Genomic DNA, 72,089 nt, shown 5'->3' on the forward strand with positions numbered 1-72,089 from the left:
GTATACCACCGGAGGTGATGACTCACAAGCTGAATGAGGATCCATTACACCCACCTGTCAAGCAGAAGAAAAGAAAGTAAGGGTCCTTCAAAAATCAGGTGATCTGGGATGAGGTACAAAAGCTTTTAAAAATTAGTTCAATACGAGAGGTAAAGTACCCTGACTGGTTAGCTAATACCATTGTGGTTCAAAAAAAGAATGAAAAATGGCGAGTTTGTGTAGACAATACTGATTTAAATAAGGCTTGTCCTAAAGATTCATTTCCTTTACCGCATATAGATCAGTTAATTGATTCTACTGCATGTCATGAAATTTAAGTTTTTTAGATATATATTCAGGATATAACCAAATAAAAATGGACTCTCTATATGAAGAAAAAACTTCGTTTATCACAAATAAGGGGACTTAATGTTACAAAGTCATGCCATTTGGCTTGAAAAATGCTGGAGCCACATATTAAAAATTGGTGACTAAAATGTTTCAAGAACATCTGGGAAAACCCAAGGAAGTCTACATAGACGATATGTTGGTCAAATTAACACAGGCGGGGGATCATTTTCAACACTTGTTAGACACCTTTGAGATTCTTCACAAGTACAATATGAAGTTAAACCCGGAAAAATGTGCTTTTGGTGTGGCTTCAGGTAAGTTTTTAGGTTTTCTTATTTCTAACAGAGGTATTGAAGTGAATACCGCACAGATCAAAGCTATTGAGGAAATACCAGATAAACTCATGAGCAATAAAGAAGTGCAGATATTAACAGGCATGATAACATCTCTGGGGATATTTATATCAAAGTCATTAGAAAAAAGTTTTAAATTCTTTTTTGTGCTGAAAAAAGCAAAACCAATTTGAATGGACTGGAGAGTGCCAACAAGCTCTCAAGGACCTAAAGTCGTATCTGTCAAATCTGCCTTTGTTAGCCAAACTCAAAGATGGTGAAAGATTGCTCATTTACCTCATTGTGTCAGAAGTAACGGTAAGTGCGGTGTTGGTACGAGAAGATAAAGGTAAACAATCCCTAATTTATTGTGTTAGTAAGTCATCACTAGATGCTGAGACACGGTATCCGCACCTAGAAAAGCTTGCTTTAGCATTAATTATGGCATCTAGGATGTTACGACCTTACTTTCAATGTCATCCTATTTCGGTTATAACTGCTTTCCCCCTAAGAAACCTACTGAATCAACAAGAATTATCAGGTAGATTAGCTGAATGAACAATAGAACTCAATGAGTATGATATCATATATCGGCCTAGAACTGCAATAAAATTGCAGGTGTTCGTAGCAGATTTTAGCATGAATTTAGTTCCTGAGGTAGATAAGGAACTACAAGTGTTTACCGGAGCTAATCCAGGGACTTGGACCCTATTTACTGACGGTTCCTCAAATGTTAAAGGAGCAGGTTTAGGAATTATTTTAATTCCACCCTCAGGTGAAGTGATAAGACAAGCAATAAAATGTTATCCAATCACTAACAATGAGGCAGCGTATGAAGCTGTGATTGCAGGCTTGGAACTGGCACAAAAACTTGATATCGAACAAATTGTGATTAAAGGTTACTCACAGCTTGTGGTTAATCAAATACAGGGGACTTACGTGGCAAGAGAGATACAAATGCAACAATACCTGGAAAGGTACGAAAATTGCTTCAAACATGGAAAGTCGTGCAAATACCCAGGGAGGAAAAGGCAAAAGCAGGTCCATTGGCAAATCTTGCTTCTGTCGCGGATGTAACAAATGTAGAAAATGCCATTGTGATACATTTGTTTCATTTGGCACTCGATCAAATCAAGAGTGAGGTAAATTTCAATAATTTAACTTGGGATTGGAGAACGAATTTGTGAACTTTTTGCAATATGATATCTTTCTTAATGTAAGAAGAAATCACAATTGATATGGCTGAAAGCTACCTAGTATTGCTTAATTCGTAAAAATTTATATCGTAAAATATTTGGTGGACCTTTAGCAAGGTGCCTCGAACCATCACAAATGGAGAATGTAGTGAGAGAAGTACATGAGAGGCATTGCGGCAATCACGCCGAGGGAAGATCGTGGGTGAAAACATTAATAAGGGCAGGATATTATTGGCCAAAAATGAAAGAAGCAGAAAACTTTGTAGCCAGGTGCGATAAATGTCAACGATATGCCAATAAAATGCACCGACCGATAGAGCTATTGCATTTAGTTATTTCACCATGGTCCTTCATGGGCATGGACATAGTAGGTTTGTTGCCTCAAGCTAAAGGAAAGGTACAATTTCTGTTAGTTTTAACAGATTATTTCTCAAAATGGGTAAAAGCATGTGCTTTTAAACAGGTGCGAGAAAAAGAAGTTAGGGATTTCATTTGGCGGAATATTATATGCCGATTTGGAGTTTCAGATTGTATGTGATAATGGCCCACAATCCATAGGCACGAAAATCACAGAATTCTTCCAAAGTTGGCAAATTAAAGAAATTACTTCCGCACCTTATCACCCTGCGGCCAACAGATAAGCTGAATCAACAAATAAAGTTAACATCAATAACTTAAAGAAGATAATGGAAGAATCAAAAGGCAATTGGCCAGATGTATTACCAGGGGTGCTATAGGCTTACCGAACAACAGCAAAAACTAGTACGGGTAAGACTCCGTTTTCACTTGTATACGATGCAAAAGCTTTGATTCCGGTGGATAGAGGTGAACCAAGTATGAGGTACACTCATGCCACTGAAGCGGAAAATGAGGAAGAGCTACGGGTACATTTGGATTTGTTAGAAGAAAGAAGAGAAGCAGCATTAATTCGAATGGCGACTCAAAAACAGATGATTGAACGATATTATAACAGGAAAGCTAATTTAAGGTATTTCAAGATTGGGGACTTTGTCTTCAAAAAAGTGTTCCGGTCAATAAAAGTGGCAAATGCGGGAAAATTGAGTCCAAATTGGGAAGGCTCATATAGGGTTCGAGGCATCGCTGGAAAAGAAGAATATGAGTTGGAAACCATGGATGTCAAGGTATTACTGTCGAACTGGAATACAGTCCATGTGAAGAAGTATTACTTCTAAACGAGGACAATACCCACGGTCAGGTATCACACAAGTTTGATTTTTCTTTTGTTCTTTTGAATTTTACTAACCTTTTTAGATGATAGGTAAAGCTGGCATGTATCAAATGATGATATTAGACCTGAAAGATACGTGGAATACTGAATTATTCTCGGTCTAGGTTACAACTTTTCTGATGGGAAAACGGTTATGCAGTCATCATCTAAAAAATTATCTCCGAGTCTCGTTTGTATTTTCCTTTTCAAGGAAAGCACCAAAAGAAAGGAGTTGATCCAGCGTTTGAGATTTCATACTTCAATGATCCAACACTGGGGGACTATGCATATATAAGGTTACACAAGGAAGGAAAATGTATACCAAGGGCATAGTTCATCCTGAATCAAAACCTTGAAGAAACCCTTGAAAAGTTTTCAAAGGAGTTCCAACTCGTGAAAAGGATGCAAGATATTCTCACGAGCTTCTAAGTTAAGGCCATAAATTTAGTCGCTGGAAAATAGACCCGAATTTGTAAACCTACTACAATGAAAGAAGTTATGAAAGTGATGTATGAACAATTATGAATATGATATAGAAAATTTATTCATTTGAGAGTTCAAAAAATAAAACCTCCTTAAATTATTTCTCTTTTCATATCAACTTTACGTTTCATATGTTTGAACCAATATGAAGATGAGACCTCATCTCCATCAATGTCTCTAATAAAAAAGGGCCCTCTTTTATAAAAATACATGTATATCAAAGTCACGGTTTGTTAAAACACTTTAAGTGCAAGTGTAAGCTCAAATATTAAAAGGGCAAAAAAATAATATGCGACAAAAGTAATAAATATATTTATAACCCTAACGAACAAGGGCGATATTTATACCATAACCCCAAAAAAGACAGGGGCAGAAAAACCTTCCAAAAATTGTCCAAAAACATAAGGGAGTCCCAAAAAAAAACAAGCAAACAAACATTTTCAACAGATAAAGTCTAGAAATGGAAAAAGTTAAGGAGCATTATCAACGGGAGAAGAAGGATCAACTTGGGGAGAAGAGGGAACATAAGCTTCACCAGGAGCAAGTCCATCTCCATCACCCTTAGAACCTTCGTCTTTGGGGGTGGAAAAGCTTTGACGTTGCTGAGTCTGTTCAATTGTTTCTCTAGATTTAGCAATCTCAGTATTAAGGTCAAAACCTTTCTGACTGACTTCAGTTAAAGTCTCGAGGCGAGTGTTCAAAAAAGCCCAACTAACATCCAGTGATGACTTATTCTTGAGGGCTTCATAATCATTATTCCACTGTTTAATTTCAGCTTTCAACTCTTCTTTTTCTACTTATGAGGCTTCATATGCTGTTTTCAAAGGAGCGAGAGAACTTTCCAAGAACTAAATTTTACCTGTAGAGGAGCAGAGATTTTCTTGAGCTTGGGTAAGCGTCTGAACCAGTTCACCCACGTAAACCTCTTTTTGATTAAGGAGCTCTTTCAAACTCATTATCTCTTCAGTAGCCTTAGAAAGTTGTTTAGCAAAAGAGTATTCCAATCTATCCTTATCCTTCTCAACTTGACTAGAAGAAGCTTTTAGAACCCCTAACTCAGCGGATACCATTCTCATTTGCTGTTCCAAAGCTCCTTTCTCCTCTGCAATAACGTCCTTTTTTCAATTGAAGACTTTTAAATTGTACTCTCCAGTTATCAGCCTTGACATACAATTCAATTAGTTAATGGTTAGTCCAAGAGATTCTTTTCATAATCTCAGTGCCTGCCAAATTAATCTATAAAAAAAGGCAAAAGAAGAAGAGTTACGAATGAGGAAAAGGAAGGAAAGAAGTGTAAGTAAATTTATACCATAAGAGAAGAATGAACAATGTCATTCATTAAGGTCAAGGAACTGTGACCCTCCAACTTATTCTTCTCCACGGGTCCTAACAATGGCTTCAACCATACATCAACTTGTCTAGACTTCCTCAACAAATTTTCACCCTCGGGGATTTCAATTACAACTTTTTTCATTTCCCCCCTGCTGCTAGAAGGCTCAACTTCTACATCAGGAGCAGCAGCGGCAACAACTAGTGGGGTAACACTAGGTAAAGACACAGAGGGGTTAACAGCAGGTAAAAATGGTAGGGAAGCAAGTGGCAGTTCTTCAAAAATAGGCCTGGGGCCTTCTTCACCCACAAAGTTATAGGCGAATAGCCTTTCAAAAGGACTTGGGGGATTAGCTAAGTTACCAGGATCTTCATCAGAAATTTCTAAAGGAGCATTCTCTGGTTCATCAATGAGTTTGAAGGGAATCGAACTTGATGGGGGATCATGAGATACATGGGTTTCATCATTTGAAACCACGCGTCTTGTGACAAGTGATTTTCTCACCAAAGAACCTTCTTCTATATTCTCTTCATCATCAGACCCACGGGCTTCAACTGTTTTTCTATTAGAGGAAGAAGCACTCAAAATCCATTCCTGAGTAAAACTTACAAAAAGCCTGGTTGATGGAACATATGCGGGACTCATGCCAAGAATAGCAAACCATAATAAAAAGAAAGGGTGTTGATACCCAATTTTTCCTATATTTTTTATATGCATAAATACCTTTAAAATAACATATATATATATATATATATATATAAATGCATAAATACTTTCAAAATAGTATATATATATACATATATAAGCATGCACAAGGTTTTTATAATTTTTCTATAATTTTAAAGATTTTAAATTGCTTTATTTCCTTCCCTTTTACTCATAATCCCCAATAATTATCCCTCAAATTATTGTTGTGGTGATTTAGTCATTTAATTTCTATATTTATGCCAAAATATGGTTAAAATATTTTTTTTATTCATTTTTATCATTGCATTTTGTATTTTTAAAGCTAAATTGCATATAATTGCAATATTAGCCTTATTAATGTACAATTACGTTTTATATGCATAAAATGATATTCTATATTTTTAAAACATTAAAAATCTATTTTAAATCATTTTAGTACACAAAATTATTTTCCATGAATTATTTATTATTTATTATAAATTACATAGGGATAAATTGGCTATTTAAAATATAGCCAGATTGTATTTCAATCATAGCCTCAATTGAACCCACTACCCAGCCAATTTCAGGCTAAAATACTCGACCCAAACCCTGAACCCGCCTACCCGACCCAACACCAATTAAATCCTGGCCGTTGATCTGAGATATCAACGGCCCGTATTAGCCCTTACCTTTTTTAACTCTAAACGACCCCTAACCCTAATTCACTCTCCCAAATCTGCCGCCTCTGTATTCTCTCATCTCCTCTCCTCTCTTAGTAACTCAACCAAACCCTAGCCCTTCAAACCGTCGATCTCTCTTCTCCGGTGATCTCCCATCAACTCTTAAGCCTCCAATTGTTTCTCTAATGCCATGTTTGCCTCCTCTAAGGTCTTCAAGGGCCCAGGGCCACGCTGACTTTCACCTAGGGTTCGTCACTTGTCTGTTCTTGGCTACTCCAGTGTGATTTCAAGCAAAATCACGCTGTATTTGTTACGATCCTTGGGATTCTAAATAGGTTCTTTCATCTCTATTTGGGTTTCTTCTGAAACCCTAATTTCCGCCTACATCTCCTAGATTTGTACAAACTTAAAACGATTTGAGTTTGTTTCTTGGATATTTTACACTATCCTTGGAACTCTTGTAAAGAATCATGTGTTTTCAAGTGTTTTCACCTTCTTCTAAACAAATTAGGGTTTCAAAACTTCTTTTAAAACTTTGTTTGAACTGACTTTTATGTTTAAACTTCTATTTCTTGCATATTTCAACTGACTCTGTGATTTTACTACCTCTTCAACTCACTTATGTTAAAAGTCCTAATTTTGCTAGATTTCTTTATTTGGTTCTGTGTATTAGCATGACTGCTCGTTTCTTGTTTGAGTTTATATGACTATCTTGCTTCGAATATGTTCTTGCTGAGTTTTTTGCCAAACTTATATCACCTCTATGTGTTTGTGTTTATCTTAACTGGTTAATACTTTCCTCTTTGCTTGCTATGTTTGGTTACTCCTATCGCACTCTTTTATATGCTAAAACTCTCTCTTTGATTAACTCTGACCTCCTTGTTTCTGGGCTTGATTTGAAAAACTTTCCTTTAGACCTTCGATTTTCTTGTTTAAACTTAGGAATCCATGTTACTCTCCTTAAATCAGTAATTTCGAATCCTTGATTCCATGATTTACTATATGTTGATTTTCGATTATTTCCATACTCTGCAACTTTATTTTGTTGTCTTACCTTGTTTGGTTAACCGAGTATTTTACTGATTCTTCATTAGTTGTTTCCTTAATTGAACCCCTATGTACTTACCCCTAATTGTCTATTTTGTACCGTATGCTCTGCTTGATTTCTTTTCTTAATCATTTCTGCCTATTACCGTTGGTTGATTACCCTTAATTAAAGGGGTGCTTGCATTGATCTGATTCTGATTAGTACTTGGTTCCATAATTACTATGCTACTATGATTCTTGCCTTATTTTTACCTAGTTTCGAACTACTATATATACACACACTCTCATTAGCACAAACATATGAACACATTGGTTCAAAAACTCTCTTATGCTCTCTTTTCTCTAGTTATTTGTTATTGTTCTAAGTCAGCCAGCTGCAAGCCAAGGCTGATTACTCTACTCCCTTGCCCCTTAATCTGTGTTTACTACCTGCTTTACTGGTATGTTCCAATTTTATATGTTTCTCCTATTACTTCAATTTGTCATGTTTCCAATATGCTTTTACCTATGGTTTTGTTGTTCAACCTGCAATTAGCATGTCTACTTTGTTGTCTTCTATACTGCATACTATATACCCCTTAGGATCCCCTTCTAATATGTCTTAATGGGTATGTGTTTCCCTGATCCCTGGCATGCCCCCTTCCTGTATAAAGTAATTGGCTATCCTAAGCTTCTTGATTCTATTCATGCTATACTTTAAAAAGCCTTGACCCTCTTTTAAAGGCCTCTCTGGTTCTGTACCTATGCATATCTATGTTTACTATGTGCCCTATGCTTACCCCAAATCCCCATTACCCCCTAAGTGGATGTGTAGATATGTCTGACTTCATGTATTGAAGTACTAATGAACTTCTTCTAATTCTGTATTTGGTTTGGTTGATTGTTGATCACTTACTCCTTTTAAATTGTATTATTCAATAACTCCCTATGTGTTTTTACAAAACCATTTCAAGCCAATGTCTTTTAATATTGTTTTCCTACTGAAACATTTCAAACTATGTCAAGCACTCTCACCCTACTCCTAAGTCACTAGGTTCTGCTCCCTCCAGTGTGTGTACTGCCTTGGGATCCTCTTGAGAACCCTCTAAACTCTGGCGCACTGAGGCTGGCCCTTCCACACTGCGCTTAGTCAATTTGGTTACCAAGTCTAGGTGTGAGCACTGCCCGGGATCCTTGAGATCCTTAGGGAACTTTGACGCACCTAGACAATGACATTGTCTATAAAATTTGGGCATTTGAGGCTATTGGAGACTTTGGAAATATGGGCCTATTTGTAGGCTCCCTATAGAATAACTTCTTATTTTCTTCTACTTATGTAATTCATTCATATGGTCTGTAATAATTTGTAAATGAATATTTGGGCAACTAGTGAAAAGGATGGGTAGTTACATGTTTGTGGGGTAATACAGGTAGAAACCATGCCTATAGGACTTTATATTTTGCTATGTTTTGTCTTACCATGTTAGAAATCATGACTATAGGTCTCAATAATAGAAATCATGTTTATAGGTCTTAAAACCATTATCACAAATAGATATCATGCCTATAGAACATGATCTAGTCCAACTTCTGTTATAATGAATGTTTACATGTGTTTTCATTTCTTATCATGCCTACCAGTTTCTAAAATTAGTTTTAAACAACTAGATAGCATGTCTATAGGGAACAACACCAGAAATTCTGCCTATAGATCTAAACTAGTTTAGTTTAAATAAATCAATCCACGATTAGTTCACTTCGAAATTAGTTTCATTAATGGTTTATTTTCCCTGAAACAAGTTCTTTCAAAAATTGCCTTAATCTACCATTAGATAGCATGCCTATAAGGATTCAAGAGTCTGGTTTTTAAAAACCTGCCTTGTTTTACTATATAAAACGTAGCTATCAGTATTCCGCATATAGGAAAGCCTATTTCGGTGACTTAATGTCTTTCTAATTTTAACAGGCTTTAAAAATTAGTAGACAAACTGATAGGTCCATTACTTCTAAGTTTTAAAATAAACTGCTTATCTTCTGTGTCTTGATATTCACTTAGATAGCATGCCTTAGGATATTATTTAATAAAAGGTCCTTATTTGTGTTTGAGTCGTGTTGCTTATGTGTGTTGTTTGAGGAGGTAAAATTGAGCCTTTAATTACTCCTTTTTGTCTTATGTGCTAAGGTCCTAATTGTTCTTGCCTATCACCTTAGTATTTTCACATTTAAAACCTTAGGGGTCTGTCTAGAACTACCCATAGGTAGAGGTCCTAAAATTCCTCCAGGACCATTAAAAAGGGATGGGTAACAGCACGCAATAGAGATTGCTGACCAACGCTCGCTTTAATGACAACTAAGGGGGTGGGAAGGGTAGATATGAGATATGATGACTAAGTGCTAATGTCACGTGTAGCCCCTCATTGAGGAGTGTTTACCGGACATTGTGTGGGGTGATCGTATAGGCTAACTGTTGACATCCAATTTTGTCCCTCTTTCTTCCAAAATATTTATTTGAGCTTCTAGCATCACTTATTCGAGTAATTTTAACACCAAATTAGGCTTATTTTCTATTATTAAAATATTACTACTATTATTACTAATTATTGTAATTATAGTTATAATTATTATTTTTACCATCATCATCATTGGCATTCCAAAATTATTCTCGTTATCTATTGTGAAAATCATATCCTTTCTCCTTATTTAATCAAATAGTAATATATGCTTAATTCAACAATTACAAATAAATACTTAATATTATAGTATTTTATTAAAAAATTAGTGTAATAGTTATTTATTAAATCTCATAATATCTTCTAATTATTTTATTTATTTAAATACGAGCTATTATAATTTACTCTGTCATTCTAAGTATTTTAATGATTTGTTCAATATTATAATAAAATTTAATTCAAGCAAGAAGCCCAAAGAAAGTGCAAGGAAGAAGGAAATGGTTATTTTAACTTTGTCGATTATATTGGCTCAATCTATAGAAGTTAATCCTTAGCCTATTTAACATACAAATCATTTTTTATGATCCAGCCTAACACTTAAAATATGAGGGTTATTCATCAGCCCATTAAAGGGGCAGCCCAGCAAACCTATGCGTTACCCAAATACCTTCCATCCGTACAGCCCACACTATAAGACCAAGCCCGCCCGCATAAGACCTAATCAGTAACTTTTTCTTTGATTTTGTTTTAACGTGCTTCTTCACTATCTTCCTCTTTTGGTGAAAGCTCAACATCTACATAAGCCATGCCAGAGCTTTGACTTTCCAATTCGAGTAAGACTTTTGTCCCTCTTTTGAGATCACGTGAAGTCTGTAAATTGTGTCCAAAATCTCCAACGTTCAAATTCAAACGGGTATGTTGACCAAAATTCAAATCTGAATTAAAAAATCCTGCTCAAGAACCCTAACTTCTATCTATAAATATCTGCTTTGAAACTCATTTTTTGGAGGAGGTTGGCCGCCCTTTCTATCTCCCTTAACCCTCATTGTTTGGCTAACTATTCATAGTTATCTTCCTTCTTACTCTTAAAATCTAGCTTTAAGTTTTTTCGGCCTTTTGATCTCTATCTAGTCTATAGCCTTGCCAAAGCTTTTATTTTTATTTGTGTCTGCGTTTGACGATCTTCCAAAGGAGTTGAACGAAAGCCGGAGATAGTAGATCTTCTTGACGACGCCCCGTTCGCTGCCCACAAAAAGGTCAGTGACTTTAAATTTATCTCTTCTTATTATCTTCTGCTTAAGGTTTGAAATGAATATTTGTTTGATTTGAGTGCGAGATATGGATCAATTTAGTTTGTTTTGTTTGAAGAATTGTGGTTTAGTATCGTTTGTTTTAGATGTATACGTGTTAAGAGTTACTGCCTAAAAAATGAATATTGGGAAAGAATAAAATCCATGTCTAAACTTTAAATGAAGATTTGCATATGCCTTGTTAAAGAGTTAGAGAACATGCAACAAGCTCCAACATATAGGTGTAAGCTATTCCTGTTTTGTTTCTTCAATGTTATTACAGACCATTTTCATTTCTATTCCCCTTAACTACTTTTCATGAAGTCTGTATATGGTTTGGACATATGTACTAAATTAAGTCAGTCTAGCTTGTTAAATTTGACTAAGTTTAAGGAACTAACTTGCAAGAGTATCCTATTACAAATACTTTTGCCATTGTAGGATACATCAATTTTAGTTTGGGCTAGAGCTATTTTAAATATTTATAATAGACAACAACTATAAACGGGTCTGGGAATTCTTTTTTACATGCTAGAGATCTTGGTTATATGAAGGCCTAAATGTGTTAATGTAGTTAAATGACTTGCTTACAAGTTCAACAGTTTATACTCGATTTATTTAACATTTTGGCGTGTCTTAGTTAGTGTTCTTACTCACTCTGGCTTCATAAGCGCGTTACTCTACTAGAATTTGTTATCCGGGATTGTAGAAAAGGATTTTTTTTTAGGAAGATCTAAATATCATTTGTCATAGGACTATAAGGTGTTTATTCGAACCATAAACTTCCTTTTAGACCCAATGCTTTAAGATTTTAAAATACTTTGTTGGGGACATAGCTTGTGGATTGTTGCAAAACCAAAGAAGGAATGATATGCTTATCTTTGGTGTTTGATTTTTGTATATTACATAGTACTAAATCTTCCCTCTAATTCTGTTTTCCTTTTCTTCCTTTCTTTGCATATGCACTTGGAGCAAATCATGGAGTCTTAAGCAAGACTCTCCCATACCCGTACGTGGAGTCGATGCCTCTCATTCCTTGGATGCACCGCATAGCAAGAAAATAAGTAAAACGCTTGGGGGCACCTATGACGTCCTTGTTCTTTTAATGCCATTCATTTTCATCTAACTTTTTGTGATTGTTAAATTGCTTGTGCATTTGGGTTTTATCTCAAGTTTGAGTTTAATCAGTTAGGTTCTTTGCTCTAGTACTAATATTACATAGGGTATGGTAATTAGAATAAGGATTCATCAATAATCTAATAACCTTTTCACTTATTTGTCATTAGAGTATTCATTTTCTGGTAAGCTTTAATGTTATACTTCAAATACCTTTTTATAAGAATTAAAATAGGTTTCAAAAGAATAAGCTAAGTACTGCTGGAAGTGCATATGCGAAACAATTTTTACCAACTCTTTTAGTCTATCTTTTCAATTCCACTTATTATATGTATCTATGCAAGTTATTTTTCAAATAGAGATAGCTACAAGGCTTATTTATCTACTGCTTAACTTGTCCCATTCTGATTATATAATAATACCAAATATTGACACCCAGCTATGAGTTTTAACAGCACTTATTCAGAAGCCTTGACTGATCTGGTGCACTTGCTTTTCAAATTTCAACTTACTTATTGTTTGGTCGTTTTTTTTTACAAATTACTGTTTTAACTAACATGCACATGTTTAGTTTTTATGAACTTTTTCCTTCATATACTCATAAAATGCCTACATGATGTACATATATACTTTAGCTTAATTAATCTAAGTTTGACCGGTTAACCTTTTTTAACAGATCTTAAAAGGTGCCTTACCCCTTCCTTTTGAGATAATTAGAACCCTTACCCATAATCTTAAGGTTAAGCAGACCATAAAACAGAGTTAATTTTAAGCACTACTTAGTTAAAATTGGTGTCCTAATTCAACGTTAAAATAATTAGGTGGCGACTCTCTTTAATTGATTAAACCTTCAGAATCACCAATATGTTATACTCTAGTTTGACCCGTGTTAAAATGGGGTATAACACTAACCAACGAAGGACTCCCCCTTTTCAAAATTCCTTTTGTTTAAACTTTGTTTTATAATACAACTTGTCCAAAACCTTTGTCTTATTATACAAACATGCTTTATTTGTAATTATTTATTTCAAGTATTTATTTTTTAATGGACTAATTCGTAAATATAAGTTCGATCGGGACCTACAGTTGTGGACCAAGAGGGATGCCTAACACCTTCCCCTCGAGGTCATTTCGAACCATTACCCTAATCTCTGGTAATGCAAACCAATCCAAGAGTTAATCGCTCTAGGTGCCCTAACGCACCATAACCCGTTAGGTGGCGACTCTTCAAATACCCAATTTCCAAAAGGAAATGAGTCATTACCCTCATGAATGTCGAAACCCGGACTTCTCTCTCTCCGCGGAGGGAAAAAAGGGGGCACGACAGCATGGTGACTCTGTTGGGGATACCTTTAGGCTCTTACCATAATGAACTTATCTTTGTATGAATTAGTCCAAGCATGCTTTATCCCGTACCCTTCTCCCTTATTTGAATTTAACTGTCCATTTTCTTTTAAGCATTTATGGTTCTCTATCCCTGAAACTGACTTGTCTCTTTGTTTTCTTTCTCTTGTAACTGTCTTTCAATTATTTAAATGTTAAATTTATTTTTCCTACGTGAAAATACTTGACTACATGCTATTAATTGCTGCATAAATCATGCTCCGCATCATATTCCACTTGTGCGTATTAAATCCTACAACGCTTTAATGAGTGGTTGCACTCTTCCTATTTACTACCCTTAAATTTGGAAAGGATTATTTGCGGTAAAACCAGTCGATCAGCGGTGCAGTCGACGGTTTCGTGCCTTCCCCATCGAGTTGTCCGCTTGAGGGTACCAGTCTAAAACCCCATAGAAACCTTACTCTAGTTAAAATTGTGCATGCATCATGGTCAAACCTAGTCGGATTAGTTATGTTGTCCACGTAATGATCCTTTAAGATAAGCCTTATCCAAAGTCCATCGGGTTTTCCATAATCCCAACGGACACAACCACGTTCTATGCATTAATTTGGAGAATTAAGTGCCGATGTGTTGATCATAAATGTATAAATAGTCGAGTCTAGTGGGGGTAAGGTCTAACCCTTTTGTTTTGCAGAAATAAGGCACGAGGTCCCCAAATTCGGTATGGTTAGCAACATCCCACCATTGATGCTAGATTGGTGGGAGGACCTTTCCTCAAGTGAAAAGAAACTTGTGAAAAAGTACCTGGGTAACCTGCCTTCCTTGCTAGATATTGAGCAAAATAACAAGTTGATCGAAGCTGCCAACTTTATTCTAGGATAGTGAAAGGGCTGTGTTTTGTTTTGGCGACATAGAAATGACACCTCTTTTAGAGGAAATTGGAGGGCTTGCAGGATTGACTTGGGATAGTCCCGGGCTATTGGTACCAGAAAACCGTACGGGTAGGGGATTTTGAAGATGATGGGGCTGAAGAAGAATGTCGACCTAGTGTGCTTAAAAGAATCTTACATACCTTTAGAATACCTGTACGAGAGGTATGGCTATATCAAGTCTTTCCGTACTTACCATGATGAGATCTCTCTCACTTCTCTGGGTCACATCCACCGTAGAGTGTTTGTATTCATTGTGTGCTTCCTAGGCCTGATAGTGTTCCCAATGAATAAGGGAAGAATCCATATCAGGTTGGCCATGGTCGCCAAGATTCTGATGGAAGAGATTAATGGACAGACATACACCATAGTCCCCATGATCATAGCCGACATCTACAGGGCTCTGGAGCACTGTCAAAGAGGGTTCAAACATTTAGAGGGTTGCAATTTGTTGCTACAGTTATGGTTGCTGGAGCATTTCCAAAAGGGTCGCTATCGCCAAGAATTTCTGTGAAGGGCTTGGAACGACCATATTGCCTTCCATCACCCTAAGTAGATGACTTACATTCTAGACAAGTTTGCTCAGACGGAAAGTGCCAAAGAATGGGTAAAGTTCTTCGACAATCTAACCGAGGAACAGGTGCAGTGGATGTTTGAATGGTTCCCAACATACGAGTTTATTATCAGGTCCAGGGATGCTCCGCACTTGGTGCTAATCGGGTTGAGAGGAATATACCCATATGTCTCTATGTGAGTTATGAGGCAAGCAAGCAGAAAACAAGTTGTACCAAAGGTTGTCAAGATGAGTCATTTCAGGGCGGACTTCCAAGATTGTCCCTTACAAGTGCCAAGATCAGCACATGTGACACTGCAAAATCATTGTGGAGAAGAACACTATTGAGCCAGACAGGTACTATGCAAGGTGCGAGCCTCTTTACCTGGCATGGTTGGAAGACAATCTGAAAAGAATGGTGACACTGGGGGCCGGTCGAGGGAATAGAATCATAGATGAGGAAGCTGAAGCTCAAGTCAAATACAACAGGTTGCGCAAGAGGGTACACGACTCTGAGAATGAGCATCGGGAAATACATGAGAGGAATGTGAGGTTGATCGAGGAGTGGAAAGAGATGCAATCACTTCCAACAGAAAATTGGAATATCTGGAGCGAGGGGAATAGTGGAGCTGGAAGGCAAAGTCATAAAGAGGATTGAAAATTGCCAGAACGCTGAAGGAGCTGAAGGAGAACATTTGGCCAGAGCCTACTTGCTGTTGGGGCTGCGCGAGCTGGGGGATCTATATGATGGAGTCCGGAAGATCGAATCTGGGGAAGGTCCTTCTAGGATCAAATAGGCTAGATTTACTTGCTTTTCCTAAAAATGTAATAAGGCCAAGTGCCAGTAGTGACTTATTTTATTATTTTAGTGTCGTTTTGGGATTCGTCTATTTTTATATTATGAAATGAAGCATTTATTGGCATTTAAAGTTCTCCAAATCTATTTGTCGCTAGGCCTACCTCGGGCACAACGAGGTTCCCAAAGTAGGACACGAATTTAAATTTCCGCAATATGTATTTAAATACTGCAAGCATTTTAGAATCCTCACTGACTTGTTACCTTTTTGTTTTTTCTTTATTTTTTATTATTCTCATCCCCTTATGTTGGTATCATATTGGCCTCATCAGCGTATCAAACCAAATCTAGAGGCCCTTCACCTTCTCCTCCTCCAAGCAACACAAAAGACAAATGAAAAACAAAAATGGACGACTTAAGTGGTATCCGAAAGGAGAATTTTGAGAACGCAGAAAACTCAGATGGCCGCAGTACTCCAGCCCCAAATAATTTAGTTTTGAGACTAGAACAAAAGATACTGGAATTGCAAGGAGAACTTGAGAAGGTTCGCAACTTGGCAAACTTTTCACTCACCCTCAATGTCTCTGATATCCAACAACAAAACACAAAGAATCCGACACCTCTTCAGAACACACAAAACCAACACCCACAAAATCCTCCCGCGCAAAATCAATACGCAACTCCACCCCAAAATATGAATCCATTTCCAATACCAACTCCACCACAACATCATCATCAACTAACTCAGTACCCACCAACCACCACTTACCACACTCCCCAAAACACACCACCACTCATTCCCGATCCCCAAAACTCCACCAATGATCATCACTACACCCAAGTTCCTGGCTCCCATCAAAGCAACCCCATATATGTGGAAACTATACCTCCCTCTACCCAACCAACCTCATATGCACCGGAATCCTCCGAGTAGGACATGCTCATTAAATACATGGCTGAAGAACTCAAGAAGTTAACAAGCCGAGTTCAAGGTGTTGAAGGCGATAGAGGAATAGAAGGTTTGAACTACGAAGATCTGTGCATGCAGCCGGATGTCGAACTGACAGAGGGGTACAAACCACCCATGTTCGAAATGTTCAATGGTATAGGTGATCCTAGGGTTCATATAAGGACCTATTGTGACAAGCTTGTCGGGGTCGGAAAAGATGAAAAGATCCAGATGAAGCTCTTTATGAGGGGCCTTACTGGGGATGCTTTGTCTTGGTATATCAGCCAAAATCCCAAGAAATGGTCCAATTGGGTAATCATGGCATCAGATTTCATGGACCGGTTCAGGTTCAACATAGAGAATGCACCGGATGTCTTCTACATTCAGAATCTTAAGAAGAAACCTACTGAGACTTTTCGCGAATATGCTACTCGTTGGAGGTCAGAAGCGGCCAAGGTCAGGCCCTCTTTGGACGAAGAACAAATGAATAAATTCTTCCTCAGGGCACAGGATCCACAATATTATAAGAGGTTCATGGTCATCGAAATCACAAGTTCTCTAACATCATCAAACTCGGAGAAAGAATCGAAGAAGGAATCAGGAGCGGGATGGTAACAAACTTCGAAGCACTGCAAGCCACGAATAAGGCACTACAATCAGGCGGTATATCAAAGAAGAGAGATGTGGGGCAGTAATGGTGGCCCAGGGCCTAAAATCTCCACTTATCTATCAAACACCTCCACCTCCATATCAAACACCTCCACCCGCATACCAAGCATCACCGCCTATATATCAACCTTCATCTCCCAGATATTCCCAACCAGTCACTGTCTATCACACTTATAACTCCCAACCATCCCACTTCCAAAACCACTAGCTCGCCAAAATTATCCAAGACCAAGACTCAACTTCGACCGCAAGCCGCCCAGATAATACACCTCCATTGCTGAGCCCACCGACCAACTGTATGAAAGGTTGAAAGTCGTATGTTACGTCACTCATGTTCCTGCTGTGGCATTAGAATATCCATCCCAATGGGTCAATCCGAACAAAACTTGTGCGTAGCATTCTGGTATGAAAGGGAACACCACTGCTGAGTGCCGAACATTAAAGGATAAGATCCAGACGCTAATTGACAACAAGGTCATACAAGCAAAGGAAGCCGCACCTAATATCCGCAACAATCCCCTCCCTGATCATAGAGGTGATGGTGTACATGTGATAGAGATAAACGAAGAGTGGGACCCCGAGGGGTCGATCAGGCTTATTCAAGAAGGCAATGACTTTAAGGTTGTAGTCACACTTACTCCTATTATGGTTCAGACTCAGGCACCAATCGAGGTTGAGGTAACTGCATCAGTTCCATTTGAGGTGGAAGTGGCTCCGCCCGCAACCACCCCCCCCGATCCATTTGAAGTAGAAGTGGTCACACCTTTCATTGTGACAATATCAACCACACCCCCCATTCAACTCAAAAGCAATACCTCAGCGGAAAGGGAAGGCCAAGGTAGAGGAATCTGACGCTGCACAAGGAATGGCTAGAACCGGAAGAGTCTATACACCCGAACACCTAGGAGGTTCAAGCAATGAGGCCACTACTAGGCATCCTATCATTGAGACCGGGCCAGATGACCTGTGGAGGAAAGTACAGGCAAAGGAGTACTCTGTTGTTGACCATCTGAACAAAGTCCCTGCTCATATATCTATCCTGTCACTATTGCAGAAATCAGAGGCGCATAAGAATGCCTTAATGAGAGTGTTGAGCGAGGCTTATGTACCCAATAACATCACCGGCAGAGAAATGGCCAACATGGTTGGGCAAGTACTAGAAAGTCATAAGATCATCTTCCACGAAGATGAGCGTTCACCTGAAAAGGTTTCCATGAAATATAGGTAGGAAACATGAATGTGAAAGCCAAATATAGGTAAGATCATCTTGGTTGATGGAGGTTCAAGCCTAAATATTTGTCCATTAGACACTCTGAAAAGGTTGGACAAAGGTTTCCATGAAATATAGGTAGGAAACATGAATGTGAAAGCTTTCGATGGGTCCCAAAGGGCCACAATTAGGGAAATCAACCTTTTCTTGTGGATGGGGCCAACTTGGTTCGACGTCGAATTACAGGTACTCGACATACCAGCCTCATATAACCTTCTGTTGGGCCGACCATAGATCCATGCTGCCGAAGCTGTTCCTTCCACACTACATCAAGCCGTGAAGTTTGAATGGAACTGCCAGGAGGTAATCATTCCAGAGATGGAAGTAACCCCATCTACACTAGTCAAACCATCCCGGTCATTGGACATAGAAGAAGGCTATGAGGGAAAACCTATCATCACATTGAACGGGTCAATGTCGTTGAGAAGGATACATGGTGGAGTAACAAAATAGAAAGCATACTAGCATGGTCTGGATATGAACCCGACAAAGGGTTGGGAAAGAATATCCAAGGTATCACCAAACCAATACAGCTGAAAAATCATGGTACCACCTTTGGGCTCAGATACCAGTATACATGGCAAGAGTACAATGATTGGTCGCCTCCATGGTGTGGACCGTATTACCCTCTTGAGTAGCCAATGCCATGTTTGGAATAGGCTTTTCACCAGGCTGACACAATATAGGGGACTGGGAAGAAGAAGCACTAGCTGGGTTGAAGGATTTGTTCTTGGAGGATGAGGACATGGACTTTGGTGCCATAATTGAGGAGTAGGAGGAAAAAGGCCTCACTATTCATACTATGGGGAAGGGAGCTGTTCTCAGAAACTGGACCGCCACACCATCCCGAGCCTGTCGAGTCCCTGGGTAGCTTGGCAGAATTTACTTCTATAGCCGTTCTAGGCATTTAAAGTTTCCTGTAGTTTCATTTTAATCTTCACTTGTTTCAAAATAAATGCTCGATTCAACGAGCTGTGCTTTGTCTAGACAATTTTTCAAGTTTTAATAAAATGCATTTGCTCTTTATTATCCACTACTATCTTTACACTTTATCTTTCCACAGTAATATTATTACTTTTCCTGATGAACCAGTGACTGTGACATGTAATGAGGCAACGCAACATGAGAATAGTGATTCAGAGGGAGAAGATAAGATACCCGAGGAAATCGTCAGGGAGGTTGAAAATTTTGAAAATAAGCCTAAGTCCAATCTGGACGAGACTGAAGCAGTAAATTTGGGAGACGCCGAGACCGTTAAGGAAACCCGCATCAACATTCACTTGTCACCAACATAGAAGGAAGAGTACATTCATTTCCTAAAAGAGTATAAGGACATTTTCGCATGGTCATATAATGACATGACCGGTTTGAGCACCTCTATAGTGGCTCACAAGTTGCCTACTAATCCCATGTGTCCGCCAGTAAAACAGAAACTCAGAAAGTTCAAACCAGACATGAGCCTGAAAATCAAGGAGGAAGTTACCAAGCAGATCAAAGCCAAAGTTCTCAGGGTGGTTGAACATCCAACCTGGTTAGCTAACATTGTGCCAGTTCCAAAGAAGGACGGGACGGTCAGAGTAAGTGTTGACTATCGAGACTTAAACAGAGCAAGTCCCAAGGACGACTTTCCACTGCCAAACATACACATCCTGATCGATAACTGCGCTAAGCATGAACTCCAATCCTTTGTTGATTGCTTCGCGGGTTATCACCAGATTTGGATGGATGAAGAATATGCAGAAAAGCCAGCTTTTATTACACCATGGGGTGTATACTGTTACAAGATGATGGCATTTGGTTTGAAGAATGCTGGGGCCACTTACATGAGAGCCATAACAACCATCTTCCATAATATGATACACAAAGAAAGAGAAGTGTATGTGGACGATGTCATTATCAAATCCAAGAGGGCCACAGATCACATAGCGGACTTGAGAAATTTCTTTGACAGGCTAAGGAGGTACAATGTAAAACTAAATCGCGCAAAGTGTGCCTTCGGGGTTCCCCCAGGAAAATTATTGGGATTCATCATCAGTCGTCAAGGGATCGAGCTGGATCCATATAAAGTCAAGGCTATTCAAGAGTTACCACCACCTAAGAGAAAAAAGGACGTGATGAGCTTCCTAGGAAGTCTCAACTATATCAGTCGCTTCATAGCACAGTCCATAGTCATATGTGAACCCATCTTCAAGATGCTGAGGAAAGATGTTGAAACAAGCTGGACAGAGGATTGTCAGAAAGCTTTTGACAAGATTAAGGAGTACCTGTCCACACCACCAGTTATGGTCCCACCAGAACCAGGACGACCTTTGCTACTCTATATATCTGTATTAGATGGAGCATTCGGATGTATTTTGGGACAACATGACGAGACGGGAAGGAAAGAGCAAAACATATATTACTTGAGTAAGAAGTTCACACCTTATGAAGCACGGTATTCTCTGCTTGAACGCACTTGCTATGCTTTGACCTGGACAACCCATAAATTGAGGCATTACTTCTGTGCCTATACAACATACCTCATATCAAGGATGGACCCTTTGAAGTACATATTTCAGAAATACATGCCTACTGGGAAGTTGGCTAAATGGCAGATACTACTAAGTGAGTTCGATATCGTCTATGTAACTCAAAAGGCAGTCAAAGGACAAGCATTGGCAGATCACCTTGCTGAAAATCCGGTGCGACGAGAATACAAACCCTTGAAAATGTATTTTCCTGATGAAGAAGTATCATTCGTATGAGAAGACATTACCGAAGCATATGATGGTTAGAGGATGTTCTTTGACGGGGTCGCAAATTTCAAAGGAGTGGGCATTGGAGCAGTTTTGGTATCAAAAACGGGTCAACATTATCCGGTATCTACTAAACTCAGATTTCCTTGCACCAATAACATGGGAGAATATGAAGCCTGCATACTAGGTCTCAACATGGCAGTCAGCATGAATGTTCAGGAATTGCCGGTGATCGGTAATTTAGATTTGCTTGTGCACCAGGTACAAGGAGAGTGGGCCACCAAGAATTCCAAGATATTGCCATATCTGCACCATGTGCAGGAATTGAGAAAGAGGTTTACAAAGATAGAATTCCAGCATGTGCCCAGAGTTTAGAATGAGTTTGTCGGCGTATTAGCCACTTTGTCATCCATGATACAACATCCGGATAAGAACTACATTGATCCCATTCAGATGAGGATCCATAATCAGGAAACATATTGTGCTCATGTCGAAGAAGAAGCGGACGGAAAACCTTGGTTCCATGACATCAAAGAATATTTATCAAAAGAAAAATACCCGGAGCATGCAAATCACACTCAGAAACGCACGCTCCGGAGATTGTCGAATCACTTCTTCCACAGCGGAGGAAACTTGTACAGAAGAACTCCTGATTTGGGTTTACTAAGATGTGTTGACGCAAAGGAAGCTCTAAGCTACTTGAAGATGTGCATGCTGGGACCTGTGGTCCACACATGAATGGTTTCGTCTTGGCTAAGAAGATACTCAGAGCTGGTTGATGAACATGGAGACAGATTGCATCCAGTATGTCCGCAAATGCTTTCAATGTCAGGTACATGCCGACATGATAAAAGTGCCACCAAATGAGCTCAATAAAGCAAGCTCACCTTGGCCATTCGCCGCCTGGGGAATGGACGTTATTGGTCCAATTGAGCCCATTGCTTCAAATGGGCACAGATTTATTCTGGTAGCCATTGATTACTTCACAAAATGGGTAGAAGCTGCATCTTACAAAGTTGTGACTAAGAAAGTTGTCGCGGACTTTGTCAAGGATCGAATTGTTTGCCGATTCGGTGTTCCCGAATCCATTGTCCCTGATAATGCCACCAATCTCAATAGTGATCTGATGAAAGCTATGTGTGAAACTTTCAAAATCAAGCACAAGAATTCCACAATCTACAAACCTCAGATGAATGGAGCCTTAGAAGCCTCCAACAAAACTATTAAGAAGATACTAAGGAAAATGGTAGAGAACCACAAACAGTGGCATGAGAACTTACCCTTTGCTCTATTGGGGTACCGCACCACGGTTCGCACATCAACCGGGGCAATGCCCTATATGCTGGTTTATGGTACCGAGGCTATCATCCCAGCTGAGGTGGAGATTCCTTCTTTAAGAGTCATACAAGAAGCTGAACTTAGCGATGCAGAGTGGATAAGGAGTCGCTATGAACAATTGGCCCTTATCGATGGAAAGAGGATGAACGCAATATGTCACGGCCAACTTTATCAGAACATAATGTCCAAAGCTTTCAACAAAAGGGTCAAACCAAGACAGTTCGCCCCAGGGTAGTTGGTATTGAAGAAAATCTTCCCACATCAGGATGAAGCCAAAGGGAAATTCTCTCCCAACTGGCAAGGTCTGTACATAGTTCACATGGTACTAACAGGAGGAGCACTCATACTTGTAGAAATGGACATAGAAGTTTGGCCAAAACCGATCAATTCAGACGCAGTCAAGAGATACTATGCTTAGACTATTTCACATTTCTTTTCTGATGTAATTGAACTACGCTTGACCTGATTCCCGTTTAAGAGGGGATACGTAGGCAGTCTTATGGGTTCGGTCATATCATAATAAAATTTTCATTTCCTCCAAGATCACAAACTGGGGCAGAATTTTGAGGAGGGTCCTCAAAATTCCGGAGCAAGTCCAGCCAACGCCATCACATGCCAGAAAGTCAGTAATCATTTAAGTAATCATTTGAGAAGGATTCTCAAAATTCTGAAAAGATCCAGCAAGATCCATTATCCACAAACGGTCAAAGATCACCCACCAAACTGGGGCAGAATTTTGAAGAGGACCCTCAAAATTCCATAAGAGAGCTGCAATATCTTTGAGATATGTCACAGTCACTAGTTCATCTAAATGTATCAATACATTTCTGAAATAACTCTATTTTTATCAAATTGTATATTTTTGAAAACTCTACTTCCATAACAGTCAGGTGTCGCCCAGGGAAACTCGAACGGCTTTCATAACGAAGCAAAGCAAGGCCGATAGATGAAGACACGAACCAACCTCCCCCCCTCCCCCCACAAAACTTACAATTTTTCTTTGAACGCAGGCACATTTAACGTAACGATAGCATTCGCAAAACATGTATACACAAAGATAATTCACTATCAATCAGGCCATCAGACATCAAATACATCTCCAGATAAGACATACACTACTATTATTTGTTGTTCGCTCTTTGCATGGGACTAATCCCTGTCCCCAATATTTGCATGAGGCTAATCCTTGCCTCCCCATTTGCATGAGGCTAATTCCTGCCTCTCATTTGCATGAGTCTAATCCTTCACTCCATCCTGCATGAGGCTAATCCATGCCTCCCATTTGCATGAGTCTAATTCTTGACTCCATCCTGCATGAGGCTAATCCATGCCTCCCATTTGCATGAGTCTAATCATTGACTTCATACTTGCATGAGGCTAATCCTTGCCTCCCTATTTGCATGAGTCTAATCCTTGACTCCATGAGGCTAATCCTTGCCTCCCAATTTGCATGAGTCTAGTCCTTGACTCCGTGAGGCTAATCCTCGCCTCCATACCTGCATGAGGCTAATCCCTGCCTCCCTATTTGCACGAGGCTAATCCTTGCCTCCATACTTGCATGAGGCTAATCCTTGCATCCATATTTGTATGAGGCTAATCCTTGCCTCCCCATCTGCACGGGACTAAGTGTTGTTCCTCTTTGCATAAATATTGCTCTATTTCTAGTACTATTTACTCGCTTTCCAATCGGGCTAAGCTCTGCCCTTCATTTCACAAAACTAAGCTTTGTCTTGTTAACATCATGACTATTGCATATCATGGGCTGAAATATCACCAATCTATCCAAAGGCGTCATAGTCTAAAGGCATCATCTTCATAGCCGGAAGACACCATGCTATGGCCTGAGGACCCCTCAAACTTGCATATCATTATTCAAAGGCGTCATGATTCAGAGGCACCATCTTCATGGCCCGAGAACATCATTTCATGGCCTGTGAGTCCCTCACCAAACAATTCATGGCCCAGGACGTCATGGTCTGAGGACGTCATCTTTGCTAATCCTTGCCTCCCAATTTGCATGAGTCTAGTCCTTGACTCCGTGAGGCTAATCCTCGCCTCCATACCTGCATGAGGCTAATCCCTGCCTCCCTATTTGCACGAGGCTAATCCTTGCCTCCATACTTGCATGAGGCTAATCCTTGCCTCCATATTTGTATGAGGCTAATCCTTGCCTCCCCATCTGCACGGGACTAAGTGTTGTTCCTCTTTGCATAAATATTGCTTTATTTCTAGTACTATTTACTCGCTTTCCAATCGGGCTAAGCTCTGCCCTTCATTTCACAAAACTAAGCTTTGTCTTGTTAACATCATGACTATTGCATATCATGGGCTGAAATATCACCAATCTATCCAAAGACGTCATAGTCTAAAGGCATCATCTTCATAGCCGGAAGACACCATGCTATGGCCTGAGGACCCCTCAAACTTGCATATCATTATTCAAAGGCGTCATGATTCAGAGGCACCATCTTCATGGCCCGAGAACATCATTTCATGGCCTGTGAGTCCCTCACCAAACAATTCATGGCCCAGGACGTCATGGTCTGAGGACGTCATCTTTAACCGTCCGAAGACAACCTTCATGGTCCAAAGGGAATTTGCATCATGTTTAATTTTTTTCCGCAAGTGCATGTTTGTAGCATCTCTTATCCGCAGGTAGCCACTAAGCAACCGCTATCCTAGAAGGATCAATCTCGCTCCAGTTCCTTCAACTATGCCGAGCTTCAACCGCTCGCCATAAGCACTTTGCATCTCGTGTCCGTTCTTGCAATAATTTCATCGGCATATTCTGCCAATGAATCCAGAACTACACGCGGCCTGATTCCTATCAAACCAGGGATATATAGGCAGCTCAAAGGCCAGAGCCTGACCTCTATCTTTCAAAACATCCCGCCCGGTCAAAATTGGCTATCATTTCTTTACCCTAAAACTCTTTCATCCTTCCCGGATAAAGATGGGCAGCTGTTGATACCCAATTTTTCTCTATATTTTTATATGCATAAATACCTTCAAAATAGAATATATATGCATATATAAGCATGCACAAGGTTTTTATAATTTTTCTATAATTTTAAAGATTTTAAATTGATTTATTTCCTTCTCTTTTACTCATAAAATCCCCAATAATTATCCCTCAAATTATTGTTGTGGTGATTTAATCATTTAATTTCTATATTTATGCCAAAATATTGTTAAAATATTTTTTTATGCATTTTTATAATTGCATTTTGTATTTTTAAAGCTAAATTGCATATAATTACAATATTAGCCTTATTAATGTACAATTACGTTTTATATGCATAAAATGATCTTCTATATTTTTAAAACATTAAAAATTTATTTTAAATCATTTTAGTACATAAAATTATTTTCCAGAAATTATTTATTATAAATTATATAGGGATAAATTGGCTATTTAAAATATAGCCAGATTGTATTTCAATCATAGCCTCAATTGAACCCACTGCCCAGCCCAATTTCAGGCTAAAATACCCGACCCAAACCCTGAACCCGCCTACCCGACCCAGCCCAACTTATATCACTTCTATGTGTTTGTGTTCATCTTAACTGGTCAATACTTGCCTCTTTGCTTGCTATGTTTGGTTACTCCTATCTCACTCTTTTATATGCTAAAACTCTCTCTTTGATTGACTCTGAACTCCTTGTTTCTTGGCTTGATTTGAAAACTTTCCCTTTAGACCTTCGATTTTCTTGTTTAAACTTGGGAACCCATGTTGCTCTCCTTAAATCAGTAATTTTGAATCCTTGATTCCATGATTTACTATATGCTGATTTTCGATTATTTCCATACTCTGCAACTTTATTTTGTTTTCTTACCTTATTTGGTTAACTGAGTATTTTACCGATTCTTCATTAGTTGTTTCCTTAATTGAACCCCGATGTACTTACCCCTAATTTTCTATTTTGTACCGTATGCTCTACTTGATTTCTTTCCTTAATCATTTATGCCTATTACCGTTGGTTGATTACCCTTAATTAAAGGGGTACTTGCATTGATTTGATTTTGATTAGTACTTGGTTCCATAATTACTATGCTACTATGATTCTTGCCTTATTTTTACCTAGTTTTGAACTACTATATATACACACACTCTCATTAGCACAAACACACGAACACATTGGTTCAAAAGCTCTCTCACACACAAAACTCTCTTCTGCTCTCTTTTATCTAGTTACTTGCTATTGTTCTAAGTCAGCCGGCTGCAAGCCAAGGCTGATTACTCTACTCTCTTTCTCCTTACTCTGTGTTTACACTGGTATGTTCCAATTTTAATTCAAGTCCCAAAAACAATATGCTTCTCCTATTACTTCAATTTGTCATGTTTCTAATATGCTTTTACCTATGGTTTTGTTGTTCAACCTGTAATTAGCATGTCTACTTTGTTGTCTTCTATACTGCATGCTATATACCTTTTAGGATCCCCTTCTAGTATGTATTAATGTGTATGTGTTTCCCTGATCCCTGGCATGCCCCCTTCCTGTGTAAAGTAATTGGATATCCTAAGCTTCTTGATTTTATTCATGCTATACTTTAAAAAGCCTTGACCCCCTTTTAAGGGCCTCTATGGTTCTGTACCTATGTGTATCTATGTTTACTATGTGCCCTATACTTACCCCAAATCCCCATTACCCCCTAACTGGATGTGTGCACCTGTCTGACTTCATGTATTGAAGTGCTAATAAACTTCTTCTAATTCTGTATTTGGTTTGGTTGATTGTTGATCACTTACCCTTTTTAAATTGTATTATTCAATAACTCCCTATGTGTATTTACAAAACCATTTCAAGCTAATGTCTTTTAATACTGTTTTCCTACTGAAACCTTTCAAACTATGTCAAGCACTCTCACCCTACACCTAAGTCACTAGGTTCTGCCCCCTCCAGTGTGTGTACTGCCTTGGGATCCTCTTGAGAACCCTCTGAACTCTGGCACACTGAATCTAGCCCTTCCACATTGCACTTAGTCAATTTGGTTACCAAGTCTATGTGTGAGCACTGCCCAGGATCCTTGAGATCCTTAGGGAACTTTGACGCACCTAGACAATGACATTGTCTATGGAATTTGGGCATTTGAGGCTATTAGAGGCTTTGGAAATATGGACCTATTTGTAGGCTCCCTATAGAATAACTTTTTATTTTCTTATCTACTTATGTTCATTCATATGGTCTGTAATAATTTGTAAACGAATATTTGGGCAACGGTGGGTAGTTACATGTTTGTGGGATAATACGGGTAGAAACCATGCCTATAGGACTTTATATTTTGCTATGTTTTGCCTTGCCATGTTAGAAATCATGCCTATAGGTCTCAATAATAGAAATCATGTTTATAGGTCTTAAAATCAGTATCACAAATAGATACCATGCCTATAGAACATGATCCAGTCCAACTTCTGTTATAATGGATGTTTACATGTGTTTTCATTAGTTATCATGCCTACCAGTTTCTAAAATTAGTTTTAAACAACTAGATATAATGCCTATAGGGAACAACACCAGAAATTCTGCCTATAGATCTAAACTAGTTTAGTTTAAATAAATCAATCCACGATTAGTTCACTTCGAAATTAGTTTCATTAATGGTTTATTTTCCCTGAAACAAGTTCTTTCAAAAACTGCCTTAATCTACCATTAGACAGCATGCCTATAAGGATTCAAGAGTCTGTTTTTTAAAAACCTACCTTGTTTTACTATATAAAACGTAGCTATCAGTATTCCACGTATAGGCAAACCTATAGGGCGTTTTCAAAATCTTGCAACTCTGAAACTGTTTCGGTGGCTTAATGTCTTTCTAATTTTAACATGATTTAAAAATCAGTAGGCAAACTGATAGGGCCATTACTTCTGAGTTTTAAAACAAACTGCCTATCTTCTGTGTCTTGATATTCACTTAGATAGCATGCCTTAGGATACTGTTTAATAAAAGGTTCTTATTTGTGTTTGAGTCGTGTTGCTTATGTGTGTTGTTTGAGGAGGTAAACTTGAGCCTTTAATTGCTCATTTTTTGTCTTATGTGCTAAGGTCCTAATTGTTCTTGCCTGTCGCCTTAGTATTTTTACCTTTAAAACCTTAGGGGTCTGTCTAGAACTACCCATAGGTAGAGGTCCTAAAATTTCTCCAGGACCATTAAGAAGGGACGGGTAATAGCACGCAATAGAGATCGCTGACCAACGCTCGCTTTAATGACCACTAAGGGGGTGAGAAGGGTAGATATGGGATATGATGACTAAGCGCTAATGTCACGTGTAGCCCCTCATTGATGAGTGTTTACCAGACATTGTGTGGGGCGATCCTATATGCTAACCAACCTAGGACTCCCCCTTTTCAAAATTCCTTTTGTTTAAACTTTGTTTTATAATACAACTTATCCAAAACCTTTGTCTTATTATACAAACGTGCTTTATTTGTAATTATTTGTTTCAAGTATTTATTTGTTAATGGACTAATTCGTAAATATAAGTTCGGTCGGGACCCACAATTGTGGACCAAGAGGGGTGTCTAACACCTTCCCCTCAAGGTCATTTCGAGCCCTTACCCTAATCTCTGGTAATGCAAACCAATCCAAGAGTTAATCGCTGTGGGTGCCCTAACGTACCATAACCCGTTAGGTGGCGACTCTTCAAATACCCAATTCCCAAAAGAAAATGAGTCATTACCATGAATGTCGAAACCCAGACTTCTCTCTCTCCGCGGAGGGAAAAAAGGGGGCGCGACAAAGGGATGATGAAAAAATTAAGTAAAGAAGGAAAGAAACTGTGAGAATAAAGAGTACCATGAGTCTTTACTTTCTAGCCAAATTTCTGTGAAATAAATTTTCAAGATCTTTTGTCCATGGGAGCAGCAGTCAATATTTTTTCTACCCAAGCACGGAAATAAGGAATTTCTTCAAATACTTCCATGGATGTTGAAAAAATGAATATTTGATTACATAAAGGAACTCAAGGAATCAAAGGGAAAAAAAGACTTACGTGCAAAGTCCTTTTTTTTTGGAAAAAACATATTTTCTTCACCCACTAATCTACTAGTGGGGGCAGCAACAAAATGGGCTTACCTGCCACGGCCACGGTCATCCTCGGGGCTAACTAAAACCTTTTTACTTCTAGCCACGAGGGAAAAGACCCTTCACGAAACAGCTTGGGAGAGTAAAAATAAAGTAAGTGACGGAAGGTAAAAGGAGCGAAATCTAAATCCGACAAATAGCGAAGGCATGCTACTGCCTTCCACACAATGGGACCAATTTGGACAAGACAAACATTAAAATAGCGATAAAAAACGATGATCACTAGATCAATGGGAGGTTTAAACCTTAAAGTGAAAGGGTAAGTATAAATAAAAGAAAAGCCAGTATGGTAAGAAGTGATTCTTTGGTTGGCACCAAGAATTAAAACTGGGAAATCTGGTTTCCAATGACATTCTCGAGGAACCAAAGAAAGAAGACCAGAAGTGATTAAACTTGAGTAGAGTTCAATAGGGTTAAGGGAAGCCATAGAAAAAACTTGACTTTTCATGGTTTCACGATCTGATACAAAAGAAAACTCTTGAGGACCAATCTCAGAAACCGTAGGCGCACACATGTGTTCATTTTGGTCCCTATTTTTAGAAGAAGATCCAGGGGTTAAAGGAGCTCTAGGTCTAGAAGAAGATGGCCTGGCGGAACTACTTTGAGAAGTAGAACTACGAGTAGATAACGAACCAAGGCTGCAGAGTCTACTACCTCTCCTACTTCTAGTATGGGCAGTAGAAGGAGCAAGCTCATCGACGATCACAACTTTGGAAGGGTCTGGTATTGAAGAAGACATGTTTAACAGAGAAAATACAGAGGAAAGGTACACAAGTACGAAGGAAGGTTAAGATGATGGATACAGAGAAGAAGGAAGAAGGTTTCAAGCAATTAAAGAGGATGAAGTATTTATAAGGAGATGCAACCATCGTCAAAGTTGATCATTATGAAGTGTCATAACAGAACTGTCACTTCGTGACTGACGTAGCCGTAGAAAGAAACCCTAAAAAAGCGCTAAGAAACTGCAGAACCAATCATGTAAAGCCACGTAGCATGGGCATTAAATGAATGTGACATATGTTGCATCGATTCTTTGATCTCTAACGATAATAGAAATTTTACTTAATTAACTTATTTAGGAAAAAAACTAATTTTTAAGACACAGAGTGTTTACGTCCCAAACAACAATTCAAACTTTCATGTCTAGGAGATTAGGTGGGTAGGGTCGAGGGCGAGGGACGCGGACGGATATAAGCTTTGATACTCCGGAGTCCGGAAGGGTAAGAATGGAGTGGGTATCTTGGTGGATGGGGATCTTGGGGAGTCTTTGGTTGACGTTAAACGGGTGAATGATAGATTGATGGCTATTAAGTTGGTGGTTGGAGTGCACCTTTAACGTCGTTTGTGCTTACGTGCCGCATGCGGGCCTGGATGAGGAGGTTAAACGACGCTTCTGTTGCTATTCAAAAGCACTTTTTCATCCTGGCCAAACACATCCAACTTCTAGAAAAGTAGTTTTTCTGATAAAAAAGTATTTTTCGCCTCCCAAAATCTTGGCCAAACGTGCGCTCAAATGATCATTGTACTGTCAAAAGAAATAATTTTCTTTAATTTTTTCCACTTCACTGTAACATTGTTCCACCTTACCGACGAAGAGTCCTATTTACAGGGAACAAACTTGGCCTCCACGCACTACTGAAAAATTGGTCTACGGTAACGCATGGAAAACCGTTCCAGTAGGTAGATAAACCGTTGCCGTAGCGATATTGGAACGGTTTACAGACCGTCACATTCGCTCGCGTGCCAATAGAGCTATTGGAACGGTTTTCATATCCGTTGCTATAGAGACGTCTATCGCAACGGGTTTTCCTTTCTATATTGGAACGATTATTCCTTCCAATTGGGACGGTTTAAAACCATTACTATAATGTGTATGCAACGGCTCATAACCGTTTCCATATTATCTAATGCAACACTTTTGTAAGCTATTGTTACAGTTATTTATGGATATAACAACGGTCTCTTTAAGCTATTGTAACGGCTATTTTTGTATTGCTACGGTTTTAAATGCCTATTGGAACGGTTTAGAGGGCATTTTGGAACGGCTTACCGGATCTATTGGAACGGTTTACATCCTAATGGAACGCCATTTGTGTCCTATTGCATCGGTTCTGGTAGGCTATTGTAACATTTCATTTAAAACAGAAATATAGCTCCATATATATTTATATATATATAATAACACTAAAATTTAAATAAATCACAAAATGAAACTATTAATAATATAACTCGTCCAACAAGCTAATAATATCCATAAAAGCAAATGTTCTACCCCAAGTGCATAAGTTTAATACATTTCAAGATAGTAAGTTTCAAAATGTTAACAACAAAAGATTCTTAGAACATTCATCTATAGCAATTCAAAATTCATCTCAAGTAAGGTCTAGATCTTCATTGCATTCATCTTCTATTTCTTCATCTACTCCACCTACAAAAGAGGATAAATAAAGTCATTACCTTTCATCTGGAATGCCTAGACTAAATAAATTGATCCAAAAAGAAAAAGAAAATAATGGACATACAAGATGCTAGTCATGAGCCTAGCTCTTCTACAGAAACACCTTATCTAGACCCAAATTTGGACATTAAATGTACATGCAAGCTACTAAAAAAAAGAACAACACATCAAATTAATCCTGTTATAGGATTTAAAAGGAAAAGAAGTCCGTTTGCACACGTATAGCGTTAATTATATCATTATTATAATGTTGCAGTGGCCAGGAATTGAAACGGAGACAAAGATAGGTACATCAAGTTACCTTCCACCCATGAGTTAGCCGTAGCCGAGGGTAGTCTTTCAAGACATCATGGATGTATTATGCAACGACTGGCCAATTCTGTGGTCAAAATGAAGATCATTAGATGTCCGTTCTTTTGTTAACATGGGCAACTCCAGCATCCAGTTGACATTAAGAAAAAGCAACAAGAAAAGTTGGCACTCACATTTTCATCTACATTACGGTAATGTACAGAGGCACAAAACTTATGGTGCTCAACCTTCGCACCCTTAATGTCTTTAGTTTTCTCGACAAGGGTTTTAAAAACCTGCAAAGTAGTCAAACAAGTTAAGTTCACGTCTTAAATTACCTTTTTTTCTTTTCCGGCTGAAAGAAAGAGTCATATACTGGTTTGAAATGCTTTTTAGAGAAACCTTCTAAAGCACCTACCTCATCAATCATGGGTAAAAATTTACGAGCAGGCTGGAACATATTAATTTCCTTGCCCTGCTCAAAAAGAAATTGCAAGATTAGTTAGGAAATTGGGAAAGTAAGTCAGAAATTGAACTAGATAGCAATGTTTACAACAGAATGAAAGGATAGAGTCTGATAATGCAGCTAATATAATACCTGCTGATCAGTAGATTTAATACACTTTGAATCGTTAGTAGACGACATATTTTTGACTGGCAGCATGATGTCCATACCATGGCTACCGGCATAATAGAGTTCAGTTAGACCTACCAGCTCATAAACCTGAAACAATAAAGACACAAGTCACTACTGCAAATGAACAACAACAACAACAACCCCGTATAATCCCACTAGTAGGGACTGGGAGGGTAGTGTGTACGCAGACCTTACCCCTACCACGGGTAGAGAGGCTGTTTCCAAATAGACCCTCAGTATCCTTCCCACCAAGAACTCCCCACCTTGCTCTTGGGGTGACTCGAACTCATAACCCCTTGGTTAGAAGTGGCAATACATGCTAGTATAATAATTACAAAAATCAACGACCACAAAAACATAGCAGCTACTACAATTGCGACACAAAAGTTTAGTATGTTGTTTAAAGAAACCCCACGAGTTTTTGGACCTAAAATAAGGTGAGCATCTAAGTTTACTTATCTGAGTAAATCTGCTCTCATCAATGCAAAAAAATGAGAGTACCCCTCTCCTCATTGTTTTCCCATACTTTGATCCAATGACTGTAGTATTGCGATTGCAAGAGTTGAGGTTCAACTCATATCCACACGATCCACTACTGCAAATGAAGAGAGATATAAAAAGTACACGGTATCAACATTAATAAAATTACCAAAAAAGTTACCTTGTCATGTCTTCTTCCACTGATGATGGCTGTTGGGAATAGAGTCCCTTAAGTACGGGCTTCTTGTAATCTGGACAAGTCGTTCAGGCAGCCCGAAACCAGAACTGATATTCAAAACACCTTCAGGCAGCCCAGCCTGTTAATAATAACCAAGTATTAGAGATATTCCATACAATGGATAACTTGTAGAAAGTAGCAATAACAATGTGTTAAAAAGAAAAAGAGTTGTTGCAATTCCTCTTCAATTAGTATATACTTCAGTTTCTGATTATATAACACGATAAACTCATGGAAACAGAAGAAATACTTTAGTGACTATAGTATTAGAAGTAATGGAAATTTGGATACTACTTTAGTGACTATAGTATTAGAAGTAATGGAAATTTGGATACTACCTCCTGTAATAGATGTGCTACATAGAATGCAGATAATGGTGTCTGCTCAGCTGTCTTTAGCACGACAGTGTTGCCACAAGCTAAAGCATGTCCAATCTTCCAAGAAAACATGAGAAGAGGAAAATTCCATGGAATAATCTGACCCGCAACTTCAATTGGTTCATGCAACGTTTGAACATGATATGGTCCATCAGCAGGAATAGTCATATCGTGAATTTTATCTGTCCGGCCTGCAGAACCAATAGGAGATCATTAATATTTTCAGGGACACGAAATAAGTGTTGATATACTTGCTTTCTCAGTTGGCTTTCTGACTTACCAGCATAATAACGGAGTAGACGTACAACCATTGGTACTTCAATCTTAGAAGCCTGTTCATATAGTTTCCCAGTATCCCAAGTCTCGAGCGTTGCAACTTGATCGTTATGTTTTTCGATCAGATCAGCAAGGCGCAACAATATCTTTGACCTTTCCTGCAGTTATGAAAGATGGAGAATTAGGCATAATGTGGCATACACAACCATTAACAGAGCATAAGACTGTGCTGAGAGATAAGAAGTGGATACATAAGCATTCATTTTAGGCCATGGTCCTTCGTCAAAAGCCTTACGAGCAGCAGCTACTGCCCGATTTATATCTTCTGCATCACCTTCAGCAACATGTGCAATTACCTCCCCAGTCCTGGGGTCGAGAGTCGGGAATGTTTTTCCTAAAATCCCAAGAAAATTAGCTCCATTGTAAAATAAATGGCCAACGTTGATATGGAAAAAGAGAACACTCTATTAGTGTGACAATATATTTACCTGATGCAGCATCAACAAATTGACCATTGATAAAAAGTTTAGTATGTTCCACATTGACAGCTGGTTTGATCGGTTCCTCAATAGCAGCCGCCGTGCTATATTGATAAGCAGCTATTCTGCCCAGATGGAATTTACTTCCTAAACAAAATAATTTTTTTCTCAGAATAATACTCTAAAATGTCTCCAGCTCTAACTAATTAGAGGGAAGGTATAACATCTAAAAATCCAATAGAGAAAGGAGTATCAATCCTTTTTCAAATGGAATTTTATCTCTTGTTCAACTTTGGGACAGACATGTATTTGGATATAAGATGTATAAATTACAAATCACATTTTGTGCAGTCATTACAATTTACAAGAATAACCAAATTACATCAAGTGATTCTTCACCAAAAAGAACATTTTGGCTTGCACAATTTAGTCGAGTCTCACGTTTACCTGGAACAAGTTACTTTTGTGACAAAACAACGTGGAGCAAACAAAGAAAAGGAAACATTTAATGTTAATAGGAGAAAATTTGACTTGAATCCTTTACAGATGATATATTAAGTTGGATTTAAATGCATTTCCATTTGAAGAAAACAGTAGACTCACTAAAAGGGACCAAAAGAAAACCACCAAATTTGTTCACTCTTTTCCAACAGCTAGAAGGTGGTTTTCATTTACTTTCCTGTCATCATTCCATTTAAACCATTGACTTCCAAGGAAAAGGGAAAAAAGAGAGTGTAAAAATCACTATTTTTTGGTAAATCTTATGGGATGGATAGTCAAAAATTCAGAGGAGTCAACTACTCTATTGGGATGGATAGTCCATTTAAACTTTATTGACCACATATCCTCTAAGTGGCGTTTGAAGCCTTTAACTACCATTCTTCATGCCCAGTAATTAGATGAAAGAATATTAGTATCCCAAAATACTATCATGTGACCTAAAGTTGGAATTTTCAGCCAAAAACAAGAACATGCAGTCCAAATTGAGAAATAGATTCATACAATTGGTAAATACAGAGAGAGAAGAAAGGTTCTTACCACTCGATTTCTCAGCCGAGTTCGCCGGAGAAGGAGATTACGAAGAGCAGCAGTCGAGCGCGGCCTCAACTCGATTTGCTAATGAGGTCTCTTTGAAGGAAAACGAATTACCGCAGAAGGAACACGATTATTGACTCTGCAGAAAAACAGAAGCCTTAAAAAGCTGAGCTTAGTCTCTCTAAATCAATAGCGGAATCAGGCAGTGATGCAAAGGCTTCGTAATCTCGATCCCAACCGCGAAAGAGCTCTTGAATCCCGCAAACAACTCTCTAACTTCGCTATATTTTGGAATTTTGAGGTCTTTTTTGACTGATTTTCGCTAATTATGATCTGATTTGAAGGTGGTTTTGGGAGTATGGCAGGAGCTATTTTGGAGATGACTGGAGGAGAGACCCGCGATTGATTTATTAGGTATTTTTAGGGGTTTAGTGTATTTCATATTTTATTAGGTATAAAACTAAGAAAAAAAAATTAGCTGGTGGGCCGTTCCATTTTAGCGGGTATTAAAAATTTGGGTGAAAATAAAGAGGGAATTAATAACCGTAACAATAGAGATAACCGTTACCATAGATTGATTTATTGCTACGGTTATATAAGCGTTGCCATATTTACCTCGGAATGGTTTTTAGACTATGGCAACGGTTCAGTTACTAAGTGTCCCAGCAGTCCCAATAATTATTAGTAACGGTTACAACCGTAACAGACCACCTATAGCAATGGTTATAAAACCGTAGCAACAGAAAGCGTTGTCATAACTCCAATTTCTGGTAGTGACGCATATATAAAGGAAAAAGAGAAATGGAGGCCAGCCAATAAATCTCCACCACTCATTTCAAAACTTGCTGCCAAAGTATAAATCTCCACCACTCATTTTAAAACTTGCTGCCAAAGTATAAATCTCCACCACTCATTTTAAAATATTGCTGCCAAAGTATATTCACAGGCACATGCCTATTATCAAAGCTAGAATCGGTTGGACCCAACATTACGCTTATAGGAGCACACTCCAATCACTATAGCGCATTTAAATTAATGCTCGGTCAAAGTCAAATTACAAGGACTAAGGTTTAAAATAAAGCAATAAATATGACTAAACCATAATAATAATAATAATAATAATAATAATAATAATATATCCGTTTCAACTTATGTGAATCTATTTTTTTTTAGCTCATGCCAAAAAGAGTGATCATTTTTTATATTTGGAAACAATTTACCGTTATGCAATGACTTATAATCACACAAATATATGTGTATTATTTTACACTACAAGTTCAAAAAATTATATTTTTCTTAAACTCCGTGTCCAATCAAATATGTTCACACAAATTAAAACGGATGGAGTAAAAATAAATTAATTTTTCTTAAAATGATTAATTAAATATAACTCAACTATGAAGGAATAATACTTAATAAACAAATTAAATGAATAAAGACACAAACAAAACTACAGTTAGAGAGGGAAAAAGAAAGAAACTAAAGTTAGGTATAAAATGACGTTAAAAATTTTGGTCAGACAAAATTAGTTTTTTTTTTTTTTTCGGCAGAAACCAATCCAAATTTAGTTTCAATTTTCTCATTCCCACTCGCATTATAATTACGGAAGTAGAACTCACCTCGGAATAGTCTATTTAAGCCTTGCCAAATGCCCTGTCTTCCTAATTCAAAGAAAAATCAAAATCGGTCTACCTTTTCTGATCACAAAGTTGGCAGAGACGAAATTAGGATGGCGTGTGATTTGAAGACGTGGGTTGGAGAGAAATTGAGGTCCCTAGGGTACAATTCAACGACGATAGAACTGGATATCGCTCATATTATTAGTGCATCTAAGAGATGTTCATCACCAGAGGATCTCGCAAATCAGTTTGTTGATACAGGAATGTTTTCATCCTGTGATGAAACTCGCGTAAGCCAGTTTGCTCAAGAAATTTTTGCCAGGGTTGATCGCAAAAATAGGACAAATGTGTATGTTCAACGAGAAAGAGAGGCCGCATTGTTGGCCAAGAAGCAGAAGACCTACACGCTTTTGGAGGCCGATGAAGACGACAACAATGTTCAAAGACGGGCGGTTAAGAGACGTACTGAAGAAGAAAAGGCTATGATTGAAAATTTGAGGAAAAAATCTAGACAAGAGTATTTGAAGAAACGGGAGCAGAAGAAGGTAGAGGAAATCAAATGTGATATCGAAGAAGAGGGACACTTATTTGAGGTGGACAAATTGACTGAATCAGAACAACGGGAATTAAGGTACAAGAAGGAAATTGTTGACCTAGTTACTAAAAAGCAGTGGTCAGAAGAAGAGGCGGATGTGTATAGGATTCCTGAAGAGTATGATAATTTTGAAGGTGGTAGTGTTAATCAGAAAAAGAGATTTTCTGTGACTACGCAACGTTACAAGGACGAACGGGAGATTCATCCACAACAAGCATGGGAGCAAAATCAGCTTGACAATGCAACACTTCATTTTGGATCAAAAGACAGAAAGACAACAGATTATCAATTTGTGTTTGAAAACCAAATTGATTTCTTAAAGGCAGCTGTGATGGATAGTGATGGTGTTAGTGTTAATGTTGATAAGCAGCAGCCTACCAGTGAGTCGTCAGTAAAAAAATCTAAACTTAACGAGGATAGGAAGGACCTACCAATTTATCCCTATAAGGATGCTTTGCTCCAAGCTGTTCAGGATCATCAGGTTCTTATTATAGTTGGAGAAACAGGTTCTGGGAAGACAACTCAAATACCTCAATATCTGCACGAGGCGGGTTATACTAAGAACGGTGGGAAGATTGGTTGTACTCAACCTCGTCGAGTTGCTGCAATGAGGGTTGCTGCACGAGTTTCTCATGAGATGAGAGTTAAACTCGGGCACCAAGTTGGTTATTCCATCCGTTTTGAAGACTGTACTTCTGAAAAAACTGTTCTGAAGTACATGACTGATGGAATGCTGCTAAGGGAGTTTCTTAGAGAGCCTGATTTGGCGAGCTATAGTGTCATCATGGTGGACGAGGCTCACGAAAGAACTTTGTCAACTGATGTTCTATTTGGCTTGGTTAAGGATGTTGCTCGTGCTCGCCCTGATCTCAAATTGCTTATTTCTAGTGCCACTCTGGATGCAGAAAAGTTCAGCGATTATTTTGATTGCGCTCCGATTTTTAAAATACCTGGAAGGCGGTTTCCTATTGACATACATCATACAAAAGCACCAATAGCAGATTACGTGGATGCAGCAGTAGTTACTGCCCTTCAAATCCATGCAACTCAACCACAGGGTGATGGTGATATATTAATTTTTTTGACGGGGCAGGAGGAGATTGAAACAGCCGAGAGTATCATTAAGCACCGGATAAAGGGTTTGGGAACAAAAATAGCAGAGCTGATAACTTGCCCAATATATGCAAACTTACCAACTGAACTACAAGCCAAGATATTTGAGCCCACTCCTGAAGGGGCTCGTAAGGTTGTCCTGGCTACAAATATAGCCGAGACATCTTTGACAATTGATGGGATTAAGTATGTTATTGATACAGGGTTTTGTAAGATCAAGTGTTACAACCCTCGGACAGGAACCGAGTCATTGCTGGTCGCTCCCATCTCGAAGGCGTCTGCCAATCAACGTGCTGGTCGCTCAGGACGAACAGGTCCTGGGAAGTGCTTCCGGTTATACACTGCACATAGCTACATGAACGATTTGGAAGATAACACAATTCCAGAAATACAAAGGACCAACCTTGCAAATATCGTGCTCTTACTCAAGAGCCTTGGGATTAAAGACTTGCTGAACTTTGACTTCATGGATCGTCCACCAACTGAAGCTCTACTTAAAGCCCTGGAGCTGTTGTTTGCGCTTGGTGCCCTTGATGAGGATGGTAAGTTAACCAAAGTGGGTGAAAAAATGGCTGAGTTTCCTCTGGATCCCATGCTATCCAAGATGATTGTTGCCTCTGACAAGTACAAGTGCTCTGCTGAGATAATAAGTATTGCTGCAATGCTTTCTGTGGGGAATTCAGTCTTCTATCGTCCAAAGGACAGACAAGACCAAGCTGACAACGCATGGATGAACTTTCACATAGGCAATGTGGGAGATCATATTGCTCTGCTTAAGGTTTACAATTCCTGGAAAGATACAAACTTTTCAACTCAATGGTGCTACGAGAATTATATCCAGGTCAGAAGCATGAAAATAGCTAGAGATATCCGAGATCAGTTAGAAGGCCTGCTGGAAAGGCTTGGAATTGAGTTGAATTCAAGTGTTAATGACTTGGAAGCAGTTAAGAAATCTATAATATCAGGATTCTTTCCCCACGCAGCAAGACTACAGAAGAATGGATCCTATCGAACTGTTAAGCATCCCCAGACAGGTCATATTCACCCCAGCTCAGGTTTATCACAGGTGCTTCCTAGATGGGTTGTCTACCATGAGCTGGTCCTGACAACTAAGGAGTACATGCGGCAGGTTACTGAATTGAAACCAGAATGGCTAGTAGAGGTAGCTCCCCACTACTATCAGTTGAAAGACGTTGAAGATTCTAGCTCAAAGAAAATGCCTCGTGGAATTGGCCTTGCATCTTTTAAATAGGTCTGCATTTTTATTGCATCTGTTGCTAATTTAGTTGATATCCAGACTATACATATATAGCCTTCATATAATACCCTATTTAGAAGATAACAGCTTCTTAAATCTTTTATAAAGCTACGTTACTGTGTTCATATCTGATGGATTATTGTATTTGCTATGTCCTTAAATTTTCAGTCTTCTGATGCTAAAACATTTTTCTTTTTTCCTTTGTGTATGTCATATGATTATTCTTTTGGACAATTTTTTGAGGATGCAAGGCAAATTACCGGAGATATCCTTGGTAGGGACTGTGTTCCAAAAGTTGCAGGTGGTACTGGAATATCAGAGAATGGTATGTGTACTGCAAATTAGTGTACATCATCGAACCTTTGCATAACATTCCAGAAAATCTTACTAACTGCTTTAAAGATGTATGACATCTATTTTATCTTACCTGATCAAAAAAATAAAAAGATGTATGACATCTATTTGGCATTCTACAAAAAGAAAGTGGAAAAAGGTAACAATAATAGTTTGATTGATTTTCCAAAATTATGGGCTTATTCTTTGTTTTATTTCCTTTTTTTTTGTTTTGTTTTTAATAGATAGGACTTGATACCTTATTTAGTGCAAAAGAACTCAAAAATGTTGCTACTTAATTAAAGAAGAAGACACTTTTTCAAGTACAATTATTAAGTAAAACTGAATGTCATGAATGGTGGATGATAACTTTCTCCTTTCCTCATGAGGTATAGACCCCGATCTAGCCTTGTTATATCCTAGAATGTGAGTTGTTCGGGAAATCATAGAAAAGTGAATTATATTAACGAATCATATTAGAATGCTTAAAGTGGTGCCAAGAAATGTGAATTAGTACCAATTGCTGACTACTTATAAAAAATAAAAAATAAATAATGGCTGACTATTGGATGTACAGACATGTAGCAGCTTTGATGCCTATTGATTGTAAGGAATCTAATTTTTTCTGATGCTCCGTGTAATTTTAGGCTCGAACTTCACAGTCAAATAAGCTGGAGTTCCATTTCTGTCCAGAAGATCCTTAACCAAACCCTGCTTTTGAGGAACTTAAGGATGGAAATTCCTTGTTAAAAGTCAAGAATAAAACGAAGGATGTCCAAGATGCTGGTAGTAGCTGTGGAATAGCAGTACAGGAGGTCCTGTTAATCACGAACAAGGAAAACTCTTTCTTTGAACATTCAGTAGCTGCAAGAAGATAAGTTGGTCTAGTATATATCTGTTGATGCTACTAAAGAAATTGAAGTGCAAACTACTTTTCTTGTCAAATCTTGAAGTGCACAATACTACTAAATTGCAGGAACATCTCTCGGCTTATCAACAAACTAATTTTCCTTTTGCATGCACAGTAATTGCGACTTCCAAAGTAATAAGCATGTCCTTGCCATTCATGCCGGTGTTGCACGAAGAAAAAGGAGAAACTACACGGAGGTGGAACCTAAAGTTTGCAGCTATTCTTTCATTTTCACTGCAATTTTAAAACGTGGGAAATGATCTGTTTGTTATACCTAATTTCTTGAGTTTATTGCTTGTAGAGAGGGCAGATCTTATGGATGTTGATTAAAGGAATTGATGAGTTTAGTAGTACCTCTGTTCTTCGTAAAAGATATGCACGAGAATATTTTATGCTTTTGCAATTTCAGTTTTCCACTTTCAGACATCGCAATGCATGTTTGTTGTTTACCTATGAACATTGCAACCATCGTGTCAACCTCTCGTCTTTGTCTCTCTTTCTGAGTTGCTCTTACTGGATAGATTGTTGCATTTTCTTATCTTCCTCCTCTGTCTTGTTGTCTCCTTTTGTATGTGGACTCAGGTACGAATAATTTACGTTCAATTTTTAGCATGCTTTTTGGTGTATTTTGAGGATTCACACAAATAACCCATAACCAACTGATCGACACTGGTGTTTCAAGGCAAATGAAGAGTCCATGAAGCATAAAACTATTGTTTATTTGATTCTGCTCATTTTCCTTATCTAACTTTAAAGCATTCTCTCCAATAGAGGTCGTATTTTTCTCTGTAATTACCGGCACATGTTGCTGGCTGTACTAAAAGAAACATCACCTGACCTTAGTTATCAAAAAGATACTCTTCATGAGAGGTTTACTGGAATGTTTCAGACATCTTGTACTTTCAGATTAAAAGCATAATAAAAGTGTGATCTCAAGAAAGAAGCAAGGGGGACTCGTCGGACAAAATTGAGAGGTAATTTTTTCTTCTTGTAAGGAAGAAGTCTCTCATATGAATTCTTTTTTTTTCTTTTAATTTCAGTGAGTACTTTTTTGCTTTTTCACATTCGTTGATCAAGGAAAGTGTATCATGTTTCCATGTGCGAGTACCTCCAGACCCTGGAGTATGATTTTTCATTCTTCAATCTAGCAGAGGTATATATAATTCTTCATTTTAGCCATGAAAGTTGCGGGCCGGTAGTGGATTATAGTTACAGTGCATGTTTAGAGTGAGGACATGCACACTTGGAAGCTTTAGGTTAAATTAAGGATACATTCAAACATACGCTAAAAATGTTGTGGTTGCTACATGGTTAACTAGAATACTGATTGTGTAAAACTTAGTATTGGGAGAGAGCATAAATAAGTTAATGTGAATAAGCAATGCTGAATGCTCTATCTGGCTACACTGCTGCTCCTTCCATTATTAACAAGCCTTCATTCTTGAAGAATGTTTCAGTCGAAAGTTTTAGGTTATTATCATGTTATGTTACCTAGGTAGAATATTTTCCACGCCTTCCTCTCTTTCTTAATCTTTTCTTATATTACATTGACAAATTTGGTAGGATTGGATGAAATCATTTGATCTTTTCTTTGTTTTATATTTTCATAGTCTTTGATATAATCTAATGATACAGCTATCAGATAATCTTCGCTGCTAATTTTTGAAGACCAGGAGAAACATTTCCCACTTTTCTTATGAACTACGAGTTGTTAAAGTAAATATCAGTGACATTCTGAGGTTGGGTTGTGAATCATCTTATAAGAGTTATATCTTGTTCTTTTTCTTACGATGGTTGCATGCCACTGGAATAAATGGAATTCTATCTGAAGCATGGTGGCTTCTTGATTTGGTTCTTTTGCCAAACTTGATTTTGCAAATCGAGCTATTTGCCACGACAAGTATACTTGCATCCCTATAATTTGAACAAAACCCAAAAGTCTGCTTCCAGCTTGTGTTTGCTCAAAATCTTTCAGCAATGGTATATAAGGTGTATGGAAGTTGGATCTCTAGTTTCTGGCGGATTATGATGAAAAAAGAAGTGGTCAGCATAGAGTTCGTGAACTGTTGTTGATTGAATCTTAAGCATGCCCCCACCCTCTCTCCAAACACTGTTGGGAACAGGTTCTTTATTTAGAGTCTTGTCCTATATTCATAAATTACTTGACTGATTCTTATATTGATGTGCAGAAATTTTTTCGAAAAGGCAGATGATATGATTGGAAAATGAACAAATTTATCTGTGGATTTTGATACTTCTAAGTTCTTTTATAGTCATTTTATTCCATATTGAAAAAGCTGAGCCTTTCTGTTAATAAGTCTTGTATCAGAAACAATTCAATTGTATCTTTGATGCATGATCACTTCGTATACAACAAAGCCCTTCAGAGTATTTCGCTGGATGTCTTATTTGAACCTACTCAAGTTATCCATTTGGAACCCTTAAAGGCTCTAACTATGGTGCATGCAGATCCTAAAATTTTAGTTTTTAAGAAACAAATGAGATTGTTGATAGTAGTTTGCATGAGCTTTTGTATCTTGGTGTGCTGGTAAGTAAAAGGTAGTAATTTTTATAGACCTTCTCGGTTCTCTCAGGTTTTGCTTCATAACTCCAACTTTTTCAATAGTTTACAATATTATACTTTTCAGTTTTCATCTTATTTTTATTTTTTCATAATAATTATTTAATGTATTTATCAATTATCATTAGAGAAAATTAGAACCTTCCTAAACTTATGCTCTTTCGATTAATTTATTTTACTAGAATGAAAAAGGTAATACCGTCAAATGTGCTTTCTTTTTTCGCTGTAGGATCAGCAATTCGTTCTTTTCCTTTTCCTCTTCAGTCTTCGCATAATCTTTTAGGTAAAAGCTATCACTCTTCACTTATTATTTCTGTAGCGCGAAAAACAAACACAAGGTAACTTTATTTCTAACCTTTTTGTAAAACTTGTCATTGCTTCGCTAATTCCCAAGATCATCACACTCAATTCCACCCTCTTGCACTTCTAAGCAAAAGCCTTTCTTTCATGCCATGCATGGTCTTTCACTGTATGGATTTTGAGTGGCACGTTGACTTCCATGAGGGGTAGGGCTAATTAGGAGGCTTTTATGTTTGGTCAAACTATCGAAATCTTCCTCAATTTTTTGCTACGTGTGTTGTACGTTATTTTTAATCATATAAAAAAAGATAGTTAATATTATTTGTAATTACATTATATTTATTTTCTGATGCACAAAAATATTATTAAGATCATATTCGCTTGATACTTCTTCATTTGAAAATGATGTTCATAGTATATATTCTTTTGTTATTCTTAGCCTTGTGAAAAAATATGTCATGACTAAAATAATTTTATATTCGGGATTGAGCCAATGATCATATGATGTATTTATTATTATTATTATTATTATTATTATTATTATTATTATTAATTATTCCATTAAAGTTCTACACAAATTATAGGAGGCAAGAAGTTTCATTCATCAAAGGGCGAGACCTAACTATTTTGCTATCCCGTGGTAGAAAAAGAATAAGAAAAAGACACTTAAAGCCCCTTTTAAAGATTTAATGACCAAAATGCTCCCCCTCTTTTCTTTTCTTTTTTTTTTTTAAAAAAAAGAAAGATAAAAATGCCCTCTTTGAAGATTTTAAGAAGGGCATTTGCATTTATACCCGCTTTTTATGTCACATTTTAATTTGTGCCCGCTTTGCAAAAAAAATTGCAAGTGTACCCGCTTTTTTGCATAACTTCAGCACACGGGGCTGAAGTAGCAAAGGCAATCACGCAAAACATCAGCATTCTAGTAGCTGAGCCTGAAGTTCAGCTCTAGAGCTGAAGTTTCTGTGTTGTGACTGGGAAACTTCAGCTCTAGAGCTGAAGTTTCTGTGTTGTGACTGGGAAACTTCAGCTCTAGAGCTGAAGCTTGGATAAAATTAACTCTTATATGAAGCCGTTGGATTTGCTCCTCTCCATTGATCCAATTGATGAAGCCTTCACCAACTATTAGCATTCAACCATTTCTTTCAATTGTTGTATTGACAATGCAATTAACTATTTGTAAATCAAGTGCATTATTTCTCTGTTTCGTTGTTTTCACGTCAACGACTAAACAATATTAACCAGAAAATAAGCGCTATGTTTTACACAGAAATTGTATAATGATCGTGCTGACTACCCAATTCTTTTCCACAATATTCTGTACTTTAATTTTGTTTAGATAATTTTACTGAAGTTTTATAGAGTAATATGGTATCTGATCAGAGAGAACTCCTTGTTGGCATCTAGTTGTGATGAGATGGAGTTCATTTCTTTCAATTTGCTTGTTTGCATATTTCAGCTGTTTATTTCAGAAGAAGAAGAAAACGAAGGAGGAGGAGAAAGGGGGCTGAAGTTATTTAAGAATTTGGTACAAGTTAAACGTTTTTTAAAAAATGGGTATAGGTTAAATGGGGACGACCAAATAGGGCGCTCCGTGCAATTTTTACATTTTAAGACCAGGATGCCCCTCCTTTCTAAGCATAGCACCCTAAGCTTCACCAAAGGTCCTTCTCCTTCTTTTCTTTATTTTTTTCACTTTTTTTTTGTTGGTTTGTTTCATACTTTGTTGTTATTTTTTCACATTATTTTTTCTTTTTAATAAAATTATGCACTCTTATTTATCTTTTGTTAATTATTTTTTATATATATTTTTACTTTTAATTTTATTTATTTATTTTTATTCATTCTACTAGTAACCCTCTCGCCCTTTTTTACTTATTTTATTATCTTGATTTTTATTTTTTTGGTGTGTGTTTTTTTCTTTTCTTTTTTTAATTTTATTCTTTCCAATAAAATCTCTCCCTCCAAAATATTTTGTCGCTTTTTTCCTTTTCATCTTAAATTTTCAGTTATTTTTCAGTAAATTCTTCCGCCAAAAATTGTTATCACTTTTATTTTTATTTATTTTATAACTAACCGAGTCTTAAAATTTGAATTGGGATACTTTCTATACAATTACTAATTGATTATGATTACCGAGAGTTACCATTGTTGCACTTTTTGATTTTTTAAATTTTGTATTTAATATTTGTAGATATGTCTGTCGTTTTCTAAGAAATTTTAGTTTTTATTTTTTAAAGTAAAACCTGTTCGTTTAAAATATCTATCACTTTTTTTCTTTATAATTAATCCCTCAGCTTCAATTTAGATAAACAATTTAGATGAGACAGTTTCACTCGGCACAGAACTTAAGAGAGAAAAGAAGACTTTTAAAACTTGTGGTCTTAAAAGCTTAAGAGTAAAAGCTTTGTGGGGGCCAGGACATTTGTGCGGTTATAAAAGCTTCTCGTTAAGGGTAAAATGAGTAAAATAAAGAGTTTAAAGTTGAATTATTTTTAATTGTAGAAATATTTCGTTCTTTTTGAAACTGACTAATTGTGATGACCCAAAAGGCCATCTTATGTTTTAGAACTCGATTCCGTGTTTCGAGTCTTCCAAAACCTCATTTTATTCCTCCTCGATTTGTGTATGCAGTGCGGGCGCGGTTCGAAAAAGGCTTTATGTGGAAATTTGAGAATGATAATAATGTTTGCCTTTAAAAGTGGATTTAGTTGACTTCGGTCAACGTTTTGAGTAAACAGATCCGGACTCGTACTTTGACAGTCCCGATGGGTTCGTATTGAAATATAGGACCTGGGCATATGCCCGGAATCGGATTCGGAGGTCCCTAGCCCGAGTAATGAATTTTTGTTAAAAATTGTAAGTCTGGAAATCTAATGATTTAAAGAATTTGATTAATATTTGATCTCATTGGTATCGGGCACGTATTTTAGTTCCAGATCCCGATACAAATTTAAAATAATATTTAAGTCATGTATGTGAAATTGAGTAAAAATCGGAATTGATTTGACGTGATGCGGGCATCCGGTTGAGATTCAAAGTGTTCTTAAAAATTTCATGTGATTTGGTGTTAAATTCGTAGTTCTACATGTTATTTTGGGGATTTGATCGCATGAGCAAGTTCGTATGATTTTTTAAGACTTGTGTGAATGTTTGGTTTGGAGCCCCGAGGACTCGGGTGAGTTTCGGATAGGCTACGGAGTGTTTTGGACTTAAGAAAACTTGTTGGTATGCTTCAAATCTGCAGATCTCGCAAATGCGAGGTCTAGCTAATATGAGCCTCGCATTTGCGATGAATGTTCGTATTTGCGAGCATGGGAGGGGACTGGATAGTTCGCAATTGCGAAGAATAAGTTTGCATTTGCGGAAGTCCAAGTTTGCATTTACGACTGGAACTTCGCATTTGCGAAGGCTGCAGGAATGCGAGGGGTTCGCAATTGCGATGCTTTTCTCGCATTTGCGAGCTTCGTAAATTCAAAGCTCAGGTCGCAAATGCGACATCTGCAGCTGATAAGTTTTGACTTAGACGGGATTTTTCATTCATTCTCCCATTTTTCAAAACCTAGAACACAAGAGGCGATTTTCCAAAGACGTTTTCTTCCCCAAATCATAAGTAAGTGATTCTTAACTAGTTTCTTTCAATCTTTTACCTTTTTTTCCAAGATTTCATCTTAGAATCTAGGGTTTTTCATGGTAGAATTGGGATTTTTGGGTAGAAATTAGGGATTTCGAAATTTAGGGATTTAGACCTCAAATTGAGATCGGATTCCAAAACCAATTGTATATCCGGGCCCGAGGTGAATGGGTAATCGGGTTTTGGTCCGAATTTCGAATTTTGATCAAGCGGACCTGGGGTCGGTTTTTGACTTTTTGAGGAAAATATTGAAAAACTTATAATTATGCATTAAAATTGATTTCTTTAGCGATAATTGATGTTATTAAGTTAATTATGACTAGATGCGAATGGTTCGGAGGTGGAAACTAGAGGGAAAACGGTAATTGAGCTTTGAATTGGCCGTTGGATTGAGGTAAGTATTGTGTCTAACTTTGACCCGAGGGATTAGGGATCCCCGACTTACTTGCTATGTGAAAATCCATGTGTGTGACGTATATGTGAGGTTATGAGTACCTATGCGCCGCCAATTTATATGTTTAATTGTTCCCTTCTTGTTCTTAATATATTGTTCCCTGCCTTAACTGCTACTTGCTTATTGATATTTCCATGATCAGTTGCTACCTGTTGGATATTGTTTTCATTGTTAAATATACTGGATAGCACGTAGTTTCATTGTTTTATATTATTGGTTTAAGCTGGTTATCAATGTTTATTAGTATACTTTGGATTGGTTTCGCTGAGTAGTATGATTCGGGTGGAGTTACATAATTGTACCGCTTCCCATTTGTTCTAATTTGAGATGTAAATAATATGGAGAATTTTGAGTTAAATTGTGACATTCCTATTCTTATTGTGTGATTGGTATTGATACGGTGGGATCGGGTTGCACACGGCAACAGGAGGAATAAGGGTGACATAATGAGAAGGAATAAGGATGAAATGTTATTATATGGTGGGATCGGGTTGTGCGCCGCAACAGGAGTAATAAGGGTGGGTGGGATCAGGTTGCACACTGCAACAGGAGGAATAAGAGTGGATTGATATGGAGTAATAAGGGTGAATATTCATATGGTTACTCATTATATGGTGGGATCGGGATGCTGATAACTACGGATTCTAGCCTAGCTTATACTTCTTTTTTTGCTTAAGTTTTGGATAAAAAATGTGTAGAAGTATTCCCAAAACTAACTTAGTGTGCTTGTTTGTAGTGTTTGGTCAAAATGAGGCAAGAAAGTCCTAACCAGCTCATAAAGAAGTGAAACCTGCACAAGTCCAAAGCTGAGCTAAAAGCGCTAACAGTGAAGAAATAGTTCGGTCATGGAAGTTGAACCGCTGAGGCGAACATAATTACGCTCTCAGCGGATTGAGGTTCAGAGAATGCAATTTTGGGCTCAACAAACACCGCTGACCGCGGTGAAATTACGCGGCAGCGGAATTATTGATGAGGTCGTGGTCTATATTCCGCTGAGGGCGAAAGTTAGAATCAGAGGACAACAGTTTTGGGCTCAGATGGAAAGCTCAGTCCGCAAACTTATTTTGCGGTCGCGGTTGAAGACTACGCTGAGGTAGTTGATTTTCTGCTCCCAGCGGAACCAAGTCCAGACCAAGCTCAGAAGAGAAGAAACGCGATTCGCGCTTGCTTTTGCGCGGCTGCGGAAGTCCCAGCACTGAGGCGCTCAATTTTACGCTGCCAGCGGAACCTCCGTAGGGACATTTTTGTCCAGTAATTTCAGTTGTGTATAAATAGATCTTTTTCAGATTTTTAGGGTATCGGTTGTTTTGTAGAGCACGTGAATAGCCGCTTTTTGCTTTGTAGAGTAATTTTAGAACATCTTTAGCAATTAATATTATATTTTACTTCTGTAATTACTTTTTATGGCTTATATTTCATCTCCATCTTTGATTTCTTCCTTGATTGTAAGTCACTTCCCTAGTGCCTTTTTACCAATTGAGAAAACACTTACAAAAATATTATACTTAGATTCATTTAAGCATTCATTAGCATTAAATTAGAATATAACAAACCCAAACATGTTTAGAAGTATAACTAAGAACAATGTACATAGCTAGATTGGATAGAAATACTATTCCAAACCAATATTAACTCTTTGTGGATTCGATCCCGACCTTTCAAGTAAAAGCTGCATCGATTACTCTTGCCATTCTATAGTGGTATAGGGTTGGAACCGATCACTTTTTGGCGCCGTTGCCGGGGAGTTAAACAGTTTTGGCTATCTATCTGACTAGTTGTGTGTCTTGTTTTTCTTTCCTTCTGTTTTACTAACTTGTTTGAGTTAATCGATTCAGGTACAAAATGACAAACAATGATCCTATCGGAAATGTTATCCCGAGGGAGGAGGTAGATGATAATGGTGATGATGAGGTGCCTCTAGTACCTCAAGGTCAAATAAGAGGCCACCAGGCCAATGAAAACATTCCAGACCCTCCCCTAGTTCCTCCACGAGTGGATCCTCGGGTGCTTCCAAATAAAGGGTACGCAAGTGCAATTGTCCCACCTCGGATCCAGGCGGGCAATTTCCAAATTACAAATGTTATGCTGACTTTATTGGAGCAACGAGGGTACTTCACAGGTGCTCCCCATCAGAATACATATAAACATCTTAAAGGTTTTTTGGATACCTGCTGGGGAAGCAAACATACAAATGTGTTGGAGGATGCATTGAGATTGAGATTGTTCCCTTTCTCACTTAGAGGGAAAGCTTTGGACTGGCTCGAAAGACTTCCCAACTATTCCATCACTACGTGGAATGAGTTAATCGACAAGTTTATAGCTAAGTTTTTCTCGCCAGGACATATGGCGACATTGAGAGATGAGATCCTGGCCTTCAAACAGGAACCTAACGAACCACTTCATGAGATCTGGGAAAGGTATCAGACGATGGTGAAAGAACGTCCGAACAATGACATAACCGAAGCAATGATCCAGCAAAATTCTATCGTGGCATTAATACGACTAATCAGTGCGTATTGAACCAGCTAGCATGGGAAAACTTTATGAACACACCATATGTTGAGGCGTGTGAGATTTTGGATGAGATGGCAGATACTTCCTCGGCTTGGCAAAGTCGAGCTAATGTGCCACAAGGTGATCCCACTGTCATTCACTTGCACAAAGAGCTTCACGACCATGGCCAAGCAATAGCAGAGTTAACTACAACAATGAACCAATTGCAACACGTTCAAGCGCCAAGGCAAGTAAATGCCATGGAAGGGGTAAACATGTTGGTCAACAAGAGGAGACAGTCTAGTCAACAAGTGCAAAGCAATCAAGATCAGTTGGATCAAGGTGGTAGTGGCTACAACCAGGATGATGGGTATTGTGAGCAAAGTGAAGAGGTTTTGTATGCCAACAACTATCAAGGACAACAGGGCAATGTTCCAAACCAATAACAACAATGGAGATCGCAAGGGAATAATCAGAATTGGGGCAACCAAGGCCAAGGAAATTGGAACAATAACAACAACAATTCCAACAATTGGGGGAACAACAATCAAAACTGGGGCCTACAACAACAATTCTGGTGGCAACAACAACCAAGAAGGTTGGAATAATGGTAATCAAGGTAATCGGGGGCCAGGTTTTCAAAGGCCTCTAATGTTTCAACAACCTAAAAATCCGCCTCTTTTTCCGTCCCAAGGTCCAAGTTCGTCAAACAATGAGATGGGAAGGACTGAGTCGATGTATGAACAAATGATAAAAAAGAACACCGACTCTGATGCCCAATTGGCATCCCATAATACTTCTATTCGCAATCTAGAGGTTCAACTTGGCAAGATTTCGCAATCTTTGAACACTCGCCCTAAGAGGGCACTACCTAGTGACACGGTAGTAAACCCGAAGGGTAGGAACAATACCGGCCATGCAATGGCGGTTGTAGACATGTGATTTTTGACTCTCCCCAATATTTTTATATGTTAGCATGTAAATATTTAATTTAGGCATAATATAGCTATTTCAACTCATTTTGACTCTTTTACTTTATTTTCTATTAGAAATAATAATTAAAAAAATACTTTCCATTATTAGTTAATTTTAGTTTATCTTAAATTTGATAAAATTGAAAAAAATAGACAAAAGAAAATGTCACATGGGTTTAAATTAAGATGTACGTAGTATAAGTGGTTAATACGTAGTATTTTTGCTTTTCTCAAACTTTTCGTTACTGTGCAAAGTTTCTGTGTTATTTTCTTTTAATTTAATTAACTAGTTATATTTTGATATTTCAAAATTTTCTCCTACCAAGTTCAAGAAACAAAGGTCCAGTTAGTTTTTTTTTTATTTTATTTTTGTTCTTTTTCTTTAACAAACTTCTGGAACCTCACGTTATTTTTTTTTAAGAAAAAGCATACACAGTACACATTCATGCAAATTCACTCTAATATTTGACCACCCTCATTCATTATCTCACCACTTGCACACTCCATACAATTCAATGACTTCACACTCACACCCCATTCAATTCAATGTCCTCAAACTCACACTCCATTCTTTCACATTATAGTGCACACTCACGATTTAAAAATGATACCCACCAATTTTTGTTTGACACTTTTTCAACGCATGATCCCACACAAATCTTCTTTTCCAACATAATCAAAATTCATCTGCACACATTATATATATAATTCACTTACATTTGGAAAGAAGAGAGGATATCAGATTTGAGACCCATTCCCTTCCAAAAAAAGAGCAACGACGCTCTCTGAAGAATGACAAAAAATAGTGCCGATCCCCTCCCATCATCTTCTTTCGGCTCTTCTTCAATCTTGATTAGATAGAACTTTATTTATTTCATTTACACCTAGACTCACTCATACAAAACTTCACAAACACACAACAAATACATTTAAAAAATTTGGGTGCCATTTCCATCACAAGGGGACCTTTTCCTCACATCTCTATTTGGATCTGTAAGTCTAAAGCACCTACTCCTTCTTTAGCCGTTGTTTCCCCTCTCAAATGCCACCATGAAATCCTCCTATCTTCCACCATATTCAGCTAAAAATAAATAGCAAAAATGCAGCAGCTCCGAGAGCTGAGTTCGGGGTCGGCGTCGAGTTTCTCTGTTTGGGTCTCGGTCGTGGTCTGTTTGTGCGAGAGCTTAGCAGTTCATAACTCCTTATGTATTGAAGATTATATATCAACTATTAAAAGGTCTGTTTCAATCACTTTCTTCCCTTCTCATGTTTTCATGTTCGTGACTAGTTTGGCATATTTGCAAGCGAATTGATTTAACAAGTTATATCATGCTTCATTAGTCATTTATTTTGTTGGATGTTATAAGTTGTTGGCTCTAATATAAATTCATGTAAGATTAATTTGTTGGGTTTGAATTACTGTTAATTAGCGTTATATCCTGTTAGTTTATCTTATTTGGAGATTTTTTTATATATATAGTTTGTGTGTTGTTTATGTGAGCAATGAGGACTTCATTGTTAAAAGGCAAGAACTCATCGAACAGTTAGACCATTAGTTATTCTAGTTTCATATTCTGAGGACATGACATTGGGTGCATAATTATGGGAGACATTCTGTGTAAAGTTTGCTATTGCTAAATGGTTGTTAAGTAATGTTTTTCAGTTGGTCTTTTGTTATGATAGTATACATTGTAAACGAACAAAAAGTAGGCAAAAAATAGATATTGTCTTACAACAATTTATAAAATTGGATTTGCATGGAAAGTGTTTTCGTTACTGGTTTTGGTTTTTGCTTTATGAAAGCATAAATATTGAATGATGATTGGATAATAATAATACTAATGATTATTAGCTTTACAAGGATATATATGAGAAAATTTTGGAAAATATATACTGCTTGTGGATGGAACGTTTAAGAAGCTACAGTCATAGATTCTTTTTATTATTTAGTACATAGAATATAATTTTCAATCATAATCCGTGGCCCTCGCTTAATTAATATTTTTATCCTTAGAAATTGAGGCGCGTCATTTAGCGAATTTTTCATGGCCCTCGCAAAGTTGAAAGTGCGTAGTGGCTTTAGGTGCGTTATTTTAATAATTTACCTTCCTAAACTCGGGTGCGCATTTATGTGACCCAAATCCAAATCTCAACAACGTTAGATAAAATGTGTTGCAAACCGCTGGTGCATTTATGTAGCGTGGCTTACGATGTGTTTTAAATAATTTTGAATTTTTCCCGAAATATTAAAAGCGGCTAAAATAATAGCACCTTTTACTTTTGCTTTTGCTTTGCTTTTGACTATTATACTCCATGTCAGGTGTTGTTGTGGTCCTATATACATAATGCTTTCATTTCACCTTGTAATATTTGTAATATGATTTGCAGATCAGTACAAAGTATTTTTTTATTTTTATTCATTGATTGCTCCTACTTTTGAAAGTGGGTCTTTGCTTTTAGTTTTGATTTTTTTTAGAATAAAAAGAAGAAAGCAAATTTATAGTACTAACATTTATATCATTTTATTGTGTTAGTTAAAACACTGAATAATGCCTTATTTTCTTAGTGCCTAACCTTTTTATGATATGGTACAATTGTTGAATCATATTAGAGCCGTGTTTCTTTTTTGTTTGTTTGTTACATGTCCTTTTTGTGGTATAATATAACATACTTCATTCCGTGCGCACAACTTTCGATTACCCGGAAATTTAGGCAATTCTTTCCTTATTTTAGAATAGTATTTTGTATTAGGATTGAATTGGTCCTAACGACAACAATGAAAAGGCGATTTAATATATTATTGTGATTATGTATACGTTCGCGTAACATAATTACGAATTCCATTCTAAAAAAATCGAGGTATGTATTCTGGCAACTTCGATCAAAATTTTCTTTAATAATTAATAAAGCATTAATTAATTATGGACACGTTCACGTGACGTGATTTTTAATGCGCCAAAATAAAAGAGTATACGTACGCGTAACTCATTTCTTTGATTACGAATAATTCAAGTAATTTAAAAGCGGTAAAAAGATAATCGCACATAGGTTTTAAAAATGAGTAGTTAAACAATTTAAGCCAAGTATAAACTGCTAAGCAATCGTGCTAGAACCACGGTATCTGGGGGTGCCTAACACCTTCCCTCGGGTTAACAGAATTCCTTATTCAGAATTTCTAGTTCGCAGACTTCAAAAGGAAAGTCAAACTTCCTCGACTCGGGATTTTAAACCGGTGACTTGGGACACTATAAAATTATCCCAAGTGGCGACTCTGAAAATAAATAAAATAATCCCATTTCGAATAATGTCACTTAAATTGGAAAAACTCTCCAAATACCCCTCGGGTGTGTAAAAAAGAGGTGTGACAGCTCTGGCGACTCTGCTGGGGAAGAGAACCCAGAACTTCTGGTTCAGGGTTCAGAATTCGAGCTTAGAATAATTGTTATATTGGCTTTATTTGTTAATCTAATTTTATTTACATGATTGGGCCTAATGTGCTAAGTGTTGCTTTTTACCGCTTCGATATTGGTGAACTGTATATAAACTGTTACGAAACCGTTCCTCTTTCTGAGTCTTCTGAATTTATGGTGCACACGTGCGTGTGGCCCACCTTTCTTTTAGAAGTCATACCAAATAGAATGAAGTTGGGTCAAGTAACTAGGCCGGGTAGACTTTCGTACTCCCGATACGTTGCCTCCACTTCGGCTCGAGCTGTCCGCTTGGGTAAGTCGGGTTTAGAACAATATACCCCAGGTTTTACACTTAGAATAACTCAGCTTCATGCCGGATCCCTAGTAGGAACATTTGATTGCATCATGTGCATTTGACTTTGGAGATTCAACACAGGGGATGGGTCTGTCTAGGACAGGTGTACCCGAAACGAAAAGACCATCCTGATGCATCTTAATTGCTACTTGTGCATTCATTGGTTTTGGATTTGCATGTTGACCGACTTATAGGGAGAAAGTTAGAGAAGGAAAATCAATGTGAGAACCGAGAGAGAAAATTGTCTGTTTTTGAAAAAACAATTTCCAAAATATATTGAAATTCTGCCGAATTTTTTTTTTTAAAAAAAAAAGAAGAAAATTTTGTGTTTCTTTTAAGAGTGGTCTTTTTTATTACGAACTACATAAGTTTGATTTTCACCGGATGTGAGATACGTAGGCAACTCACATCGGGCCCAGCTATTTTTGAAAAAAAAAGAAATAAATGAAAAATTAATAATCACAAAACTGTGGGTACATAAATGTCATTGTTTTGCCATAAATAAGGCGATGCCATTCTTGTCCAAAATTTTGCCAAATATCCCCAAAAGGGTGCCGGAAGGCCATTTTTGCAAGAACAACCGCCTTTGGTCATTTTTCAAAATTTCTGGCCGGTTAGCAAATACAGCCTTTAAATATTCTTCATCGAAGTGATGAAAGGCCATATTGATAAAGCAAGATATTTTTATGAATTTTTTAGAAATAGTGATGATTTTTGCGTCAAAATGAGTCTTGATTTTTTTAAAAAAATTAAAATCACTCATAGGTACAAAATGAGCACTATCCAGAACCCACCATTCACAGATGTAGATGAGTTTCTATTTCAGCTTCAGATGTGGTGGTATGAATTAGGAGGAGATGGTTAGGAATGGGTCACTAAGTATTTGGGAGCTCTCACAGATATTATGAAAGTTAAACCACGCGATGATTTGATTGCGGTACTAGTGACTTTTTGGGACCCTGTTCACAATGTCTTTCGCTTCTCTGATTTTGAGCGTACTCCCACTTTAGAAGAAATAGCTGGATATTCCGATTTTGATGGAGATTTGAGAAACCAGAATCTCATATTCCCAAAGGCCCCCTCTGTACACCGATTCTTTGGTCTTCTGAATATCAGTAATCAAATCAGTAAAAGCAACGTTGTTAAAGGGTGTTGTTCTTTCAACTTCCTATATTCAAGGCTCGGAAAGCCGGATGGGTTTGAAATTCATGAAAAGGGCCTTACTAACAAACAAAGCAAGGACACCTGGTAGATTCACCGTCGTTTCGCTTTCATAGTGGCTTTTCTGGGAATCATGGTCTTCCCAAACAAAGAGCGGACGATTGATATTCGCATAGCCAGAGTCGTACAAGTCCTCACTACCAAAGAGCATCACACTCTTGCCCCGATCATTCTCTCAGACATTTATCGGGCATTGACTTTGTGTAAGTCCGGAGCAAAATTCTTCGAAGGGTGCAATATTTTGTTGCAAATGTGGTTGACTGAACATCTTCGACATCACCCCAAGTTCATGCAATATGGTCATAGAAGAGACAATTTCATTAAGAGTTATGAAGAAAGAATAAAAGATTATAAATCTCCAGAAGGGGTGGAAGCCTGGATATCCCACCTAAGATCTTTAATTGCAAGTCACATTGAGTGGACTTTGGGATGGCTCCCGGTAAAAGAGGTAATATACATGTCGGTCTTAAAGAGTTATTTGATGTTGTTGGGTTTGAAGAGTGCCCAGCCGTATGCACCACAGAGAGTTCTAAGACAGCTAGGGAGATACCAAGTGGTGCCTGATGATGAAGATTTGAGTGTGCAAGTGATTGAGCTACACCCCGAAGCCACACTCCCTGAGGCTTTAATCCAGCTAATTTGGAATAGTTGTCTATACTTGAAAGATGATACCCAAGTTCCAGATCCTGCGAAAAGTGAGTTAGATCCAGGTTATGCTAGGTGGTTTGAGAAAAGATCTCGTGTGGATGATGCACCAGAACCCGATCCCAGAAGGCCCATAAAAAGACCACATATCCAAGCCTTTGATGACAAAATCCAAGAACGGTTAGGTTGGGGTGAAAAGGAAAAGGGGTACAAAGCAACTATTCATGCCTTAGAAGAAAGCCTGAGGAACCTCAATTTTGAGAAAAACTTACAAGCACAAGAAGCAGAAGGTGAAAAGAAGAGTCTGATTTGCGAGAATAAAACTCTCCGCGCTCAGTTTCAACAGATGAAGAAAGCCTCTGAAGCGCCAGTGAGAAGTTGGAAAGATCAGAAAATCATTGCCAATCTGATGGAACGGATGCAAGATTATGACTCCATTTTGGCAAAAACCGAAAAGGCGTCAGACAAAGCTAAGGAAAAAATCATACAGTTAAATGAGAAGGCCAAATCTAGTAAAGAACACCAAGTAATAAGATTTGAAGAAGAAATGGCTCAATTCGAAAAAAGAGAAGGATCATTGGATACATTCAAAGGCTCAGCTCCATGCACAATTGGAAGAAATGAGAAGGTACAACAGAGAACATTAGCATGCAGATATTGATAGGGAGAGAGCACAGGCAAGACTCGAGCAGGCCAGACTTCGGGCTCAATTGGAGTAGGCTTTAGATCGCGAGGGACACATAAGAGATATATCCTTCACTCGCCAACAACAATTACAAAATCAAGATCAGAATCTCCAAGATTTCAGAGCACAAATCCATGATTTGGCCGTTTATACCTCTCAAAGTTATGTGAACTGCCAGGGGATGGATTATGAGAGGTTTTTGGAGCATGCGCCTACTTTTGCCTGTCATCTTGCAGTAGAGTTAGAGAGGATGTACCATATATTAGGGGGTCAGCCGAGTCAAGCCCCACCCTGAGCAGATGTTCCAGTGATTGAAAGCAAAAGATTGTGGAGTGAAGTATAGTCATAATTGTTAGAACTTTTCATATAATAGTCATGTTTTAGTTTGAGTCCATGTTGAGTCTTTTAAACCATTTTCTTAATGTGTTGTCCAAATGTAATATCATTTCTATCATTGTACTATTTCGTTTGTTAAAATAAATAAAAATAATAATAATTGTTTCCACCAGAACTACGCTCGGTCTGATTCATGCGGGGTCATGATACGTAGGCAATCTCTATAGGATTAGACCATAACCAAAAGGAAAATAGGCATGAGTGACAGTAAAAGGAGATGTCATAAATAAGAAAAAGCTGGGATGATACAAGCAATCAAGCAAATGCATGATAGAAATGACTAATTGCCTAGGTATTCCTATGTGCGGTTGCTTATTTGTTAAAACTCTAATCACTAACAAGTTTGGTTGTTGTTTCCAGAATTCAAGTAGTTAGTTCACCTAAGCATACTGGCAACCCACCCATACCAAACCAGATCCAAAGGTAAAATAATCACGTCTATCCCAGATGTAGACACCAGTGTCATCGAAGGAGAAGAGTTGGACGTTAACGCCATGAAAGAAGAGATGTACAAATTGAAACAACAAATGGCCGAAATGTATCAGGCCTGGGCTAAAGGACAACCGCCATCCGCTTACCCGGCTAACCCTACCTTCACTCCACCACCGGCTCAAACTCAGGATCATCCTGCCACTGATCTATCCCCGAGCTTTCCCATTTACCAACACTATCGGGGCACCACTTCTCATACACCACAATCTCCACCCCCTAAACCAATTCCATACCCTCCTCCACCAGTAACTCTTGTCTTCGTAACACCTCCACCAGCTACACTCCACAAATCCCCTAGCGAGCCTATGTTCCAGGCCCAGGACAACCAATACTACCCCTCGGAGCCCACTTTCAAAGCTCCAGAAACCCATTCCTATACTCCTCGCTTTGACCTCCCGATAGAAGCTGATAAACCAGTCAAAAATCCCGAACAGGAGGAGGTGTTCAGGAAAGTTAAAAGCTTAGAACAATCATTCAGAGACATGCGGGGATTGGGAGGGCAAGTAAGCGTGGCCTACAAGGACCTATATCTGTTCCCGAATGTGCAATTACCGGCAGGTTTCAAGATGCCCAAGTTCGATCTATACAATAGGTACGGTGATCTAGTAGCCCACTTGAGGGGTTTTTGTAGCAAGATGAGGGCAGCGAGAGGAAAAGATGAATTGTTAATGGCTTACTTCAGTCAGAGTTTGAGTGGATCAGCATTGGAATGGTATACCCGCCAAGACTATGGAAGATGGTACACATGGGATGATCTGGCGTAAGCATTTGCTTGTCACTTCCAATACAATCTTGAGATCATTCCAGATCGACTGTCCTTGAATAAACTGGAGAAGAAGCACAGTAAAAGATTCAGAGAATATGGTTTCCGATGGAGGGAGCAAGTAGCAAGAGTAGATCCCCCAATGAAGGAAAGTGAGATGGTAGATTACTTCCTATAAGCTTTGGAACCTACTTACTATGGCCATTTGGTCTCAGCTATGGGAAAGTCATTCAACGAATTGGTAAAGATGGGGGGCATGGTAGAAGAAGGCCTCAAGTCGAATAAAATCATGAGCTATTCGGCTATCAAAGCAACTACTCAGGCTATTCAGGGCGGCATATGAGGGATTGGGAAAAAGAAGAGAGAGGAAGCAACAATGGTTGATTCAGGAACTTGGTCCGGATCCATAGGTTCACCTTACCACTACAATCAACCTCGACCCCACCAACAAACTTATCACCACAATCCACCCCAACACTACTATCCCCTACCAGACCCTTATTTTCCGTCCACCATGCACAAGCATACAACCAACCTCCTGCCCACACTCAATGGCGTGCTCCCGTCCTACAAAGTACTTATCCACATCCACGAGCCTACCAAAACACTCCCGGACCAAGTTTCCGGCCTAGTCAAGCATTCAAGGGTGAAAGGTTGCAAAAAAAGAAAACCTTTACTCCATTGGGAGGATCATACACTAGTCTGTCCCACAGGCTAAAACAGCTAGATATGCTAAGGCTGATACAGTCCAAACTGCCAAATCCTCCTCCAAAGAATCTTGACTATACTGTCAGTTGTGAGTATAGTTCTGGTACTCCGGGTCATGATACAGAGAAGTGCTGGCACTTGAAAAGTGCGATACAAGAGCTTATTGATACCAATAGAATTGAAGTTCAAGCTCCCGAGGCGCCCAATATAAATGGGAATCCAATTCCAGCCCACCAGGAGGCAAATATGATCGAAATAGTGCATGCGGAGGGAGAGCCCAAGAAGCCATCACAGACCGTCATGATGATTCAGTCTAGTGGAGTCAAGACAGATGAACAATCAACAGGTGAGAAGTTGGTGCTCAAGCCGAGCAAAAAGAGTGTTGAGCCAGTTGTGGCAGTTGAGAAAGGGTCTTCGATCAAGGTTGCAACGAAATAGAAAGGGATAAAGGTGATTGTACCAGGAGCGGTCAGCCAACCTGTCATAATCGTGGAAGGTGCCCACGCAGATCGAGTTATTATCAAGCCAGTAACCTAGTTACCAATAATCAACAGCAAGGCCGTTCCTTGGAATTATGAACAAGTGGTTGCGATGTACAAAAATAAGGAAGCCAAAGAAGAAGTCTGTGAAGCACATGGTTTAACTCATTCGGGAAGGTGTTTTACTCCCGAGGAGTTAAGAAGAGCAAAAGATAATCCGACACTGGTAAAGAAAGCTGTAATTGAAGAGGAAGAAGAAGAGTTTTTGAGGAAAATGAAAGTGCAGGACTATTCAGTTGTAGAGCAGTTGAGGAAAATGCCTGCTCAGATCTCATTGCTCTCATTGCTAATCCATTCAGATGAGCACCGTCAGTCGCTGATGAAAATCTTGAATAAGGCCCATGTTCCCGACAAGATCTCGGTAAACCATCTGGAGAAGATAGCAAACAAAATATTTGAGGTAAACAGAGTTACTTTCTCCGATTATGAGTTGCCCGTAGAGGGTACCGAGCATAATAGGGCACTTTATCTGACGGTAAAGTGCGAAGATTCTATGGTTACCAGAGTTCTGGTCGACAATAGGTCTAGTGCGAACATTTGCCCTCTATCCACGTTGAACAAGCTGAAAGTGAACAATGATAGAATTTACAAGAATTGCATTTGTGTTCCGGGGTTCGACGGCGGGGGCAAAGATTCAGTAGGTGATATAATACTGGAATTGACAATAGGGCCCGTTGAGTTCACTATGGAATTCCAAGTGTTGGACGTGGCAGTTTCTTACAATCTTTTGCTAGGGTGACCCTGGATTCATACCGCCAAGGCAGTACCGTCTACTTTGCATCAGATGGTTAAATTTGAATGGGACAGACAGGAAATTGTGGTGCACGGTGAGGATAATATGTGTGCCCAAAGTGATGCCATCATACCTTTCATCGAAGTTGAAGACGACAAAGGGCCATGGGTATATCAGGTATTTGATGCAGTATCAGTTGAAAAGATCCTAGAGGGGAAAATCATTCCAGTTCCTAAAGTAACAGCCGCGTCAGTCATGGTGGTTTCTGAGATGTTGAAGAATCGCTTCATACCTGGCAAGGGCTTGGGTGCTTCATTGAAGGGCATCGTACAGCCAGTGTCTCTGCCCAAAAACTTAGATACCTTTGGTTTGGGGTTTAAGCCCACAGCTGCAGATGTAAGAAGAGCTAGAAAGTTGAGGCAAATGGCGTGGGTCCTTCCAAAGCCCATCCCGTGCTATCCAGATCATTTGTTAGGCCCAGTGCCAGAAAGTGCCCAACAGCAACGATTCCCGTTTCATTGATTGATGTTGATGGAGATTTAGATAAGGAGTTCGAGAGGTTGTTCAGTGATGTTAACATGGTGGAAACTGGAGAAGGATCAAGTCAAGCGGATGTGCAATTCATTGGGCCAAGTGCAAAGATCAGTAATTAGGAAGCTACTCCTCTTCCTACTCGGAATGAGCTTTGGTAGTGGGCTTTGATTTTTCTTTCAGTTTATTTGGATTATTCCAGGGTTCTAATCCAGATTCTATGTTTCGTCCATTTGGATGTGTTAAACCTCGTTATATTTAAGACTCAATGAAATGCAATTTCCCCTTTGTCATTCCTGATAATTTCCTTTTTGTTTTTCTTTTCTTTTCTTTTCTGTACAATTCTTTTTACCCTGGCTCTAATGACATGGCATGCATAAGGAATCCTCAGCCCAGTCTTAAAAATCAATCTGATTCCGAAATAATAGTTCAAGAAGTAGATTGTGACTACGAATCAGAATACGATGAGGATGAAGCCTTCGAAGAGATTAGTAAGGAGTTAATTCACTTCGAAGAAAAACCCAAACCCAACCTGAATAAAACATAAGCCGTCAATTTAGGGGATATAGATAATATCAGAGAGACTAAAATAAGTGTCCATCTCGGGCCAAAGATCCGGGAAGAATTAATCAAAGCACTCATCGAATACAAAATTGTTTCTGCATGGTCGTATGATGACATGCCGGTTTGAGCACTGATTTAGTGGTCCACAAATTTCCCACTGATCCAGGGTTTCCTCCCGTCAAGCAAAAGTTGAGGAAATTCAAAACTGATATGAGTGTGAAGATTAAAGAAAAAATCACCAAGCAGTTGGATGCAAAGGTTATTCGAGTTACTCGATATCCTATTTGGTTGGCTAATGTCGTGCATGTGTCGAAGAAGGACGGCAAAATCAGAGTATGCGTCGATTACCGCAATCTTAACAAAGCAAGTCCGAAGGATAACTTCCCCTACCCAATATCCATATTTTGATCGATAATTGAGCCAAGTGTGAGATTGGATCTTTTATGGATTGCTATGCCGGGTATCATCAGATTCTAATGGATGAAGAAGATGCAGAAAAGACGACATTCATCACGCCATGGGGAACTTATTGCTATCGGGTAATGCCATTTGGTTTGAAGAACGTTGGGGCAACTTACATGAGGGCGATGACTACTGTGTTTCATAATATGATACACAAAGAGATTGAGGTATATGTAGATGATGTGATCATAAAATCAAAGCATCAGGCCGACCACGTTGGGGATTTGAGGAAATTCTTCCAGAGGCTTCGCAGGTACAACCTCAAGCTTAATCCTACCAAGTGCGCATTTGGTGTTCCATCCGGAAAGCTGTTGGGGTTCATAGTCAGCCGTCGAGGCATTGATTTGGACCCGTCAAAGATCAAAGTTATCCAAGAATTGCCGCTTCTAAGGAACAAGACTGAGGTGATGAGTCTGTTAGGGAGGTTGAACTACATCAGCAGTTTTATTACTCAGCTCACGACAACTTGTGAGCCTATTTTCAAGTTGCTGAAGAAGGATGATGCGGTCAAGTGGACGGATGAGTGTCAAGAAGCATTCGATAAGATAAAAGGATACTTTTCAAACCCACCCGTGCTGGTTCCACCAAAACCAGAGAGACCTTTGATTCTTTACTTAACAGTCTTGGAAAATTCATTTGGCTGTGTACTGGGGTAGCATGACATCACCGGCAGAAAGGAACATGACATCTACTATCTTAGCAAGAAGTTCACGGCTTATGAGGTTAAGTACACTCATCTGGAAAGGACATGTTGCGCCCTAACTTAGGTGGCTCAGAAATTGAAACATTATTTGTCATCCTACACTACTTACCTTATTTCGCGCTTGGATCCGTTGAAGTATATCTTTCAAAAGCCTATGCCGACAGGAAGACTTGTGAAGTGGAACATTTTGCTCACAGAGTTTGACATCATCTATGTGACTCGGACTGCGATAAAAGCCCAAGCATTGGCCGATCATTTGGCCGAGAACCCGGTCGATGATGAGTACGAGCCATTAAAAACTTATTTTCCCGATGAGGAGGTGATGCATATTGATAAACTGGAGCAAATTGAAAAACTAGGCTGGAAACTTTTCTTTGATGGGGCTGCCAACATGAAAGGAGTTGGAATAGGGGTTGTGCTCATTTCTGAAACAGGGCATCACTACCCTGTTACGGCTCAGCTTCGGTTCTATTGTACCAACAATATGGCTGAGTACAAGGCATGTATTTTGGGTCTAAGGCTAGCTACAGACGTGGATGTACAGGAAGTCTTGGTCTTGGGAGACTCGGATCTTCTGGTACATCAAATTCAAGGAGAATGGGAAACATGAGATTTGAAGCTCATACCGTACCGACAATGTTTACATGATCTTTGTCAACGGTTTCGATCAGTGGAGTTCAGGCATATTCCGAGGGTCCATAATGAGGTTGCCGATGCTTTGGCTACCCTGGCATCAATGTTACACCATCCGGACAAAGCGTATGTCGATCCTCTGCATATTCAAGTCCGAGATCAGCATGATTACTGTAACATGGTAGAAGAAGAACTTGATGGTGAACCGTGGTTCCACGATATCAGGGAGTACATCAGAATTGGGATATATCCAGTACAAGCCACGAGGGTCAAAAGAGAACAATTCGACGGATGGCAAGTAGGGTTTTCTTAAGTGGAGGAGTTTTGTATAAAAGAACTCTAGACCTTGGATTGTTAAGATGCATAGATGCTAGACAAGCTACGTCTATCATATCCGAAGTACATTCGGGTGTCTACGAACCACATATGAGCAGATATGTGCTGGCAAAGAAAATTCTTCGAGCAGGTTATTATTGGCTCACCATGGAGCGAGATTGTATCAGTTTTGTGCGCAAATGTCATCAGTTCCAAGTACATGGAGATTTAATTCATTCTCAGCCATCCGAGTTGCGTACAATGTCCGCACCATGGACCTTTGTTGCTTGGGGTATGGATGTCATTGGACCAATTGAGCCAACAACATCCAATGGGCACAGATTCATTCTGGTAGCCATTGATTATTTCACCAAGTGGGTTGAGGCCAAAACTTTCAAATCGGTGACCAAGAAAGCAGTGGTCGATTTTGTTCACTCAAATATCATCTGTCGATTTGGAATCCCAAAGGTGATCATCACGGATAATGGTGCTAATCTTAACAGTAATTTGATGAAAGAGGTATGTCAACAGTTTAAGATTACACATCGCAATTCTACCCCATATCGTCCCAAGGCGAATGGAGCAGTCGAGGCAGCCAACAAAAATATAAAAAAGATACTTCGAAAAATGGTAGAAGGTTCCAGGCAATGGCATGAAAAATTACCATTTGCATTGCTGGGTTATCGCACTACTATCCGTACTTCAGTATGTGCAACTCCTTATTTGTTGGTATATGGCACTAAAGCAGTAATACCTACAGAAGTTAAAATCTCGTCCTTTCGGATTGTCGCTGAGGCTGAGATTGATGATGATGATGAGTGGGTCAAAACCCGTTTGGAGAAGTTGAACATGATTGATGAAAAAAGATTGGCAGAAGTATGTCATACCCAATTATATCAAAAGAGAATAGCAAGAGCATACAACAAAAAGGTGCGACCCCGGAAGTTTGAAGTAGGTCGGCAAGTGCTGAAGCGTATTCTTCCACACCAGGTTGAAGCAAAAGGCAAGTTCACCCCAAATTGGCAAAGGTCATTCATTGTGACCAGAGTATTGTCCAATGGTGCTTTATGTTTAACAGATATCGAAGGAAAATGCATAGACATGGCTATCAATTCTGATGCAGTCAAGAGATATTATGTATGATTTCTTTGGTATATTTGTTGATTGTTTGCATTTGGCATTGGTTCGAAGATTGGAATGATGAAGACAATTTGTTCTACTATCTAAACACTTTACCCTTTGTTTCCTCCTTCTGAGCCGTATTTGTTTCTTTCATACCCCTCTTTTAGAATCAATAACAAAAAGAAAAGGAAAAGAAAGAAAAAAAAAAGTGAAAAAAGAAAGTATAAAAACAAGGAAATTCCGGTGTGAACTACGTTTGACCTGATTCCTGTTAAGGATACGTAGGCAGCCTCACGGCTTGGTCATAGTAAAATAAAAGTAAAAAGATCCCCAAGCAAGAAACTAGGGCAGAAGTTGTATTTGTAATAAGAAATGTGATTCCAAAAGTTGTAATTCTGAACCATTTGAAGTTGTTTTGAGCCCGTTTTATACCCTTTTCTTTCCAAACATATCCAAAAACCCACATGGTTGTCCAAAGAAAGACCTCCCGATCAGTCTTAGAAAGATGCCAAATCAAACAAGTAAAGAGAATTCATATCAGGGGCAACACTTCGGTTTAATCAAGAGAAATCAAAAAATGAGAGAGTCTTATTGGTGAAAACCCTCATGGTCACCATAAGGCGACGAAAGATGAGAGAAAGTAAAAATGAGAGAGTCTTATCGGTGAAAACCTTCACAAGCACCATGAGACGACAAGTAATCGAGGAATTAACAAATGAGAGAGGTTTGTCGGTGAAAACCCTTCAGGGCACTGCAAGTCGAACAAGGTCCGTAAGTTGGCGAAAAGTAAATTGAGTTGTGGAAATCTTGGATTACAAAGTAAAACAATTGGAAAGGAGATTGGTTAAATAGACTGGGCTGATTAATCCAAACTGCATACCATGATCATCGTTGCCAGTGACTCCCCTCAGATAAGTTTCTTTTCCTATCTCCAACAGTCATCCAAATTTGGATTTTTCTTCTTTATTCTTAATTCCCAAAATCATCGCATTTCATTGCTGTTAATTTTACTCCTCTAAAGCTCTTCCAAGGTTAGCCTTGTAAGAAGGAATTTCAGAGTTTACTACCAATTTCGAAATTGCACAAAGCAAAATATGGCTAGAACATGCCGGAGATAATATGATTAAAAGTGGGACATAGGGTGTAAGCAAAAGTTATATCGGTGGAATGGTTCAGTAATGTCGTGGGAGATGTACGGGTTCAGGCAGAAAGGTCAGAAGTGGATAACAATAGTTGGGGGATCCTACAGTTAAGGATCAATTAGAAGGTCAAAACAATCTTTCGACCAGTTCGAGGCAGTCGGTCGAAGCAAAGCATGGCAAAGAGTAAACCATCCCCAGCAAGAATGCCACAACTAACCACCATGTTTTAAACTGACAAGATTTTCTTTGATTTGAAACAAGGGAAAAGATGGCATTTGTTTTAGGAAATCATCCATAAGGAGAACAAGTACCAGGCAGGTTTGATTGTAGAATTCTCATGACCCTCCTAGAAAATGGGACCTAGTTTAAAAATCGAAACAATCGTAAATAGCAAAATCTAGCATAAATGTACCCCAAAGGAATATAAGTTGGTTTCAAAGTTTGCATGTTTAAGATAGGATTCAATTAGGAGTTCTCAGGGCCCTCCTGGATAATGGGACTTAACTTTAATTCGAAATATTCATGAGTACAATATCTATCATAAGCTCTACTTTGTGAAAATATAAGTTGGTTTGAATTTTTCATTTTTTAAGACAAGACTCAATTCGAAACTTTAGGACCCTCCTGGAAAATGGGACCTAGGTTAAAATCCAAAATAATCATAAGTAGTAAATATAGGACAAATGTGCACCAAAAGGAATATAAGTTGGCTTCAAAGTTCGCATAAGAGTTTTCAGGACCCACCTGAATAATGGGACGTAACTTTAAGTATTCCATTAGATAAGTAAGTGTTGTTATAAGAGAGTACAGTTTAGCGTTGAACTTGTCATTCGTAAGATAAGCTTTAATTCGAAATTTTAGGACTCTCCTGGATAATGGGATGCAGCTTTAAGACTGTCTTAGATAACAAGATTTGACGGAAGTCATACCTCTAAAAAATATAATGTAGCTTTGGAAACTTACTAGAGATTTTCAGGACCCTCCTGGATAATGGGATATAGCTTGTAGATTGTTAAAGATATTTGGTAAAAGGATTCAATTAACACTTACATATGCGCCCGACTACCAAATTGGGGCAAAAAATTTTCTTTTGTTGTCTATTTTGCTGAAGTCAGATGCACGTCCGAAGAATAGGGAAGAACAACACAGATATTAAAGATAAAAATCAGAGCATGACCAAGTAATCAGGGGCCACCTAGAGAACAAGGGAAAACAAATCAAGTTTCAAGGAAGATTGGCACAAGTATTGGTAATCAGGCGCCCACCTGGAGAAACGAGTGAGAACAAATCAAAGAAAGGCAGTTGCAAGAAGAAGATGATTCAAATTTCAGAAATTAGGCATCCACCTGGAGAACAAGGAAAAGCAGTTAAAAATTCAGTAATCAGGCATCCACATGGAGAACAAAGAAAGACAGTTGAAATATCAATAATCAGGCATCCACCTGGAGAACAAGGAACAACAGATAAAGTATCAGCAATCAGGCATCCACCTAGAGAACAAGGAACAACAGTTGAAGTATCGGCAATTAGGCGTCCACCTGGAGAACAAGGAAAAGCAGTTGAAGATTCAGTAATCAGGCGTCCACCTAGAGAACAAGGAACAACAGTTCAAGTTTCAGCAATGAGGCGCCCACCTGGAGAGCAAGGGAGAACAGTTCAAGTTTCAGCTTTCAAGTTCTTACTGATATTTGGAGCTCACCTAGAGAACAAGGGAATACATTTCAAGTTTCAGTAGTCAGGAGCCCACCTGTAGAACAAGGGAATACATTTCAAGTTTCAGCAGCCAGGAGCCCACCTGAAGAACAAGGGAATGCAATTCAAGCTTCAACAATCAGGCTCCCACCTGGAGAGCAAAGGAATACACTTCAAGTTTCGGTAATCAGGCGCCCACTTGGAGAGCAAGGGAATACAATTCAAATTTCAAATAATCAGGAGCCCGCCCGGAGAACAGAGGAAAGGAAACAATAGTCAAAGGAAGACATTTAAAAGGTTCAGCAATCAGGTACCCGCCTGGAGAAAAAGGGAAAGCATTTCAAAAAATACCATTCAAGTCAGCCACAAAGGAACTTCTGAAGAAAATACAAGTCAACAAGGCAACAACAGTCACAAGACCAAGTTTGAAAATAAATCTTTGTAAAGCATAGATTATAGCTTAGTCTAGCTTCTTCATTTTGTCATGGTGTAATAAGGAGGTCAGTACGCAGAATCAGCAGCAGCAGCAGTAACAGTGAAACCACAGCTTCATGGTAGTCCCAGCTACCGAAACTTCCCGAACTACACGTGACCTGATTCCTTTATAGACAAGGATATGTAGGCAGCTCAGATACCAATGCTCGGTCGTATTTCCATTTTCTCTTAGTTTTAGTCCCTCCAAATAAGGGTCGGGTCAAAAAACCTGTCTAGTCATTCTTTGTCTGAAAATTCTTCGCGTTTCCAGTCAAAGAGGGGCAGCTGTAGACATGTGATTTTTGGCCCTCCCCAATATTTTTATATTTTAGCATGTAAATATTTAATTTAAGCATAATATAGCTATTTCAACTCATTTTGACTATTTTACTTTATTTTCTCTTAGAAATAATAATTAAAAAAATACTTTCCATTATTAGTTAATTTTAGTTTATCTTAACTTTGATAAAATTGAAAAAAATAGACAAAAGAAAATGTCACATGGGTTTAAATTAAGATGTACGTAGTATAAGTGGTTAATACATAGTATTTTTGCTTTTCTCAAAAACTTTTCGTTACCGTGCAAAGTTTATGTGTTATTTTCTTTTAATTGAATTAACTAGTTATATTTTGATATTTCAAAATTTTCTCCTGCCAAGTTCAAGAAACAAAGGTCCCGTTAGTTTTTTTTTATTTTAATTTTGTTCTTTTTCTTTAACAAACTTCTGGAACCTCACGTTATTTTTTTAAGAAAAAGCATACACAGTACACATTCTTGCAAATTCACTCTAATATTAGACCACCCACATTCATCATCTCACCACTTGCACACTCCATTCAATTCAATGACTTCACACTCACACCCTATTCAATTCAATGCCCTCAAACTCACACTCCATTCTTTCACATTATAGTGCATACTCACGATTTAAAAATGACACCCACCAATTTTTGTTTGACACTTTTTCAACGCATGAGCCCACACAAATCTTCTTTTCCAACATAATCAAAATCCATCTGCACACATTATATATATAATCCACTTACATTTGGAAAGAAGAGAGGATATCAGATTTGAGACCCATTCCCTTCCAAAAAAAAGAGCAACGACGCTCTCTGGCGAATGACAAAAAATAGTGTCGATCCCCTCCCATCATCTTCTTTCGGCTCTTCTTCAATCTTGATTAGATAGAACTTTCTTTATTTCATTTACACCTATACTCACTCATACAAAACTTCACAAACACACAACAAATACATTTAAAAAATCTGGGTGCCATTTCCATCACAAGGGGACTTTTTCCTCACATCTCTGTTTGGATTTGTAAGCCTAAAAATAGCAACTACTCCTTCTTTAGCCGTTGTTTCCCCTCCCAAATGACACCATGAAATCCTCCTATCTTCCACCATATCCAGCTAAAAACAAATAGCAAAAACGCAGCAACTCCGAGAGCTGAGTTCGGGGTCGGCGTCGAGCTTCTCTGTTTGGGTCTCGGTCGTGGTCTGTTTATGCGAGAGCTTAGCAGTTCGTTACCCCTTATGTATTGAAAATTATATTTCAACTATTAAAAGGTCTGTTTCAATCACTTTCTTCCCTTCTCATGTTTTTATGTTCGTGACTAGTTCGGCATATTTGCAAGCGAATTGATTTAACAAGTTATATCATGCTTCATTAGTCATTTATTTTGTTGGATGCTATAAGTCGTTGGCTCTAATATAAGTTCATGTAGGCTTAATTTGTTGAGTTTGAATTGCTGTTAATTAGCATTATATTCTGTTAGTTTATCTTATTTGGAGTTTTTTTTATATAGTTTGTGTGTTGTTTATGTGAGCAGTGAAGACTTCATTGTTAAAAGTCAAGAACTCATCGAACAGTTAGACCAGTAGTTATTCTAGCTTCATATTCTGAGGGCATGACATTGGGTGCATAATCATGGGAGACATTCTGTGTAAAGTTTTCTATTGCTAAATGGTTGTTAAGTAATGTTTTTCAGTTGGTCTTTTGTTATGATAGTATACATTGGAAACGAACTAAAAGTAGGCAAAAAATGGATATTGTCTTACAACAATTTATAAAATTGGATTTGCATGGAAAGTGTTATTGTTACTGGTTTTGGTTTTTGCTTTATGAAAGCATAAATATTGAGTGATGATAGGATAATAATAATACTAATGA

General features: G+C 38.3%; 2 protein-coding genes and 1 long non-coding RNA gene across 4 annotated transcripts; 2 read left to right on the forward strand and 1 right to left on the reverse strand.

The window, feature by feature from the left end:
* Window positions 1–10,474: 10,474 nt before the first annotated feature.
* Window positions 10,475–12,200, forward strand: LOC104241743 (uncharacterized). The gene is made up of 2 exons (XR_714807.2): window positions 10,475–10,637; window positions 10,916–12,200. It is a non-coding gene; the product is annotated as an uncharacterized lncRNA (long non-coding RNA).
* A 19,783-nt stretch (window positions 12,201–31,983) lies between these two features.
* Window positions 31,984–36,488, reverse strand: LOC104241746 (aldehyde dehydrogenase family 2 member B7, mitochondrial-like). Of its 2 annotated transcripts, XM_009796677.2 has the most exons (11): window positions 36,068–36,488; window positions 35,039–35,176; window positions 34,802–34,944; window positions 34,555–34,708; window positions 34,236–34,465; window positions 33,841–33,976; window positions 33,141–33,774; window positions 32,961–33,017; window positions 32,737–32,838; window positions 32,553–32,630; window positions 31,984–32,221 (listed from the first exon to the last, which is right to left on the reverse strand). In XM_009796677.2, the coding sequence occupies exons 3-6, from the start codon at window positions 34,811–34,813 to the stop codon at window positions 33,845–33,847; spliced, it is 528 nt and encodes a 175-aa protein (XP_009794979.1). In that variant the 5' UTR covers window positions 34,814–34,944; window positions 35,039–35,176; window positions 36,068–36,488; the 3' UTR covers window positions 31,984–32,221; window positions 32,553–32,630; window positions 32,737–32,838; window positions 32,961–33,017; window positions 33,141–33,774; window positions 33,841–33,844. The 2 variants fall into 2 exon arrangements, with proteins under 2 accessions (XP_009794979.1, XP_070006226.1); XM_070150125.1 differs by lacking the exons at window positions 31,984–32,221; window positions 32,553–32,630; window positions 32,737–32,838; window positions 32,961–33,017 and having other exon boundaries at window positions 33,706–33,771.
* A 1,196-nt stretch (window positions 36,489–37,684) lies between these two features.
* LOC104241747 (pre-mRNA-splicing factor ATP-dependent RNA helicase DEAH1-like) lies at window positions 37,685–42,345 on the forward strand. The gene is made up of 2 exons (XM_070150134.1): window positions 37,685–40,974; window positions 41,630–42,345. The coding sequence occupies exon 1, from the start codon at window positions 37,713–37,715 to the stop codon at window positions 40,641–40,643; it is 2,931 nt and encodes a 976-aa protein (XP_070006235.1). The 5' UTR covers window positions 37,685–37,712; the 3' UTR covers window positions 40,644–40,974; window positions 41,630–42,345.
* Window positions 42,346–72,089: the final 29,744 nt, after the last annotated feature.

The sequence above is a fragment of the Nicotiana sylvestris genome, chromosome 6 (assembly GCF_000393655.2).
Source record: "Nicotiana sylvestris chromosome 6, ASM39365v2, whole genome shotgun sequence".
In the NCBI taxonomy this organism is placed as follows: domain Eukaryota; kingdom Viridiplantae; phylum Streptophyta; class Magnoliopsida; order Solanales; family Solanaceae; genus Nicotiana; species Nicotiana sylvestris.

Coding starts and splice junctions, on each gene's coding strand:
- LOC104241746 (XM_009796677.2), bottom strand. Junction 34,466..34,554: donor TCTACTCCGTTATTATGCTG/GTAAGTCAGAAA, acceptor TTGGTTCTGCAG/GCCGGACAGATAAAATTCAC. Junction 33,977..34,235: donor TAGCACATCTATTACAGGAG/GTAGTATCCAAA, acceptor TATTATTAACAG/GCTGGGCTGCCTGAAGGTGT.
- LOC104241747 (XM_070150134.1), top strand. CDS start 37,713: ATGCCCTGTCTTCCTAATTCAAAGAAAAATCAAAATCGGTCTACCTTT.